Source organism: Globicephala melas, chromosome 12, assembly GCF_963455315.2.
Source record: "Globicephala melas chromosome 12, mGloMel1.2, whole genome shotgun sequence".
NCBI classification, from domain to species: domain Eukaryota; kingdom Metazoa; phylum Chordata; class Mammalia; order Artiodactyla; family Delphinidae; genus Globicephala; species Globicephala melas.
The window spans coordinates 65,311,399-65,383,487 of NC_083325.1; the positions used below are offsets into that span (position 1 = coordinate 65,311,399).

The 72,089-nt window shown below is 40.9% G+C and overlaps 1 protein-coding gene across 1 annotated transcript; it reads left to right on the top strand.

The window, feature by feature from the left end:
• Positions 1-2,378: 2,378 nt before the first annotated feature.
• Positions 2,379-58,608, top strand: SRD5A2 (steroid 5 alpha-reductase 2). Its single transcript, XM_030858011.2, has 5 exons — positions 2,379-2,659; positions 48,723-48,886; positions 53,094-53,195; positions 55,572-55,722; positions 58,482-58,608. The coding sequence occupies exons 1-5, from the start codon at positions 2,379-2,381 to the stop codon at positions 58,546-58,548; spliced, it is 765 nt and encodes a 254-aa protein (XP_030713871.1). The 3' UTR covers positions 58,549-58,608.
• Positions 58,609-72,089: the final 13,481 nt, after the last annotated feature.

Genomic DNA, 72,089 nt, shown 5'->3' on the forward strand with positions numbered 1-72,089 from the left:
CTGAAGATAACTGACTTTTAGGGTAGTTTGTTATGCAGCAAAAGCTAACTGCTACAGTAGTGGAAAAAAGATGATGAGGACCAAAATTGGGCAAAGTTGTAAGAAAAGAGAGGAGAGAATTGGGACAGGAGAAATTTCATTAAAAAAAAAGTATTCCATCAAGTTGGGTTTGAAATGTCACACTGCCTATTATCCTGATACTGTATGTTATCAAGAAATATAGGGACTTCCCTGGCAGTCCAGTGGTTAAGACTTCACCTTCCAATGCAGGGGGTGTGGGTTTGATCCCTGGTCTGGGAGCTAAGATCCCACATGCCTCATGGCCAAAAACCAAAGCATAAAATAAAAGAAGCAATACTGTAACAAATTCAGTAAAAACTTTAGAAGGGTCCACATCAAAAAAATCTTAAAAAAAAAAAAAAGAAATCTAGAATTTCCTGAGTCTGCAAGCCAGCCTCCCAGGGAGGCTATGGCTATTTCGGACAGAGAAGAGGTAACCAAGAACACACAGGGAGGATCTGGGTGTGGGTGGAGGAGAGTGGAGGGGAAGATAAATGGGTTTAGTTTTGGGTAGGGTTGAATTTGAGGTCTCTGAAGGACATCCAAGTAGAGTTGTCCAGCAGGGAGGAAATGCAGATGAGAAGCTCCAGTCTTTGCTGGAGGTCTAGATTTGGGTGTTCTCAACTATCAAGTGGTAAATAAGGAATCTGGAACTGGATCTGGAAAGCCAGTGCAAATGCGGCTCTAGGTATCTGTGAGAGCTGAGCCTGGCCACTCCATGGAGAGTGCTTCAGCCAATATGGGTGGTTCCTACAGGGTGGTCAACTGAAAACTGAAGCCTATTTACAATTTAATTTTTAACCCAACAGGAAAGTGGTGAATACCTCTTCAGCAAGCAGAGGGCATCACCATACACCACCGTGTCCCAGGAATCAGGAAACAATCTCACACTGGGCAGGTGAAACACTATGTACCTTTCATTGGAATAGCTGGTAGGACAGGGCAGGAGTGGATGGAGTAATACTGAGTGGGGCTCCTGAGCGGCAGTTAGTGGGAACAAAGGGCGAAGGATGAAGAAAGCGCCCAAGAAAGGGGAGGGAGAGCAAGGGAAAGATGGGTGGAGCCTGAAGTAGGGACAAGAGAAGAGAATTAACAGGGATGAAGCAATCAAGGGAGGTGGGACAAGAAGATGAGGAGGCAAACAGCAGGTGGGAAGAGGAGGCCAACCTGGGAGGAGAAAACTGGATTAAAGAAAGAAGAGGGAAAAAGGGGTGCAAAATATATGAAGAAGGCAGTTAAGCAAGTCCGGATACTGAATCAGAGAAGGGAAGAGGAAACAGATAATGAACGAGGGGGTGAAGAATGACAGGAGGGCAGCAAACAGAAGGGAGAGAGAAAGAACCGCGTCTTAGGTGTTCTAGAGCCCAGCTGCACTTCAAAGGGCAACATCATATGGGACTCGATTCATCCGCTCCAGGAGATGGGAGAGGGTGTCCCGCGGCTGAAGCCCTAGACATGAGCCTGAATCTGGACCAGCTCGGGAAGAGGAGAGGCTAGGGCAGACAGACAGGATCACTACTCAGGGTCGAAATCCGTGCTTCCACGCCCACGCTCAGTCGGCTGTCTCTTCAAAGCAGAGAGAAAGCAGAGGAAATAAGGGTGGGGAGAGGCTGGTACCTGCCTGGGGGCGAGGTGGTGTGGAGGGGCTACTAATGACGAAAGTGGCCAAGGAGAGCGGCGCCCCAGCGCAGAAGGCCTGGGGGACGCGGGAAGTGGCTGGAGGCTGGGCCCAGAGTCGAAGGAAGGATTCAGGGTTGAGTGGAAGCTGGCGGAGAGTGAAGGAGCACAGGGAACCGGAGGGGTTGGGGAGATTCTGGCTGCGGATGGTCAGAGGGTGGGAACTGCGTGGCCACCACAGAGGGTGTGTGTTAGAGCGGAAGAACTACCCTGGCTAAGTCGTACCTGTAGTTTTCTATTTCCTAGTCCCAGAAGTTGCAGCATCAGAGGTTGATGGGTGAAGAACAAATCTTCGAAGGGTAGTTAGAAGGAGAGAACAGTGGCAGGATGTGGAGAGGGGCGGACGCGCGGGCGACGGCGCGAATATGGGCTAAAGGAAGGGCGCAGGACACTAAGTTGGCTCCACGAAAGCCTTTATCCACTCTCCGCCTGGCTGCTTTCCGAAGTGCCAGCCCTGCGAAAGGGGCATCGCTGCTGAGCCTAGCCAGGGCTGGCCACTCTGAGATGGGAGGTAGGATAGAGGGGCGGGAGCCAAGGCCGAAGGGGCGGACACGGGGTGGCGTCTAGCTCTCCATAAAGGGGCGGCGAGGGCTGCGCTCTCTTCTGCGCTGGCAGCGGCCACCAGCGGGGAACAGGGCGCAATGTCCGTTCGCTGCCAGGAGAGTCCGGTGCTGGCAGGCAGCGCCACTTTGGCTGTCCTGGGGGCACTGGTTCTGTGCCTCGCGGAGCCCGCCGGCTACGGGAAGTACACGGAGAGCCGAATGCCCGTGGCTACCCGCCTGTCCGCCCGCGCCGCCTGGTTCCTGCAGGAGCTGCCCTCCTTCGCGGTGCCCGCGGGGATCCTCGCCGGGCAGCCCTGCTCTCTCTTCGGCCAGCCTGCGACTGTGCTTCTGGGCCTCTTCTGCGCACATTACTTCCACAGGTAGCATAGCGTTTTCCCTTGAGGGTGCGGAGCGCAGCGCACTGTCAGGCTCCCGGCGTCCAGGAGCGCAGCGCGCGGCGCGAGCCGCTGCAAGGAACGCGGAGTGCCGCGCGAGGGGAGCACCTGGCCGGGCCGGGGCTGCGGGCCAGACGCGGGCTAGTGGAGGAGCGATCGCGGGCAGACGCCTCCTTCACTCTCCACGGCCCCGCGCGCGTCTCGGGTCCGCTTCGAATCCTTGGCCTGCTCCGGGGAAAGCGGTGGAGCGGGGCGGGAGGCAAGCTGGAAAGCTCAAGCTGGGCAGAGCTCTTGGCTCAGACAGTTACCTCTCCAACTCCGCGCCGTCCCGCGTCACCTGTGGCGTCTTGCCCACCACCCCTTCTCGTTCTTCCTTCACCTTTCCTTTGCAGGGTGGGGGCGGGCTGGTTCTGAGATCTTGAGGGAGTCTAAGTATTGGCATCTCCCGAAGGAAACTCGGCTCAGAGGGACTGGATCAACGTATCTCCGCAGGGAGATGGGCAGACCCAGACCCTGGACTTAACGGTGAGAAAGAGAACGTGATGGGAACCCACTGACCTGAGCAGAGTCCCACTTCTCAGGAACCACCGAAAAGGGACCGCACTCACCACCAACTCGTTGCAAGTTCCGCTGGCACTAAAGTGTGGATGGGTTGAAGTTAACTTAGAGCTCAAATGTTCTGAATTAAAAGTCCCAAATTCAGGAGAACTTTACCTTCTGCTCTGAGAAGGAAAGACAGGAAAGAAACCAAGGGCTTTCAAGATTCGGAGAATAGATGTTCAAAAGAGACTCCTAGGAGAAGAGAAGAGCTTAAGATTCAGTTGCCTACCATGCCTAGTCATTTACCGTCTGTCGTCCCATGTAGCCCCATAGTAACCTTGTGAGATATGTATTTACTGTGCCCACTTTATAGACAAAGGAACTGAGGCTGTGTAAGGTTAAGTGACTGAATGAAGATGATACAGCTAGTGCCCAGCCAAATTCAAATCTAAGCCTGTGAAACTCCATGGTTTAAGACTTTCCCACCATGTTAAGCAGGCGGATACTCTGCAAGGAGAAAACAGGATCCATGGACAGAGAAAAGTTGCCAAACCAAATCAAGAACTGGAACAGAGGCACAGCCTTATTTTGCGTAGAGAATTTATGGGGTAAAAAAAATCAAGGAAATCTAGATTAGAAATTAGGGTAAAGAATTCCTCTGGAAGCTGAAAGGCATGATCCTCTCTCATAAGGATCATAAGGGAAAAGTGATGCCTCATTTTGGGAAAAGGAAGTGTAGAGAAACAAGTTTTAACCTCTCTTTCCATATAATCCCTTCTTATCTTCTGGATCTTTTTTAGTGGTCAAGATTTAATACTTATGCAATTTTAACTGGATTCTCACTCTTTTAATAATTATTGCCAAGCAACCATTTCATAAATGGGTGTCCTTTCTGGAGCTATTTACTAACCATTTTATTTTATCCAGATTTAGGTGGTTTAATTTGCACAGAAAGAAGGATGTTGGGTGTAGGAGATAAGAGACCAGCTTTTGATTTCACTGTTTTTGGAAAAGACATTTGACAGAAAAATGAGATTTTATCAGGCAATTACTTTTAACTTCTAAAACTACTGTCTATTAGCACCATAAACAATATTTTTATGAGTTCATTTCATCTTACAGTATTGATTAGTGCTTTCTGACACTCCTATTAACATAAGTTTTAGACTTGTTTTTAAAGCCAAAAGGTACTTTGCCTTAGTAAATTATGACAAGTACATTTAAAAAACCAAGGAAGTAATTACTCATAAAATGAATATCAACATACTGTTCACCTTCTTCAGGGGAAAATTTAAAATGTAAAATTTAGAGGATTTGGGGATTGATTCTGCCTGAGGGAAAATTCCCCACAGAAAACACAACTCAGGGTGAGTGAGTTGTCCCTAAGGAATGAAGATGTGATGTTTGTCCACCATTCCCTTTGTGTGAACTCTTTCTTTGTGGCCACTGGACTGTTGAATCTATTATCATTTTGAGTGCTTACAAGGGGTTACGCTCTGTGCTAAACACTATGTGAGTTATCTACTAATCCTCATACCAGCCCATTGAGGAAGCACTATTATCACCCCCATTTTGCAGGTGGGAAACTGGGGTGAGAAAAGCTTAAATAACTTGCCCAAGGTCACAAAGTAACCAGGGAGCCAGGGTTCAGATCCAGGGAATCTGAATCCAGATCTTAGGCTGTTAGCTACCATGATAAACTGTTTTATATTTGTTCTTGCTGCCTTGTTCTTGCCTTTTAAAAACTATATTTAGGCTTAAAATTATTTTTTAATTATAAAAATAATGTTTACTAAAGAAAAAATGAAAAGTACAAAAGTAGAAAAATTCCCATAATTTCAACACTTAAGTACATTAATTGTTAATGTTTTGGAACATTTCCATCAAGGTTCTTTTTTTTTTTTTATCTTTATTGGGGTATAATTGCTTTACAATGGTGTGTTAGTTTCTGCTTTATAACAAAGTGAATCAGTTATACATATACATATGTTCCCATATCTCTTCCCTCTTGCGTCTCCCTCCATCAAGGTTCTAATTTTTCTTGGTCAATTTTTATACATGCTTGCTATATTGAATATATGTAGGTTTTAGTTCTGCTTGATTACTGTCTATAATAAATATTTTTCCACATTATCATAGAATCTTAGTAAATATCATCTTAGTGGCTGCTTGTTATTTCATCTAAAAGCAATAATTTATCCATTAATCTATAGTTTTTTGATAATTTTAATATTTTAAAAACATAATTTATATTAAATTGGACATTTAATTTGTCTTTTTATTTTGGCTAAATAAGGTTATGATGTACATTTTTGCACCTAAATTTTTTTCAGAAGTCATCACTATTCTCTTAGCCAAGATTCCCAGAAGTGGTTCAAAGTTATGAGCATTTTTGCCTTGAGGTTTTAGGAGTCATTAGGCTTGATAGTGAGGGCACATTAAGGAAAAAGCTCCAGGCTGCCTTGGCTTTACCCTGTGCCGTGCGTAGCTATGACACAGAGAATACGATGGAAGAACAGGGGTTCAGGAGAAAGCTGGCTCAGCTGTGGCTTAGACTCTTTTGCAAAATGTCCCTTGGGGGCTATTCAGAAAAGCAATATGTCCCATTGGATAGAAGGTGAAACTCTGCACTTTTCTCCATACAAGGGTGACATGCTAGAATGTGAGTCCCACAAGGGCAAGGATTTTTATCTCATTTGTTCATGGCTGTGTCCTCAGTGTATAGAAAAGTGCCAGTACATATTTGGTACTCACTAAAATTTGTTGAATGCATGAATGAACTCTACTTCTGACATCAGTACAGGCAGTCAGAATTGTGGGAGGGCTAGCAATTACTTAGGAATCATTGCTGAGATTGCATGGCTAGGTCAACTCAGATCATTCTCTTCCCTTCAGAATCTATTGTTGTGGATATTTGGTTGGTTTAGCTACATGAAAATGACTGCTGTGTAAGCATGTTGCCTAATCCCACATCTAGAGTTGTTTGAAGTCAGAGTTATCTCACCTCTTGTTGACCTTGACTACGGCCTGGAATGATCCTTTCCCCCCACTCTCTGATTCATCATTTTCTCAAGATGCCTTGGTGTCTCACGCAATGGTCATCACAACACCTATGCCTGTGGGAGCTTATGTTTTTTCAAGACTTGGGTGTGACCTTGGTATTTAGATGAAAAAGAAAACTGTTTTCAAATAAAGGTGACTATTCTGTAAAAAGTTGCTGGCAGTGTGACCTTCCTTGATGCACATGCAGAAGCAGAGGGCAATGCACACATTAGAGTCTGTTTGAATTTGGAAAGAACTTTCCTGGGGTTTAGATGCTGAAAATAATGACATTTTCTATTCAGCCTAATAAAATGATGGATTAAATGGGAGGTCTTTTTTTTCTTTCTTTGAATTTTATTTATTTTTTTATACAGCAGGTTATTATTAGTTATCCATTTTATACATATCAGTGTATATATGTCAATCGCAATCTCCCAGTTCATCACACCACACCCCGCCCCCCCACCACTTTTCCCCCTTTGTGTCCATACATTTGTTCTCTACATCTGTGTCTCTATTTCTGCCCTGGAAACAGGTTCGTCTGTACCATTTTTCTAGGTTTCACATATATGCGTTAATATATGATATTTGTTTTTCTCTTTTTGACGTACTTCACTCTGTATGACAGTCTCTAGATGCATCCACGTCTCTACAAAATGAGCCTATTTCGTTCCTTTTTATGGCTGAGTAATATTCCATTGTATATATGTACCACATCTTTTTTTTTTTTTTTTTTTTTGCGGTATGCGGGCCTCTCACTGTTGTGGCCTCTCCTGTTGTGGAGCACAGGCTCTGGACACACAGGCTCAGCAGCCATGGCTCACGGGCCTAGCCGCTCTGCAGCATGTGGGATCTTCCCAGACCAGGGCATGAACCCGTGTCCCCTGCATCGGCAGGTGGACTCTCAACCACTGCGCCACCAGGGAAGCCCCCACAACTTCTTTATCCATTTGTCCGTTGATGGGCATTTAGGTTGCTTCCATGACCTGGCTGTTGTACATGGTGCTGCAGTGAATATTGGTGTGCATGTGTCTTTTTGAATTATGGTTTTCTCTTGAGTATATGCCCAGTAGTGGGTTTGCTGGGTGATATGGTACTTCTATTTTTAGTCATTTAAGGAACATCCATACTGTTCTACATACTGGCTGTATCAATTTACATGCCTGCCAACAGTACAAGAGGGTTCCCTTTTCTCCACACCCTCTCCAGCATTTGTTGTATGTAAATTTTCTGATGACGCCCATTCTAACGGGTGTGAGGTGAAAACTCGTAGTTTTGATTTGCATTTCTCTAATAATTAGTGATGTTGAGCAGCTTTTCATGTGCTTCTTGCCCATCTGTATGTCTTCTTTGGAGAAATGTCTATTTAGGTCTTCTGCCCATTTTTTGATTGGGTTGTTTGTTTTCTTAATATTGAGCTGCATGAGCTGTTTATATATTTTGGAGATTAATCCTTTGTCCGATGATTCACTTGCAAATATTTTCTCCCATTCTGAGGGTTGTCTTTTCGTCTTGTTTGTAGTTTCCTTTGCTTTATAAAAGCTTTTAAGTTTCATTAGGTCCCATTTGTTTATTTTTGTTTTTATTTCCATTACTCTAGGAGGCGGATCAAAAAAGACCTTGCTGTAATTTATGTCAAAGAGTGTTCTTCCTATATTTTCCTCTAAGAGTTTTATAGTGTCTGATCTTACATTTAGGTCTCTAATCCATTTTGAGTTTATTTTTGTGTATGATGTTAGAGAGTGTTCTAATTTCATTCTTTTACATGTAGCTGTCCAGTTTTCCCTGCACCACTTATTGAAGAGACTGTCTTTTGTCCATTGTATATCCTTGCCTCCTTTGTCATAGATTAGTTGACCATAGGTGTGTGGGTTTATCTCTGGGCTTTCTATCCTGTTCCATTGATCTATATTTCTGTTTTTTGTGTTGTGTACCATGTTGTCTTGATTACTGTAGCTTTGCAGTATACTCTGAAGTCAGGCTATAGTCTGATTCCTCCAGCTCCATTTTTTTCCCTCAAGACCGCATTGGCTATTTGGGGTCTTTTGTGTCTACGTACAAATTTTAAGATTTTTTTGTTCTAGTTCTGTAAAATATGCCTTTGGTAATTTGATAGGGATTGCATTGAATCTGTAGATTCCTTTGGATAGTATAGTCAGTTTCACAATATTGATTCTTCCAATCCAAGAACATGGTATATTCTCTCCATCTGTTTCTATCATCTTTAATTTATTTCAACAGTGTCTTATAGTTTTCTGTATACAGGTATTCTGTCTCCCTAGGTAGGTTTGTTCCTAGGTATTTTACTCTGTTGCAATGGTAAATGGGAGTGTTTCCTTAGTATCTCTTTCAGATTTTTCATTATTAGTATATAGGAATGCAAGGGATTTCTGCGCATTAATTTTGTATCCTGCAACTTTACCAAATTCATTGATTAGCTCTAGTAGTTTTCTGGTAGCATCGTTAGGATTCTCTATGTATAGTATCATGTCATCTGCAAACAGTAACAGTTTTACTTCTTTTCCAATTTGTATTAATTTATTTCTTTTTCTCCTCTGATTGACGTGGCTAGGACTTCCAAAACTATGTTGAATAATAGTGGCAAGAGTGCACATCCTTGTCTTGTTCCTGATCTTAGAGGAAATGCTTTCAGTTTTTCACCATTGAGAATAATGTTTGTTGTGGGTTTGTCATATATGGCCTTTAATATGCTGAGGTAGGTTCCTTCTGTGCCCACTCTCTGGAGAGTTTTTATCATAAATGGGTGTTGAATTTTGTCAAAAGCTTTTTCTGCATTTATTGAGTTGATCATATGGTTTTTATTCTTCAATTTGTTAATATGGTGTATCACATTGATTGATTTGAGTATATTGAAGAATCCTTGCATCCCTGGGATAAAACCCACTTAATCGTGGTGTATGATCCTTTGAATGTGTTGTTGGATTCTGTTTGCTAGTATTTCGTTGATGATTTTTGCATCTGTATTCATCACTCAGTGATATTGGTTTGTAATTTTCTTTTTTTGTACTATTTTTGTCTGGTTTTGGTATCAGGGTAATGGTGGCTTCATACAATGGGTTTGGGAGTGTTCCTTCCTCTGCAATTTTTTGGAAGTGTTAGAGAAGGATGGGTGTTAGCTCTTCTCTAAATGTTTGATAGAATTCACCTGTGAAGCTATCGGGTCATGGACTTTTGTTTTTTGGAAGGTTTTTAATCACAGTTTGAATTTCATTACTCGTGATTGGTCTGTTCATAATTTGTATTTCTTCCTGGTTCAGTCTTGGAAGGTTATACCTTTCTAAGACTTTGTCCATTTCTTCCAGGTTGTCCATTTTATTTGCATAGAGTTGCTTGTAGTAGTCTCTTAGGATGCTTTGTATTTCTGTGGTGTCTGTTGTAATTCTCCTTTTTCATTTCTAATTTTATTGATTTGTGTCCTCTCCCTCTTTTTCTTGATGAATCTGGCTAATGGTTTATCAATTTGGTTTATCTTCTCAATGAACCAGCTTTTAGTTTTATTGATCTTTGCTATTGTTCTCTTTGTTTCTATTTCATTTATTTCTGCTCTGATCTTTATGATTTCTTTCCTTCTGCTAACTTTGGGTTTTCTTTGTTCTTTCTCTAATTCCTTTAGGTGTAAGGTTAGATTATTTATTTGATATTTTTCTTGTTTCTTGAGGTAGGCTTGTAGAGCTATAAACTTCCCTTTAGAACTACTTTTGCTGCATCCCATAGGTTTTGGATTGTCGTGTATTCATTGTCATTTGTCTCTAGGTATTTTTTGATTTCCTCTTTGATTTCTGTAGTGATCTCTTGGTTATTTAGTAACGTAGTGTTTAGCCTCCATGTGTTTTTGTTTTTACGTTTTTTTCCCCTGTAATTCATTCTAATCTCATAGTGTTGTGGTCAGAAAAGATGCTCGATGTGATTTCAATTTTCTTCAAGTTACTGAGGCTTGATTTGTGAACCAAGATGTAATCAATCCTGGAGAATGTTCCGTGCACACTTGAGAAGAAAGTGTAATCTGCTGTTTTTGGATGGAATGTCCTATAAATATTAAATCTATCTGGTCTGTTGTGTCATTTAAAGCTTCTGTTTCCTTACTTATTTTCATTTTGGATCATCTGTCCATTGGTGTAAGTGAGGTGTTAAAGTCCCCCACTATTATTGTGTTACTGTCGATTTCTTCTTTTACAGCTGTTAGCAGTTGCCTTATGTATTGATGTGCTCATATGTTTATAATTGTTAAACCTTCTTCTTGGATTGATCACTTGATCATTATGTAGTGTACTTCCTTGTCTCTTGTAACGTTCTTTATTTTAAAGTCTATTTTATCTGATATAAGTATTGCTACTCCAGCTTTCTTTTGATTTCCATTTGCATGGAATATCTTTTTCCATCCCCTCACTTTCAGTCTGTATGTGTCCCTAGGTCTGAAGTGGGTCTCTTGTAGACAGCATATATATGGGTCTTGTTTTTGTATCCATTCAGCCAGCCTGTGTCATTTGGTTGGAGCATTTTTCCATTCACGTTTAAGGTAATTATCAATATGTATGTTCCTATGACCATTTTCTTAATTGTTTTGGGTTTGTTTTTGTAGGTCCTTTTCTTCCCTTGTGTTTCCCACTTAGAGAAGTTCCTTTAGCATTTGTTGTGGAGCTGGTTTGGTGGTGCTGATTTCTCTTAGCTTTTGCTTGTCTGTAAAGCTTTTGATTTCTCCATCGAATCTGAATGAGATCCTTGCTGGGTAGAGTATTCTTGGTTATAGGTTCTTCCCTTTCATCACTTTAAGTGTATCATGCTACTCCCTTCTGGCTTGTAGAGTTTCTGCTGAGAAATCAGCTGTTAACCTTATGGGAGTTCCCTTGTATGTTATTTGTCGTTTTTCCCTTGCTGCTTTCAATAATTTTTCTTTGTCTTTAATTTTTGCCAAATTGATTACTATGTGTCTTGGTGTGTTTCTCCTTGGGTTTATCCTGTATGGGACTCACTGCGCTTCCTGGACTTGGGTGGCTATTTCCTTTCCCATGTTAGGGAAGTTTTCGACTATAATCTCTTCAAATATTTTCTCGGGTCCTTTGTTTCTCTCTTCTCCTTCCGGGACCCCTATAATGTGAATGTTTTTGCATTTAATGTTGTCCCAGAGGTCTCTTAGGCTGTCTTCACTTCTTTTCATTCTTTTTTCGTTATTCTGTTCTGCAGCAGTGAATTCTACCATTCTCTCTTCCAGGTCACTTTTCCTTTCTTCTGCCTCAGTTATTCTGCTATTGATTCCTTCTAGTGTAGTTTTCATTTCAGTTATTGTATTGTTCATCTCTGTTTGTTTGTTCTTTAATTCTTCTAGGTCTTTGTTAAACATTTCTTGCATCTTCTCCATCTTTGCCTCTATTGTTTTTCCGAGGTCCTGGATCATCTTCACTATCATTATTCTGAATTCTTTTCTGGAAGGTTGCCTATCTCTACTTCATTTAGTTGTTTTTCTGGGGTTTTAGCTTGTTCCTTCATGTGGTATGTAGCCCTCTGCCTTTTCATCTTGTCTATCTTTCTGTGAATGTTGTTTTTGTTCCACAGGCTGTAGGATTGTAGTTCTTGCTTCTGCTGTCTGTCCTCTAGTGGATGAGGCTATCTAAGAGGCTTGTGCAGGTTTCCTGATGGGAGGGACTGGTGGTAGGTAGAGCTGGGTGTTGCTCTGGTGGGCAGAGCTCAGGAAAACTTTAATCTGCTTGACTGCTGATGGGTGGGGCTGGGTTCCCTCCCTGTTGGTTGTTTGGCCTGAGGCAACCCAACACTGGAGCCTACCTGGGCTCTTTGGGGGGGCTAATGGCAGACTCTGGGAGGGCTCACACGAAGGAGTACTTCCCAGAACTTCTGCTGCCAGTGTCCTTGTCCCCAGGGTGAGCCACAGCCACCCCCCGCCTCTGCAGGAGACCCTGCAACACTTGCAGGTAGGTCTGGTTCAGTCTCCTATGGGGTCACTGCTCCTTCCCCTGGGTTCCGATGCGCACACTACTTTGTGTATGCCCTCCAAGAGTGCAGTCTGTGTTTTCCCCAGTCCTGTCAAAGTCCTGCAATCAAATCCCACTAGCCTTCAAAGTCTGATTCTCTAGGAATTCCTCCTCCTGTTGCTGGACCCCCAGGTTGGAACTGGCCTGACGTGGGGCTCAGAACCTTCACTCCAGTGGGTGGACTTCTGTGGTATAAGTGTTCTCCAGTTTGTGAGTCACCCACCCAGCCGTTATGGGATTTGATTTTGTTGTGATTGCGCCCCTCCTACCATCTCATTGTGGCTTCTCCTTTGTCTTTGGATGTGGGGTATCTTTTTTGGTGAGTTCCAGTGTCTTCGTGTCAATGATTGCTCAGAAGTTAGTTGTGATTCCAGTGCTCTCCCAAGAGGGAGTGCACCTACGTCCTTCTACTCCGCCATCTTAAACGAATCTCTCAATAAGAGGCCTTTTTGCTCGATTGCTCAGTTCATTCTCCAGCACCATGAATTCTTCCCCATCCTTCAAGACTCAGATCGGGCATCACTTCCTCCAAGGCTTCTCTGTGTCCTTTCTCCTTTTGTAAGTCAAGGTGTGGTTTTCATAGCAGCCAGCGTGGCCTTCCATGAGGCACTTCACACACTGGATCATAATTCTCTATTTTAAGGAAACGTCACATCTGTCTAGCCTCCTCATTTTATAGAAGCAGAGCACCACAAAGTTAAGACAATTGGGTCAAAGAGGGCACTGGAACTTGAGTCTCATCATGTGCCGTGTCAATGCTTCTCCAATCTTATAAGACCTGCAGATGTGTCAAATATTCAGAAGTAATAAAACCTCATGAAGGAAATTATTCATTGGCTGAGAATCAGGAGGATGATTAATACGGACATTGGAAACCACCTAGAAAAATCTCTCCTCTTACACACTGAGAAGGAAGTCCCAGGCAGAATAAACTGAATTCTTGTGGTCACTTATTCATGTGTTAAGGATATTCATGAGGCATAATTTGGATCAATTAAAATGGGGGTCAGCAAACATTTTTCTGTAGAAAAGCCAGATAGTAGCTGTTTTAGGCTTTGTAGTAATACAGTCTCTGTCACAACTACTCAGCTCTGCTCTTGTAGCATGAAAACAGCACAGACAATTATGTAGACAAATGAGTGAGGTAATGTTCCAATAAAACTTTATTTACAAAAACAGGTATTGGGCTGTATTTGGCCTGTGGGTCATAGTTTGCTAGCCTCTGCTTAAGAAAACCATGTGTGGCATAGCTTTACATTCAGTGCTCTGGTAGTTCTATTATAAAATTTTGTTAAATCCTATAGTAAAGTACTGGGCATAATCTGGAAAATTTCTGCTACATTTAAATAGGAATTTGGTAGTAAATCTGATTTTCTGTGAATTCCTGGGTTGCAAGTCATTTATTTGATCCTTTGTGGGAAATAGTAGGACTCTTGGAGTTTACATTCTAAATGGGATGACATCATAAGCACATCTGAAACATATACAGCTATGTTTGCCAAAAATGTAAACAAGATTTAGAGATCTTGACCACTTTTACCACACTGAAGAAAGGTCCAACTTATTGCTCATTTTAAATCTAATTTAATGTCACTTAACAAACAAGATAAGGAAACAGTGATCCAAGCTGGTGAAGTGATGTGTATGAAGTTACATGGTGAGGAAGGGGCAGAGTGGGGCTTGAACTTAGGTGTCCTAATTCTTTATCAGAGTTCCACATGCTCAGAACTGTGCTGGGTCCTAGGGGAGCACACAAAAGAAACACAAAGCTGGTGCTTGCCCTCCAGGAGAAAGGCAGGAAAACGCATCATAGTGTGTCTGACACTCTTTCTGGTGTGAAAGTTTGGTGGTGGTAATGTCAGTGTGAGAAGCTCAGGACAGGTGGGAAAATGCAAATTGAGGGACATGTGGGCTATGGTCCACAAGGGGGACCATGGTCATGCCACTGAACATGCTGAGGTCTCTGGTGCCTGTCTGTGTTTGAGTGTGCATGGAAGAGTGGGCAGATGGGTGGGTGGGTTTTGAGGGAACCCAATAAATGGCACCCTTCTTCCCCCACCCAAGTTCATAATCAACTGAGAGACAGATCCAGGAATTAGGCAACTAGAGACAAATTACTACCCTTATTAGTGGTAAAGCTGGTTTGGGGCAACATGGCTTCCCTTTTGGATCCTAACACTGTCCCTCAGAAAAACTCAGTGACAACGATGGCTGAATACTACGGGCCTTACCCAGTGGTGCCTGTTTTGGAAAGATAGCAGAACGGAAGAAGGGCTGAGCTGCACACACCCCTTGAGAGGTCCTGCTTTCAAATTTACCAATTGGGTAATTTATTCCTCCTTTCCTGAGGAGCAATGAGTGAGGGAGAGTGGAAAGGCAAGGAGGTATACTCAGATGAAAGGTCCTCGGCCAGCAGGAGGGAGAATATTAATGTTTTCTGTTACAAGATAGAATATGAAAGTTGTCTACATGTTGATTTTTGCCAGAGCCTGGCAACTTGGTTCTGGAACCTGGGGCACTTCCCTTTCTGCTTTTTGACTCCTTGCCACATATGGCAATGGAGACATTAAAGGCTGGACTCAAGATGTTTAAAAAGTTGCTGGGCTCAACCCAGCAGCCTTTAAGGAGACTCATCATAGGAGCTCTAAATTTTAAAACCCTCTGAACCAGGGCCAACAATGCAATTTGCCTTCCATTTGGTTATGGAAGGGGGGATATGGGAAGGAGAAACCAATATTTATTGAGCTCCAGGTGTTCCAGGAATTATGTTACGTGTTTTATATCAGTTATCTCATGTTATCCTTGAGACAATCGCTGTTATTAATGCAATTTCACAAATAACTGCACTCTGTCTGATTGCAGTAATTGGTGGGAGTGAGGGGGAGTGATGACTAAGCACTTAGCTGGTCCTCTAAAGATGGTCTATGTGGGTGGGAATGAGATGTTCAGTCGGGAAAAGGGGTCTGTTTGGTGACCTATGACTTAAAATTGCCCTGTGCGCCATATGTACTCCGTCTTAGAATACCTTTTTAATACCAAATATCTTTTGTTTCTTTTAACATCTTTATTGGAGTATAATTGCTTTACAATGGTGTGTTAGTTTCTGCTTTATAACAAAGTGAATCAGCTATACATATACGTATATCCCCATATCTCCTCCCTCTTGTGTCTCCCTCCCACCTTCCCTATCCCACGCTTCTAGATGGTCACAAAGCACGGAGCTGATCTCCCTGTGCTATGCGGCTGCTTCCCACAATACCAAATATCTTTTGTATCTATGCCATAATATCTGATCCTACTATCCAAGCCTTAAATCAGGTCTGGGCCATTTTCAAAATTCTTCCATTTACTTGCTTCATGTTGTCAAGGCTGATCCTAAAAGTTACTGTGAAGAAAGTAAGGCAATTTGCTTTTGATATTTTTTCTATTTGACCATGAAAAACCCGCAACTCCCTTTCTGTGTACAGTCTCTGTTTTTCTCTTCTGCTCTATCTGTCCTCTTTCAACAGCAGTACTTGGTCTCACTTCAGTCTCCCAGTGAATGTTCTTTACTTACCCAAAGTTACTATATGATAAACAAATCTAAATACTAGTGTTTTGGGTCCTTTGTTTTCTTATTATTAAGTTTTGAAAGTTCTTTATATATTCTAGATACAAATTCTTTACCAGATACATACTTTGCAAATAATTTCTCCTACTCTGTGTGGCTTGTCTTTTTCATTCTTTTAACCATATCTTTTGAAAAGCAGAGGTTTTTAATTTTGATGAAGTCCAATTTTTCTATTTGTTTTCATGCAATTAAATCTAAGAAATCTTTGCCTAGTCTAAAGTCACATGGGTTTTTTCCTTATGTTTTCTTATAAAAGTTTTATTATTTTAGGTTTTACATTTATGTCTATTATCTATTTTGAGTTAATTCTTATATGGGGTTAGAAATATGAATCAAAGTTCTTTCTTTTGCCTATAGATAGCCAATTGTTCCAGTACCATTTGTTGAAAATACTTTTCTTTCTCTAATGAAATTGCTCCTGCACCTCATGATATGAACAGATACTTTGCTAAAGAAAACATATGAATGGCAAATAAAAACAGGGAAAGATGCTCAACATCATTAGTCATTAGGGAAATGCTAATTAAACCACAGTGGGATACTACTATGCCTCCATTAGAATGGCTAGAATAAAAAGACTGAACATACCAAGTGCTACTGAGGATGTGGAAGACTAGAATTCTGATACATTGTTGATAGGAATGTAAAATGACTACCACTTTGGAAAACATTTTGAAGTCTCTTAAAAAGTTAAACATAAACATACCATGTGACCTACCCATTCCATTGCTAGCTCTTTTCCAAGCAAAATAAAAGCACATGTCTGGGGCTTCCCTGGTGGCGCAGTGGTTGAGAGTCCGGCTGCCGATGCAGGGGACATGGGTTCGTGCCCCGGTCCGGAAAGACCCCACATGCCGCGGAGCGGCTAGGCCCGTGAGCCATGGCCGCTGAGCCTGTGTGTCCGGAGCCTGTGCTCCGCAACGGGAGAGGCCACAACAGTGAGAGGCCCGCGTACCGCAAAAAAAAAAAGCACATGTCGACACAAAGACTTCTATACAGATGTTTTTAGCAGGTTTATTTGTAGCAGCCAAAAACCAGAAACAACCCAAATGTCCATCAAAAAGTGAATCAGTAAACAAATTGTGGTATAACCATATAATAGAATACTACTCAGCAATAAAAATGAGTGAACTATTGATGTGAACTACACTAAGATGAAAGTCAAAATAATTATTCTGTGTAAAGAAGCCAAGCAAAAAAAATAGTGCATGCGTTTTTTTTTTAATAAATTTATTTATTTTTGGCTGCATTGTGTCTTCATTGCTCCGCACAGGCTTTCTCTAGTTGCGGCAAGCAGGGGCTACTCTTTGTTGCAGTGTGTGGGCTTCTCATTGTGGTGGCTTCTCGTTGCAGAGCATGGGCTCTAGGTGTGTGGGCTTCAGTAGTTGTGGCACGCAGCCTCAGTTGTTGTGGCTTATGGGCTCTAGAGCACAGGCTCAGTAGTTGCAGCACATGGGCTTAGTTTCTCTGCGGTATTTGGGATCTTCCCGGACCAGGGCTTGAACCAGTGTCCCCTGCATTGACAGGCGGATTCTTAACCACTGCGCCACCAGGGAAGCCCAGTACATGCTTTATGACTCCATTTGTATAAAATTCTATGGAATTCAAACTAACCTATGGTACATGAAGTACATCAGGGGTTTCCTGGGGACAAAGGGAGAGACAGAAGGATGAGATCACGAAGAGTATGAGCAAAATTTTGGTAGAGATGGATATGTTATTTTGATATCATGATGGTTTTAAAATTTATCAAATTGCATACTTTAAATACATGCAGTTGATTGTTAATTATACCTCAGTAAAGATTAAAAAAAAAACTATAGGTAGGCCTTTGAAAAAATCGTTGTATGTGTGGCCCTGTGTCACTGAGAATTGTTCAAACTTTCTGTGAAGCTAATCTGGCAATGTTTAACAATAGCTGAAAAGCAGTTCACTTTTTTCCCCCAGGAATTTCACTTAGGTAGAATACTCAAGGGCAATAGTCCAAAAGAAAGAAATCAATTTACACAAAGTTATAGTGTTACTATTCACAACTGTAGAACACTGGAAGTTACTTAAATGCTCTACTATTTTTTTTTTTTTTTTTTTTTACATATATATATATATATATATATAACTTATATGAGAATTGCTACTCCAGCTTTCTTTTGGTTTCCATTTGCATGAAATACCTTTTTCCATCCCCTTACTTTCAGTCTGTATGTGTCTCTAGGTCTGAAGTGGGTCTCTTGTAGACAGCAAATATATGGGTCTTGTTTTTGTATCCATTCAGCCAATCTGTGTCTTTTGGTGGGAGCATTTAGTCCATTTACATTTAAGGTAATTATCGATATGTGTGTTCCCATTCCCATTTTCTTAATTGTTTTGGGTTTGTTATTGTAGGTCTTTTCCTTCTTTTGTGTTTCTTGCCTAGAGAAGTTCCTTTAGCAGTTGTTGTAGAGCTGGTTTGGTGGTGCTGAACTCTCTCAGCTTTTGCTTGTCTGTAAAGGTTTTAATTTCTCCATCAAATCTGAATGAGATCCTTGCTGGGTAGAGTAATCTTGGTTGCAGGTTTTTCTCCTTCAACACTTTCAATATGTCCTGCCACTCCCTTCTGGCTTGCAGAGTTTCTGCTGAAAGATCAGCTGTTAACCTTATGGAGATTCCCTTGTGTGTTATTTGTTGTTTTTCCCTTGCTGCTTTTAATATGTTTTCTTTGTATTTAATTTTTGACAGTTTGATTAATATGTGTCTTGGCGTATTTCTCCTTGGATTTATCCTGTATGGGACTCTCTGTGCTTCCTGGACTTGATTAACTATTTCCTTTCCCATATTAGGGAAGTTTTCAACTATAATCTCTTCAAATATTTTCTCAGTCCCTTTCTTTTTCTCTTCTTCTTCTGGAACCCCTATAATTCGAATGTTGGTGCGTTTAATGTTGTCCCAGAGGTCTCTGAGACTGTCCTCAGTTCTTTTCATTCTTTTTTCTTTATTCTGCTCTGCAGTAGTTATTTCCACTATTTTATCTTCCAGGTCACTTATCCGTTCTTCTGCCTCAGTTATTCTGCTATTGATCCCATCTAGAGTACTTTTAATTTCATTTATTGTGTTGTTCATCGTTGCTTGTTTCATCTTTAGTTCTTCTAGGTCCTTGTTAACTGATTCTTGCATTTTGTCCATTCTGTTGTCCATTCTATCTCCAAGATTTCGGATCAACCTTACTATCATTATTCTGAATTCTTTTTCAGGTAGACTGCCTATTTCCTCTTCATTTGTTAGGTCTGGTGGGTTTTTATCTTGCTCCTTCATCTGCTGTGTGTTTTTCTGTCTTTTCATTTTCCTTATCTTACTGTGTTTGTGGTCTCCTTTTTTGCAGGCTGAAGGTTCGTAGTTCCTGTTGTTTTTTGTGTCTGTCCCCAGTGGCTAAGGTTGGTTCAGTGGGTTGTGTCGGCTTCCTGGTGGAGGGTACTAGTGCCTGTGTTCTGGTGGATGAGGCTGGATCTTGTCTTTCTGGTGGGCAGGTCCACGTCTGGTGGTGTGTTTTGGGGTGTCTGTAGACTTATTATGATTTTGGGCAGCCTCTCTGCTAATGGGTGGGGTTGTGTTCCTGTCTTGCTAGTTGTTTGGCATAGGATGTCCAGCACTGTACCTTGCTGGTCATTGAGTGAAGCTGGGTGCTGGCATTGAGATGGAGATCTCGCGGAGATTTTTGCTGTTTGATATTATGTGCAGCTGGGAGGCCTCTTGTGGACCAGTGTCCTGAAGTTGGCTCTCCCACCTCAGAGGCACAGCACTGACTCCTGGCTGCAGCACCAAGAGCCTTTCATCCACAGGGCTCCTTAATTTGGGATGATTCGTTGACTATTCAGGTATTCCACAGATGCAGGGTATATCAAGTTGATTGTGGAGCTTTAATCCGCTGCTTCTGAGGCTGCTGGGAGAGATTTCCCTTTCTCTTCTTTGTTCTCACAGCTCCCAGGGGCTCAGCTTTGGATTTGGCCCCGCCTGTGCGTGTAGGTCGCCGGAGGGCGTCTGTTCTTTGCTCAGACAGGACGGGGTTAAAGGAGCCGCTGATTCGGAGGCTCTGGCTCACTCAGGCCGGGGGGTAGGGAGGGTCACGGAGTGTGGGGCGGGCCTGCAGCGGCAGAGGCCGGGGTGACGTTGCAGCCTGAGGCGCGCCGTGCGTTCTCCCGGGGGAGTTGTTCCTGGATCCCGGGACCCTGGCAGTGGCGGGCTGCACAGGCTCCCCGGAAGGGCGTGTGGCTAGTGACCTGTGTTCGCACACAGGCCTCCTGGTGGCGGCAGCAGCGGCCTTAGCGTCTCATGTCTGTCTCTGGGCTCCGCACCTCCAGCTGCGGCTCGCGCCCGTCCCTGGAGCTCTCTCAAGCAGCGTTCTTAATCCCCTCTCCTCGTGCACCAGGAAACAAAGAGGGACGTAAAAGTCTCTTGCCTCTTCGGCAGGTCCAGACTTTTCCCCGGACTCTCTCCCGGCTAGCCGCGGTGCACTAACGCCCTGCAGGCTGTGTTCACGCCGCCAACCTCAGTCCTCTCCCGGCGCTCCGACAAAAGCCGGAGCCTCAGCTCCCAGTCCCGCCCGCCCCGGCGGGCGAGCAGACAAGCCTCTCGGCTGGTGAGTTCCGGTCGGCCCGATCCTCTGCGCTGGAATCTGTCCGCTTTGCCCTCCGCACCCCTGTTGCTGTGCTCTCCTCCGCGGCTCCCAAGCTCCCCCACTCCGCCTCCCGAAGTCTCCACCCGCGAAGGGGCTTCCTAGTGTGTGGACACTTTTCCTCCTTCACAGCTCTCTCCCGCTGGTGCAGGACCCGTCCCTATCCTTTTGTCTCTGTTTAGTTTTTTCTTTTGCCCTAACCAGGTACGTGGGGGGTTCCTTGCCTTTTGGGAGGTCTGAGGTCTTCTGCCAGCGTTCAGTAGGTGCTCCGTAGGAGTTGTTCCACGCGTAGATGTATTTCTGGTGTATCTGTGGGGAGGAAGGTGATCTCCGCGTCTTACTCTTCCGCCATCTTCCCGGAAGTCTCCCCAAATGCTCTACTATTAAGGGCTGATTGTAATCAGTATGATTGAATATTACATATAATTCAAAAATATTACCTTCTTGGATCTATATCTGTGATGGAAATAATATAAAGTTATTTAGTGAAAAAATAGCACACAATGAGTATGCTCTAAATAAGTCCACATCAACCCATATGAATTAATATAGATAATGATTAGAATATAAAGTGATGTGAATAGCTGATACTTTTGGTTTATAGATTTTTTAAAATAAAGTTTTAAATTTATTTTTGTCTGTGTTGGGTCTTCATTGCTGCGAGCGAGCTTTTTCTTATTGCAGCAAGCGGGGACTACTCTTCGCTGTGGTACACTTGCTTCTCATTGCAGTGGCTTCTCTTGTTGCAGAGCACGGGCTCTAGGCATGCGGGCTTCAGTTGTTGCGGCTCATGGGCTCAATAGTGTGGCTCATGGGCTCTAGAGCGCAGGCTCAGTAGTTGTGGTGCACGGGCTTAGTTGCTCTGCAGCATGTAGGATCTTCCCGGACCAGGGCTCGAACCCATGTCCCCTGCATTGGCAGGCGGATTCTTAACCACTGTGCCACCAGGGAAATCCCTGGTTTCTAGATTTTTATGTAATATTTTCAAAGTGTTTAATGGCATAACTCCCACTATACCTAATAGAAGAAATAATACTGACATTACAAGATTTTAAGAATTACCTCGCAAACTGAGCATGCAATTAAATGCCAATAGAGATCAAGACATTTCTACAAATAAGCACTGCCTTGAGGGAAAAGTCACCATTAATGTATAAGATCTCTCCCACTAAGCCACTGTGATATCACTAACTTCTGAAATTGTCATCTTTCATATTGATCCTTTGAGTTAGGATGTTGAAGATCCCTTAAAAGGCAGATGTTACCTGGTAAAGTGTCAATACACAGATATCCTTTTAATATGTATAGAATACATGGGGATGTCACCTATCTGATTCTTGATAATGGTAATGTATGTCTTCTCACTTTTTCCCCTACTCTGTCTAGCTAGAGTTTTATCAACTTTATTGATATTTTCAAGGAACCAGATTTTGGTTTCGTTGAGTTTCTCTATTGATTTTTATGTTTCCTGTTTGTTTTCTGATTTGATCTTTATTATTTCCTTCCTTCTTCTTACTTTGGGTTTAATTTGCTCTCCTTTTTCTAGCTTTTTAAGGCAGAAGCTGAGGTTATGCATTAAGACCTCCTTTTTCTGATTTGGCATATATTGCTATGAAAATCACAAAATACTGCTTTTGGCACCTCACAAATTCTAATATGTTGTTTTTGTTCTAATTCATTTCAAAATACTGATATTTCTCTTTTGATTTCTTCTCTGATCCATGGGTTATTTGGAACGGTACTATTTAGTTTCCAAATGTTAGGGATTTTCCAGATATATTCTGTTATCAATTTCTAATATAATTTCATCATGGACAGAGAACATACTTTATATGACTTAAAGCCTTTTACTTGTTGAATTAAAACTTGTTTTATGGCCCAGAATTTGGTCTGTCTTGGTAAATGTGCTCTTTAAACTTGAAAAGAATAGGTATTCTGCTGTAAGGAGGAGTCTTCTAAAAATGTCCATAGGTTAATTTGATTGAAAGTGCTTTTCAGATCTTCTATATCCTGTTGATTTTCTGTCTACTTTTTCTCTAAGTACTGAGAGAGGAGTATTGATTTATGTCTGATTAAAATAGGACTTCCCTATTTCTCCTCAAAGTTCTATCAGGTGTTTTTCATGTATTTTGAAGCTCTGTTATTAGATGCATGAGCATTTAGGATTGCTATGTCCTTGATGAATTGATCCTTTTTATCATTATTCCTTTATTATCACTACTTCATTATCATTACCCTTATTCCTGATAATATTCTTTGCTCTGAAATCTACTTTTATCTAATATTAATGTAGTCACTATGGTTTTCTTTTTCTGAGGGTTGGCATGGCATATTTTTTCAACATTTTACTTTGAATCTGTCTCTGTGTTTAAATTCACTGTATGTTTCTTGAAGGCAATATATGGTCAAGTCTTGCTTTTTGCTCAATACTGACAATCTCTGCTTTTTAATTGGGACTTTTAGAATGTTTATAGCTAATGGGATTATTTATGTAGTTTGGTTTAAATCTATCACATTGCTATTTGTGTCTTTTTGTCTCTCTGTTACTTGCGTTCATGTTCCCTTTATCTTCCATCTTTTGAATTGAGTGTTATTTTATTCCATTTTATAGCTTTTGTTGGATTATTAGCTATAACTCTTTCTTTTGTTAGTTTGATTAAAGCTTTAAAGCACATATCTTAAATTTATCACTATTTATTTTCAAATGATGTCATACCACTTCATGTGTACTGTAGGAATGTGAAATAATATACTTCCCTTTCTTCCCTCTTGACCTTTATGCTATTGTTGTTATTTGTTTTACTTATACACATGCCATAAGAAGCTTCAACCTATTGCTGTTATTTTTGTTTAAACAATTATCTTTTATAGAGATTCAAATAATAAAAAACATGTATTTGCCCATGTATTTGCCATTTCTGATGCTCTTTACTTTTGGAGGTTGATCTATACTTCTATCTGATATTATTCTTTCTTTTGTCTGAAGAAATTAATTTTGTTAGAACAGTTTTTTCGTATTTTGAATATCTGAAAATGTCTTTATGTCTCCTTTGTTTCTGAAGGTATATAATTCTAGACATAGCATTCAGATTGACAGTTATTTTCTTTCAGTACTTTAAAGGTGTTGCTCCACTGTTATCTAGCTTGCATTGTTTCCAAAAAGAAACCTGTCGTTTTCCTTATCTTTGTTCCTCTGTACATATGTCTTTGATCTCTGGCTGCTTTTATTTTTTTTGCTGTATGCGGGCCTCTCACCGTTGTGGCCTCTCCCATTGTGGAGCACAGGCTCCAGACCCGTAGGCTCAGCGGCCATGGCTCACGGGCCCAGCTGCTCCACGGCATGTGGGATCTTCCTGGACCGGGGCACGAACCCGTGTCCCCTGCATCGGCAGGCAGACTCTCAACCACTGCGCCACCAGGGAAGCCCTGCCTGGTAATCTTTGATTGGATGGTCAGACATTGTACCTTGCTGGCTGTTGGATATTTTTGTATTCCTATAAATATTCTTGAGCTTTGTTCCGGGGTGCAGTTAAATTACTTGGAAGTAATTTGGCCCTTTCAGGTCTTAGTGTGGTTTATTAGGTGGTTCTAGAAGAGTGCTAGTGGAAGGGCTAATTAATCCCCTCCTCTGAGCTAAGGCCCTTCTGAGTACTCTACCCAATATCCCATGTATTGTGAGTTTTTCAGTCTGGCTGGTGGGAATGGGTTCTATTCCTGGCCCATTCCAAATGACATCAGGATCCCTCTAAAGCTAGGCTGCAGTATAAAGCCAAACAACTAGAATTAGAAAACCACAGCATCATTTTTGCAAATAATGAAAAATAAAGGAGACAAAATTACAGCTTAGAGAAATTATGTATTTGTGTCCAACAGTGAATGTGTCTTGTCCTTATCTTACCTTAGTAGCCTTGCTGAACTTTGTACTTCAAGCTGAAGACCACTCCATGTCACAATTTATAATTTATTAACTTGGTCATGACCAGTTAGCATGAGTGGCTGAGGAGATATGTCTACACCATGCCAAAACCCACACCAAAGCAATCAACTTAAAGAAAAAGAAAAGGTAAACTAGTTATTCAAATTAATTGATTAGTTACTCAGGCCGAGAGATTGATCTGGTTCTATTTGTACACTAAGATTTTGATCTTCTAGGGTATAAATAAATAAGGAAGCAAGCAAACAAATAAATAGGGTCAGTGGTCTGTAGCCTGTCTCTTGTAGGAGGTTGTAGCCTCGATGATTACTCTTTCCATCATTCAGAAGATCCTCAAAGTTTCTTAAAACCTTAGTAATTCATTGGATGTTCAGACTGAATTCTGCTTTGATGCAGAGGTGGGAAGAAAGAGGAAAATTGAGTGAGCAGTCCCAGGGTCTCCCAATACTACCAGGACACAAAGATTAAGAAATAATACAGGAAGGTTAAAAATGGTGTACTGTATTTTAGATCTTCATGAGCTAATCATCTCAATAATTTTAATATATCTACTGGATCATGACCACCAGGTGGTTCACACCGGATGACGTCTGCAAGGGGTTGACAGTGGGGCCTGTCTGTCCTCACTTCCAGGGCATCAGAGCAAGATAAGAAGAAGTCTTAGGAGCTTTGGGGAAAACTTTGTATTGAATTTTTCCCATGGTATCACCCTTAGTAGAAAATGATCAACCACTCTATTGCAGGAAAAAGAAATGTAGTTTTATTGAATTGAGTCCCTTAAAAAAAACTAGATTTGGCAGTCTAATTTCTCTGTGTGTACATAGTCTTTGGAGAAACCAAACCATCTGGTCACTTCCAATTTGAAAAAGTTAAATTTGCCATTGAAGTTTATGCTGTTAGTGGTTTTTAACCCTGTCTGCGCATTAGAGTCATCTGGGGGGACTCGTAAGTGCTACTGATGCTCAGGATCCTATGCCTAAGATTCTGATTAATTTGTCCTCAGTGTGCCTCTTCCCCTTTAGTGTTCCTAAAGCCCCTTAGGTGATTTGAATATGGAACCAGAGGTGAGAACCTCTGGTGTAAACAAATGCTCATGAAACTGATGTTTTTCACACAGTGACTGCAAAGCAAAGTGCTCAAGAGCATAAACTCTGGAAACAGCTCCACCTGGACTTGGATCCCAGCTGTGACATTTCATAGCTGTGTCAACTTGGGCTAATTTAATCTCACTGTGCCTCAGTTTCCTTATCTGTATAATGGGGATAATAACAATATTACCTATCTCCTAGGGTTACTATAAAGATTAAATGAGTAAATGTGTGCAAAGTACTTAGAACATTACCTGGAGCATAGTAAGCAACGTATAAATATTAGCTGTGTGTGGTCCTTTGCTGGCAGTTCCCTTACCGGATGTCTGAACTGAAATTAATTTCAATGACCTAATATTACTCTAACAAGGTGTATTAGTTCCCTGTAGCTGCTATAATAAATTACCACAAATGGGGTGGCTTAAAACTACAGAAATTTTTTCTCTCATCATGCTGGAGACCAGAAGTCTGAAATTTTTTCTCTTGTCATTCTGGAGGCCAGAAGGTGCCAGCAGGGGTCCCTGTGGAAGCTCTAAAGGGAGATCTGTTCCTTGCCTCATCCAGCTTCTGGTAGCTGTCTGCATTCCTTGGCTTGTGGTTACATCTCTATGCTCTGTCTTCACATTGCCTTTTTCTCTGTGTATCTTTCTTTTCTTCTGCTCCTTTCTTGTATAAGGATACATGTGATTGCATTTAGGGTCTATCCAGATTATCCAGGATAACACCATCTTCTCAAGATCCTTCATTTAAACTCATCTTTTGCCATGTAAGAATATTCGCTCTTTTGTTATAATGAAGTAGTATTCACAAATTCTGGGGATTAGGGCATAAACATATTTTGGGGGCCACCATTCAAACCACAACACAAGGTCCATAGTAAAACATAAACTTGGATGGGATGCACCACTGACTCATTCTGTATTTAGTCACCTTTGCATTTGGCCTGCACTTCCCGCTTTCTAATATGTCCAAAACCATTACTTACAATGACAGGTATCATCTGAGTATATAGACAAATGACTGTTCGTTGTCACTGTTTGTTATTTCTTGGGAAGGACTTGGGGAAGTGGGCCAAGGGCTCAGAGGACGGGTTGGCCTAATGCCCTTTGGCATACATAGAGGCTCCAACAAGGAAAGACCTCTTGGTGAGTTCTGCTCCAAGAAAATAATTTTGGGGAAACTCTGTTTTATGATTAAATGCAACTCAAAACCTTCACCAAGTCTGATTTCAAACTTGGAAAAGTTTGATGCTTATTTCAAAAGAGAACAGTGTGGTGATGCATTAATCAGGACTCTTTCAGTTCCAAGTGACAGAAAATTCAAGTAGGTTTAAGTAAAACCTGAATTTATTAACTCTCATGACTGGAAAATTCTAACTTAAGGTCCAGATTGATGTAGTGGTTCCAAAGATACCATCAAGACCTGGTTTCTCTCTCCAACTCTTGGCTCTACTTCTTTTACTGGCTCTGTTTTCAGAAAGGCTGTCCTTTGGTGGTGGCAAGACAACTGTAACATCTAAGAGTATATGTACTCTCAGATCCAAGGCATGTGGGAAAAAACAGTTCTAGAAAAAAACATAAGGGGTTTGTTGGGTCATGTGCCCAGCTCTGAAACAACCAGTGTAATAGGGCTGTCACTGTTCTGATTGACTGAGGATGAACCCTCTCATGGGCTAAGATGGAAAGGGAGTGGAGAACCAGGGTAGTTACCATAAAAAGGAAGAATGAATGCTGGGTGGCAAATACAACAAATGACTACCAGAGATGCAACAAGATCCTTAGACTAAAATGACTGAAAACCAAACATGGATTCTTTTGAAGGGCATGTGAGATTTTTTTTTTTCCAATTGTATGTTTTGATGTGAATTTTCCTTTCCAACTGGAAATGAGTGAGTTGTTTTGAAACAGGAGACCCTCATTTAAATCTCTTCTCTGCTGCCCCTTTGTAGCTGTGTGGCCCTAGGAAAATTACCATACCTCTGTGAGTTTCATATTCTTCACTGGCCCAGTAGTAGTAACACACACACACACACGCACACGCACACGTACACGTACACGCACACGCACACACACACTCAGGATAGATGCCTTCTTATCAGGACAGCAGGGTGCATAAACAGAATAAGCCTACCTGAACACAATCTGATTGGTACCAAAAAACCATCTGCCCCTACAACTCTTTTCTGTGGCCCTGAAACATGTCTGAAATTCCTACCATTCAAGTGTTTTCTTTGGTTTAAAGCAATGTGTCTCCAGGGAGCCAGGTAAAAAATGCAAAAAAACCCCAAGGAGAGGTAACAGGAAATCTTGCATCACTGACTACTCTTTATCTGCCGTCTTGGAGGGGATGAACCAGAGAAAGTCACCTTGTGAGATGATTTTTATTGCCACATGCAAGGCAACAATTAAGACCTGGAGAAAAATGTTTTCTTTTCCTTCCTCATCTATTTTAGGATTCTTCTCTCACTGTTTCTCCTTTCACTCAGGCAGGGCCTTCATGTTGCCTAGCGATACCCAAAGCCACAGGGAACTTCCACAAGGAAAAACTCTGTGTAGTGTTCTCCTTTCCCCAAGTGTCTCTAGTTGTGAAATGACTCTCTTCTCCATAATCACAATTCTCATTTTCACACTGGAACTGATGTTAGGTAGGGTGAGTGCCATCTGATTACTATTTGATTAAAGTATTTATGCAAAGCATGAATGAGGGACAGGCTCAACTTTCTTTCAGGGGATAAACAATATTTATCTTCAATCTTCTATTTTGGCATAAGAGGTTTTTTTTAAAATTAATTTATTTAATTTATTTATTTTTGGCTGCATGGGTCTTCGTTGTTGTGCGCGGACTTTTTCTAGTTGCAGTGAGCGGGGGCTACTCTTTGTTGTGGCGAGCGAGCTTCTCATTGTGCTGGCTTCTCGTTGCAGAGCATGGGCTCCAGGTGCGCGGGCTTCAGTAGTTGTGGCTCACAGGCTCTAGAGTGCAGGCTCAGTAGTTGTGGTGCGTGGGCTTAGTTGCTCCGCGGCATGTGGGATCTTCCCGGACCAGGGCTCGAACCCATGTCCCCTGCATTGGGAGGCAGATTCTTAACCACTGCGCCACCAGCGAAGCCCTGGTGTAAGTTTTTGAGAAGGATACTTAGGTCTCTTTCCTAGTCACCAAAGATCAGTTACAAATGTGCTTATAGCAGGTGCTAACTCCACTTCTGAGAGATTATTGCCCATAGGTTTTAGGTGTTGCTTAGAAGATAATAGGAAGTAGAGCATCCTGAGGGATTAGGACAAAAGAATGGTAGGTTTCAATAAAGGAACTGGAAAGAAAAGATTTGAAGACTGGGAAATTTCCAGGAAAAATAAACATTTTGGGGAACGGTCATTCATGTCTGTGTCAGGCATGTCTGGGATCCTGAGAACCTAGGGCAAAGAGGGAAGCAGTGGGAGAGAGCCCCACAGGGGATATGATCTGAGCAGACCCAAAGACTAGGGCACAAAGACCATTTTCACCATTGGGCTTAGGCTGACCCTCGGCTTTATACAGAGAAACTCTAATGATATATTTCCTTGGTTGGGGAAAGAAACACTTAGTCATTAAGTTTTAATATGTGCCAGTTACATTAATAATGTCATTTAATTCTTTCAACAACCTTCTGAGGTTGGTTATTATTCTCCTCCTTTTACCAATGGAAAACTGAGGTTCAGAGGAGTTAAGTTGCCAAGGTCATTGTGATAGTTAAAAAATATATATATATAATATATATATATTTTTTTTGCGTTACTCGGGCCTCTCACTGTTGTGGCCTCTCTTGTTGCGGAGCACAGGCTCCGGACGCACAGGCTCAGTGGCCATGGCTCACAGGCCCAGCCGCTCTGCGGCATGTGGGATCTTCCCAGACCGGGCCCGAACCCGCGTCCCCTGCATCGGCAGGCGGACTCTCAACCACTGCACCACCAGGAAAGCCCCCAAAATATATATTTTTTGATATGATTTCCTTGAAAAGATGACACCTAAGAGAGAGTTAAGAGAGCTCTTTATGCATTCTAAACTTCTAGTTCTTTGTAAGATATGTGGTTTCCAGATATTTTTCCCAATGTGTAGCTTGTCTTTTCATTCTCTTAACAGGGTCTTACAAAAAGCAAAAGTTTAAAAAATTTTGGTTAAGTCCAATTTATGCATTTTTCCTTTTATGGATGGTTCTTTGGGATTTTCTGTAGAGACAATCATGTCATTTTCAAACAGGAACAGTTTTATTTCTTATCTGTATGCTTTTAATTTTTTTCTTGCCTTGTTGCACTGACTAGAATTTCCAGCACTTTGTTAAGTGAGAGTGGTGAGAAAAGACATCTTGTCTTGCTCATGATCTTAGAGGGAAAACATTCAGTCATTGACCATTAAGTATAATGTTAGCAGTAGATGTGCTTTATCAAGTTCAGAAAGTTTTCCTTTATTCCTGTTTTCTCAGAGCTTTTATCATTAAAGGGGTTGAATTTCATCATATTTTTTTTACAATGATTGATATGATCATAATATTTCTTTTTTTATTCTGTTAAAATGTTGGGTTGCATTGATTGATTTTTCAATATTGAACCAGTCTTGCAGCCCTGGAATAAACCTCACTTGGTCATGCTGTATAATTCTTTTTATATATTGCTGAATTCTATTTGTTAACAGTTTGTTAAAAATTTTTGGCATTAGTGGCTTGTAGTTTTTTTTCTTTGTACTGTGTTTGTCTGGTTTTTGTGTCAGAGTAATATTAGCTTTATAAAGTGAAGAGATTGTGCAGAATTAGTGTTAATTCTTCTTTAAATGTTAGGTAGAATTCTCCAGTGAAACCATCTGGACCTGGAGATCTCATTTTTGAGGAGTTTTAAAATTATGAATTAAATTTCCTTAATAGTTATAAGGCTAGTCAAATGATCTGTTTCATTAGGATGAGTTATGATTGCTTGTGTTTTTCAAGGAATTAGTCCATTTCATCTAAACTGTCAAATTTATCCATGTATAGTTGTTCATAGTATTTCATTAATATTCTTTTGTTATTTGCAGGTTCTCTAATGTTATCCCCTGTTTCTTTCCTGATTATGTTTTCTGTTTTTTTCTTTATTAGTCTCATTAAAGGTAAATTTTATTAATCTTTTCAAAGAATTAGTTTTATTATTGTTTTACTATTTTGAATTTTATTGATTTTTTGCTCTTATCTTTTTTATTGCCTCCTTGGATTTATTATTCTCTCTTTTTTTTTTCCCTAGGTTCTTAAGGTAGAGGTTTTGAGACCCTTCCTATTTTCTATTGTATGTATTTAGTGCTACAAAATTTTCTACGAGCACTGATTTAGCTGTGTCCCACGAATTTTGATATATTGTATTTTTCATTTTCATTGAGTTCAATATAGTTTTAGATTTTCCCTTGAGGCTTCCTCTTTGAAACATAAATTATTTGGAAGTATGATGTTAAGTTTCCAAGTTTTGGAGATTTTCTTATCTTTCTGTTTGATTGATATGGTGTGAGGTGGCCAGATTCTGGAAATATTTTGAAGGTAGAGCTGACAGGATTTGCTAACAGATTCTATGTGGATTATGAGAGAGAGAGAGAGAGAAAAGGAGAAGAAGAAGAAGAAGAGAGAAGAGGGAGAAGTCAGTGAGGGTTCAAGTCCTCAGTCTGAGCAAGCAGAAGAATGAACTGAGATGGGGCAGACTCAGGGAAGTGCAGGTTTGGGGAAGAGTAGGGAATCAGGGGTTTGGGTTTGGATGTATTAAGTCTGAGATGTCCTTTAAGTTAGATGTCTAGTAGGAAGTTGGCTACATGAGTCTGAGTTCAAACAGCAGACATCCTGCCTGGAGGCATAAATTTGGGAGTTGTCATTCTACAGATGATATTAAAAGGTATGAGACTAGATGTGATCACATCTACAATGGCTGTAAATAAAGAAAGAAAGAGTCCTGAGCCCTGGGGTACTCCCATATTTAGAGGTCAAGGAGATGAAGAGAAACCAGCAATCGAAAATGAAGAGAAATCAGTGAGGAAGGAGAAGAATCAAGAGAAAGTGGTGTGCTGGAAGCTGCGTGAAGACAGTGTTTCCAGAAGGATGGAGTGATTAACTTGTCAAATAAGAGGGCTGAAAATTGGCTCTTGGATTTGGAAATGTGGAGGTCTGTGGTGGTCTCGCCAAGATCAGTTTCTATTGGGGGGGAGGGAGGAAATAAGGAGGAAAAGACACAGATGGAAAGTATAGACAACTCTTTGGAGGAGTTCTGCTGTAAAGGAAAGCAGAAAAATGAGGTAGTGGATGAAGGGGGAGATGGGGTTGAGGAAGGAGTTATTACTATACATAACAAGTAAATGTATACATGGAAGCCTTGTATTTATATATAGAACTTGAATTTATTTTGATTGACAGTGAAGTCTAAAATTTAATATAGTGAGAAGTCTTCAATAGGCTTGATAATCTCAGCAATAGCATTTATATTTGAAGAAGACTTAGTTAAATATGAGATAGTCTATGCAAGATGTGTAATTTTAAAGGTTTTTCCTTTAGTTTAATTTGGATTTGCAATTTCAGTTAACCCTTTCCAATCAGCATCCCCCCAAATGAATATTTACTTAGCTGTGATAGAAAACTTTATATTTACATAGTGCTTATCAGGCTCTGTATCAGAACAAACACAGAAGAATGAAAATGTACATTAGACGTGTAGGAGGGAATTAAAGGGAATTTGTTCCAAACCCCAGGGAAACTGAGTCTCAGGCCATATTGGGATCTGAAGGTGAAACTCACCTGCAACGCCCCAGAGCACTAATGGTTATTAGCCTCTTGGGTGGACTCTCCTCCCCTTCCTCTCCATTGTTTTTATCTTTCTACAAGGAAACACTTATTTTAAACAGCTCCCAGTTTTCCAATATCAAAGTTTTTCCGATCAGAAGAATCTTATTTGTTCTCCAGGACTCCTGGCTTTCCAGAGTCTTTTGCCTGTTCAGCTAGGCTGCATTTCCCAGTCGCTGTTGCAGTTGGGTGGCGCCAAAGTGGGAGTTATATGTGCTACTTCTAGTCAGCAGCCTGGCCCTTAAGAAAACCTTTACACAATCCTCCACGCTGTCTTTGTCTGTTGGCCAGAGGAGGAAGGTGCATGGAAAGAGCCTGGATCCTCAATGATTATAGAGCAGAGCATCACCCCTGAACAGCATTGTGCTGTTCTTGACACAAGCAAGAAATGAGCTTTTATTACATGGAAACTCTCTGGAGTTGTTTATTATAGTAGCGAGCCTGTCTTGATGAACATACTCTTTGGATGAGAAGTGATTGAGTACTGACTTTGCATTCAGACTTAGACAGTCTGGGGACTTTCCTCGTCATCCAGTGGCTAAGGCTCTGTGCTCCAAATGCAGGGGGCCAGGGTTTGATCCCTGGTCAGGGAACTAGATCCCACATGCTGCAACTAAAGTTCTATTAAAAAAATAAATTAATTAAAAAAAAGAATTACCAAAAAAAAAAAACAACCTATAACATCCAGAAGGTAGAGGTTGGATGGATACATGATTTAATTTGGAAAATGGCTACATGCACTATGTCCTGTGTTTTCAAAAGGCAAGGACTTTGCCTTTGGGCTTGTTTTGAGGGCATCGTTGGCACTGACAGGGCCACACTGGGAGGCCAACAGCTATCTTTTAATAGGCTTTCTTTAGCCTTCTAAAACCCTTTCCCTCTAAGAACTTAAGCCACCTTCACACCCTCAAAACTTCATAACCTATATAAATAGGAGGAGAAACAAATTGTTCAGCAATTATCCTGTGTCAGGCAATTTTTCTTACACCATCTTATTTAATTTTTATAAGAATCCAGTGAGGTAGTAATGATTAACCTCCATTTACAGATGTTTATAATCAACTATGGTCATTATTCTTTTCAATACCCAGTTGGTCACAAATTTGGCCAGTGGAATTCCTTTCCAGTTGGCATCTATGTAATTTTGACAACTCCTGTCTCCTGTTTAATCTTCAATTGTTTCCTTATTTTCCAACACACAAAAAATTTCTGACTCAACCTTTTACTTTTCCTGACTTTGATCTAGAATGAGCTACTTCTCTGTGGTGCCCTGCTTCCTTTAGGTAATGGTATTTACAAATGAAGACCCAGTTGCTTAGTGTGTTTTTGTTGCTGGTGTGCCATTTCTCCTAGATCTTCGAGCGGGCCAGTTTTAAAAGTCATGGATCCATACTGATATTTTCAATTCAAATTTAACATTACAACTTTTCATTTAATTTTATATTTGTGTCTTCTACACTGAAAATCTTAGTTCTTAGTTACATAGCATATTTCCTTGATTTCTCTATCTGACAATATTCATAAAATAATTTATAAGCTACAATACCATTATTATTGGTAAAAATAGAATAAATTAAAATTTATTATATATTTGCCATTCTTTCCGTGCTTAGAATGAATATAGCCCACTAAGGCTATATGGTCAGAGCACTATGTTCAAATGTCACTTGAAATTATTCTTTTTGTGTGTGTGTTACTGGTTTTATATACAATTGGGTTCATATCGATATTTTGGTTTGTCTTCAGTTTTACAATTTGCTTTCTTCACTTTTTGATATTTGATGTCTTTTTTTGTATTTAAAGGCATTTACATGGTCAAAAGTTCAAAACTATATGAAGAAGGTAAATTCAGCAATGTTTCACTTCATGTCAATCCCTTCCACTCTTTATCCCCTCCCATCCTTCTGCCCTTTATAGGTAAGTATCTTTTAAAATTACTTTCCCATTTATCCTTTTAAGGTTATTTTGGGGGGGGGAAGTAAGCAAATATGGTCACTTTGGTAAACATTCTGTCAATTCCTCAAAATGTTAACCATAAGACCCCAAAATTCCACTCCTAGGTATCTATCTGAGAAAAATGAAAACATACATACACATAAAACTTAGATGTGAATATTCATAGCAGCATTATTCATAGTAGTTAAAAAGTGGAAACAGGGAGGGACCTTCAAGATAGTGGAGGAGTAAGACGTGGAGATCACCTTCCTCCCCACAAATACATCAAAAATACATTTACATGTGGAACAACTCCTACAGAACACCTACTGAACAATGGCAGAAGACCTCAGACTTCCCAAAAGGCAAGAAATGTCCCATGTACCTGGGTAGGGCAAAAGAAAAAAGAAAAAACAGAGACAAAAGAATAGGGAAGGGACCTGCACCTTGGGGAGGGAGCTGTGAAGGAGGAAAAGTTTCCACACACTAGGAAGCCCCTTCACTGGCAGAGATGAGGGGTGGGTGGGTGGGGGAAGCTTTGGGGCCACAGAGGAGAGTGCAACAACAGGGGTGCAGAGGGCAAAGTGGAGAGATTCCTGCACAGAGGATCAGTGCCAACCAGCACTCACCAGCCCGAGAGGCTTGTCTGCTCACCCTTCAGGGTGGGTGTGGGCTGGGAGCTGAGGCTTGGGCTTTGGAGATCAGACTCCAGGGAGAGGACTGGGGTTGGCTGTGTGAAGGCAGCCTGAGGGGGCTAGTGCACCACAGCTAGCCAGGAGGGAGTCTGGGGAAAAGTCTGGACCTGCCAAAGAGGCAAGAGACCATGGTTTTGGGGTACACGAGGAGAGAGGATTCCTCCTCCATGTGCCCACAGAAGGCAGAGCACTGCCTAAGTGAGCTCCAGAGATGGGCGTGAGCCGTGGCTATCAGCTTGGACCCCAGAGATGGGCATGAAACACTAACGCTGCTGCTACCAAGAATCCTGTGTGCAAGCACAGGTCACTATCCACACCCCCTTGGAGCCTGTGCAGCCCGCCACTGCCGGGGTCCCATGATCTAGAGACAACTACCCCAGGAGGACACACGGCAAGCCTCAGGCAGTTGCAACGTCATGCCAGCCTCTGATGCTGCAGGCTTGCCCCACATTCCAATTGAGATTACCATACCCTTCCCTCTCCATGGCCTGAGTGAGCAAGAGCACCACAATCAGCTGCTGCTTTAACCCCCTCCTGTCTGGGCGGAACAGATGCCTGAGGGCAACCTACACGCAGAGGTGGGACCAAAACCAAAACTGAACACCAGGAGCTGTGCGAACAAGGAAGAGAAAGGGAAATTTCCCAGTGCAGCCTCAGGAACAGGGATTAAATCCCCACAGTCAACTTGATGAACCCTGCATCTGTGGAATACCTGAATAGATAAAGAATTGTCCCAAAATTGAGGTGGTGGACTTTGGGAGCAACTGTAGACTTAGGGTTTGCTGTCTGCTACTGATTTGTTTCTGATTTTTATGCTTATCTTAGTTTACTTTTTAGCGCTTTTTATCATTGGTGGATTTGTTTATTCATTTGGTTGCCCTTTTTTTAATTTAATTTTTTTATTTTAATAATTTTTAAATTTTAATTTTTTTAATTTTATTTTTTTCCTTTTTTTTTTTCACCCTTTCCTCTGAGCCATGTGGCTGACAGAGTCTTGGTGCTCTGGCCTGGTGTCAGGCCTGAGCCTCCGAGGTGGGAGAGCTGAGTTGAGGACATCAGATGACCAGAGACCTCCCAGCCCCATGTAATATCAATTGGCAACTGCTCTCCCAGAGATCTCCACCTAAACGCTAAGACCCAGCTTCGCCCAACAGCCAGCAAGCTCCAGTGCTGGACGCCACATGCCAAACAACTAACAAGACAGAAACACAACCTCACCAATTAGCAAAGAGGCTTCCTAAAATCATACTAAGTTCACAGACATCCCAAAACACACCACCGGATGTGGCCCTGCCCAACAGAAAGACAGATCCAGCCCCACCCACCAGACCACAGGCACCAATCCCTTCCACCAGGAAGCCTACACAAGCCACTGAACCAACCTTACCCACTGTGGGTAGGCACAAAAAACAACAGGAACTATGAACCTGCAGCCTGCGAAAAGGACACCCCAAACACAGTAAGTTAAGGAAAATGAGAAGACAGAGAAATATGCGGCAGATGAAGGAGCAAAATAAACACCCACCAGACCAAACAAATTAAGAGGAAATAGGCAGTCTACCTGAAAAACAATTCAGAGTAATGATAGTAAAGATGATCCAAAATCTCGGAAACAGAATGGAGAAAATACAAGAAACATTTAACAAGGACCTAGAAGGATTAAAGAGCAAACGAACAATAATGAACAACACAATAAATGAAATTAAAAATTCTCTGAAAGGAATCAATAACAGAATAACTGAGGCAGAAGAATGGATAATTGACCTTGAAGATATAAGAGTGGATAAACTACCATAGAGAAGAATAAAGAAAAAAGAATCAAAAGAATTGAGGATGGTCTCAGAGAATTCTGGGACAACATTAAATGCAGCAACATTCAAATTATAGGGGTTCCAGAAGAAGAGGAAAAGAAAGAGTCCGAGAAAATATTTGAAGAGATTATACTTGAAAACTTCCCTAACATGGGAATGGAAATAGTCAATCAAGTCCAGGAAGTGCAGAGACTCCCATACAGGATAAATTCAAGGAGAAACATGCCAAGACACATATTAATCAAACTATCAAAAATTAAATACAAAGAAAAAATATTAAAGGCAAGAGAAAAGCAACAAATAACATACAAAAGAATCCCCATAAGGTTAACAGCTGATCTTTCAGTAGAAACTCTGCAAGCCAGAAGGGAATGGCAGGACATATTTAAAGTGATGAAGGAGAAAAACCTACAACCAAGATTACCCAGCATGGATCTCATTCAGATTCAATGCAGAAATTAAAAACTTTACAGACAAGCAAACGTTAAGAGAAATCAGCACCACCAAACATGTTTTACAACAAATGCTAAAGGAACTTCTCTAGGTAGGAAACACAAGAGAAGGAAAAGACATACAGAAACAAACCCAAAACAATTAAGAAAATGATAATAAGAACATATATATCGATAGTTACCTTAAATGTAAATGGATTAAATGCTCCTGCCAAGAGACATAGACTGGCTGAATGGACACAAAAACAATACCGTATGTATGCTGTCTCTGTTTAAAAGAGACCCACTTCACACCTAGGGACACATACAGACTGAAAGTGAAGGGATTGAAAAAAGATATTCCATGCAAATGGAAATCAAAAGAAAGCTGGAGTAGTAATTCTCATATCAGATAAAATAGACTTTAAAATAAAGGATGTTACAGGAGACAAGGAAGGACACTACATAATGATAAAGGGATCAATCCAAGAAGAAGATATAACAATTGTAAATATTTATGCACCCAACATAGAGCATGTCAATACATAAGGCAAATGCTAACAGCCATAAAAGGGAAATCGACAGTAACACAATAATAGTAGGGGGCTTTAATACCCCACTTTTACCAATGAAAAGATCGTCCACAATGAAAATACGTAAGGAAACACAAGCTTTAAATGACACATTAGACAAGATGGACTTAATTGATATTTATAGGACATTCCATCCAAAAACAACAGAATACACTTTCTTCTCAAATGCTCATGGAACATTCTCCAGGATAGGTCATGTCTTGGGTCACAAATCAAGCCTTGATAAATTTAAGAAAATTGAAATCGTATCAGATATCTTTGCCGACCACAACCCTTTGACACTAGATATCAATTACAGGAAAAAAACTGTAAAAAAAGAACCACACACACACATGAAAGGCTAAAAAATATGCTACTAAATAACTAAGAAATAACTGAAAAAATCAAAGAGGAAATCAAAATATACCTAGAAACAAATGACAATGAAAGCACGGTGACCCAAAACCAATGGGATGTAGCAAAAGGACTTCTAAGTGGGAACTTTATAGCAATACAATCCTACCTCAAGGAACAAGAAACATCTCAAATAAACAACCCAACCTTAGACCTAAAGCAATTAGAGAAGAAGAACAAAAAACCCCGAAAATAAGCAGAAAGAAAGAAATCATAAACATCAGATCAGAAATAAATGAAAAAGAAATGAAGGAAACAATAACAAAGATCAATAAAACTAAAAGCTGTTTATTTGAGAAGATAAACAAAATTGATAAACCATTGGCCAGACTCATCAAGAAAAAAACGGAGAAAACTCAAATCAATAGAATTAGAAATGAAAAAGGAGAAGTAGCAACTGACACAGCAGAAATAAAAGGATCATGAGAGATTACTATAAGCAACGCTATGCCAATAAAATGGACAACCTGGAAGAAATGGACAAATTCTTAGAAAAGCACAACCTTCCCAGACTGATCCAGGAAGAAATACAAAGTATAAACAGACCAATCAGAAGCACTAAAATTAAAACTGTAATTAAAAATCTTGCAAAAAACAAAAGCCCAGGACGAGATGACTTCATGGGCGAATTCTATCAAACATTTAGAGAAGAGCTAACACCTATTCTTCTCAAACTCTTCCAAAATTAGCAGAGGGAGGAACACTCCCAAACTCATTCTACGAGGCCACCATCACCCTGATACCAAAACGAGACAAAGATGTCCCAAAAAAGAAAAGTACAGGCTAATATCACTGATGAACATAGATGCAACAATCTTCAACAAAATATTAGGAAACAAAATCCAACAGCACATTAAAAGGATCATACAGCATGATCAAGTGGGGTTTATCCCAGGAATGCAAGGATTCTTCAGTATACACAAATCATCAATGTGATACACCATATTGGCATATTGAAGGATAAAAACCATATAATAGATGCAGAAACAGTTTTCCACAAAATTCAACACCCATTTATGATAAAAACTCTCTAGAAAGTAGGCATAGGGGGAACGTACCTCAACATCATAAAGGCCATATATGACAAACCCACAGCCAACGTCGTTCTCAGTGGTGAGAAATTGAAACCATTTCCTCTAAGAACAGGAACAAGACAAGGTTGTGCACTCTCACTACTATTATTCAGCATAATTTTGGAAGTTTTAGCCACAGCAATCAGAGAAGAAAAAGAAATAAAAGGAATCCAAAAAGAAGTAAAACTGTCCCTGTTTGCAGATGACATGATACTATACATAGAGAATCCTAAAGATGCTACCAGAAAACTACTAGAGCTAATCAATGAATTTGGTAAAGTAGCAGGTTACAAAATTAATGCACAGAAATCTCTGGCATTCCTATACACTAATGATGAAAAATCTGAAAGAGAAATTAAGGAAAGATTCCCATTTATCATTGCAACAAAAAGAATAAAATACCTAGCAATAAACCCACCTAAGGAGACAAAAGACCTGTATGCAGAAAACTATAAGACACTGATGAAAGAAATTAAAGGTGATACAAACTGATGGAGATATATACCATGTCCTTGGATTGGAAGAATCAATATTGTGAAAATGACTCTACTACCCAAAGCAACCTACAGATTCAATGCAATCCCTATCGAACTACCACTGGCATTTTTCACAGAACTAGAACAAAAATTTCACAATTTGTATGGAAACACAAAAGACCCCGAATAGCCAAACCAATCTTAAGAAAGAAAAACGGAGCTGGAGGAATCAGGCTCCCTGACTTCAGAATATACTACAAAGCTACAGTAATCAAGACAGTTTGGTACTGGCACAAAAACAGACATATAGATCAATGGAACAGGATAGAAATCCCAGAGATAAACCCATGCACATATGGTCAACTTATCTTTGATAAAGGAGGCAAGAATATACAATGGAGAAAAGACAGCCTCTTCAATAAGTGGTGCTGGGAAAAGTGGACAGCTACATGTAAAAGAATGAAATTAGAACTCTTCCTAACACCATAGACAAAAATAAACTCAAATTGGATTAAAGACCTTAATGTAAGGCCAGACACTATAAAACTCTTAGAGGTAAACATAGGTATAACACTATGAAATAAATGACAGCAAGATCCTTTTTGACCCACCTCCTAGAGAAATGGAAATAAAAACAAAAATAAACAAATGGGACCTAATGATACTTAAAAGCTTTTGCACAGCAAAGAAAACCATAAACAAGATGAAAAGACAACCCTCAGAATGGGAGAAAATATTTCCAAACGGAGCAACTGACAGAGGATTAATCTCCAAAATATACAAGCAGCTCATGCAGCTCAATATCAAAAAAACAAACAACCCAATCCGAAAACGGGCAGAAGACTTAAAAAGTCATTTCTCCAAAGAAGATATACAGATTGTCAGGAAACACATGAAAGGATGCTCAACATCAGTAATCATTAGAGAAATGCAAATCAAAACTACAATGAGGGGCTTCCCTGGTGGCGCAGTGGTTGAGAGTCCACCTGCTGATGCAGGGGACATGGGTTCGTGCCCCAGTCTGGGAAGATCTCACATGCCGCAGAGCTACTGGGCCCGTGAGCCATGGCTGCTGAGCCTGCGTGTCCGGAGTCTGTGCTCCGTGACGGGAGAGGCCACAACAGTGAGAGGCCCGCGTACTGCAAAAAAACCCAAAAACCAAAAAACAAAACTACAATGAGGTATCACCTCACACCAGTTCGAATGGCCATCATCAAAAATTTCCACTACTGGGCATATACCCTGAGAAAACCATAATTCAGAAAGAGACACATACCACAATGTTCACTGCAGCACTATTTACAGTAGCCAGGACATGGAATCAATCTAAGTGTCCATTGACAGGTGAATGGATAAAGAAGATGGGACATATATATACAATGGAATATTACTAAACCATAAAAAGAAACGAAATTGAGTTATTTGTAGTGAGGTGGATGGACCTAGAGTCTGTCATACAGAGTGAAGTAAGTCAGAAAGAGAAAACAAATACCGTATGCTAACACATATATATATGGAATCTAAAAGAAAAAGAAAAAGGTTCTGATGAACTTAGGGGCAGGACAGGAATAAAGATGCAGATGTAGAGAATGCACTTGAGGACACAGGGAGGGGGAAGGGTAACCTGGGACAAAGTGAGAGAGTAGCATAGACATATGTACACTACCAAATGTAAAATAGATAGCTAGTGGGAAGCAGCTGCACAGCACGGGGAGATCAGCTCTGTGCTTTGTGACCACCTAGAGGGGTGGGATAGGGAGGGTAGGAGGGAGATGCAAGAGGGAGGGGATATGGGGATATATGTATACATATAGCTGATTCACTTTGTTATACAGCAGAAAGTAACACAACATTGTAAAGCAATTACACTCCAATAAAGATGTTAAAAAAAAGTGGAAACAACCCAAATTTCTATCAGCTGACAAATGGGTAAACAAAATGTCATATATCCATACAATTAACTATTATTTGGCTATAAAAATGAAATTAAGTAGTGATACAACATGGATGACCCTTGAAAACATTATGCTAAATGAAAGAAGTCAGTCACAAGAGACCACATATTATATAATTCCATTTATATGAAATATTCAGAACAGGCTAATCCTTTCAGACAGATATTAGCAATAGATTGCTGGTTTCCAGGGGCTAGGGAGTGGGGGAAATTGGGATTGACTGCCACTAGGTATGGAGCCTCTTTTTGTGGTAATGAAGATGTTCTGGAATTAGATAGTGGTGATGGCTGCACAGCTTTGTGAATATACTAAAAAACCTGAATTGTGCACTTTAAAAGGTGAATTTTAGGTATGTTAATTTTATCTCAATAAAGCTTTTATAAAAATAAGCAAATCTGTACATAGATTCTTATTTCCCTTTCTTGATTATGAAAAGGGGCCAAATTTTAGATACTATTTTACAGCTTTCTTTTTTCACTAACAAATATGTCTTAGGGCTTGGATGAATCTCGAGGGAGATATGCTGAGTGAAGAAAGCTGATTTCAAAGGTTACATATGTATGAGTCCATTTACGTAATATTCTTGAAATGATAAAACTATGGAAAGGGATAACAGATTAGTGGTTACCAGGGGTCAGAAGAGGGTAGGCATACATCTGTGGCTATGAAAAGACAGCATGTAGAATCCTTGTGGTGATGGAGTAATACGCAAATATACTGAAGTTTAAAAGTGTCATAAAATACTATCTTAGTTTTTTACAGATGCATTCAAAAACTTGACTAACATGCATGATTTTCTATGAAAATATAAATTTTCTAGAATTTATTAGGATGCCCCAGAAGGCATAGATAATCTAAACAAACCGATTACCATGAGAGAAATAGAAATATGATCAATAATATTAACAACTCCTCCTCCCAATAATACAGTCCAAGGTAGATTTCACAAAGGGCTTCTACCAAATATTTAAATACGGGTAATTCTGGTGCTATTTATGTCATTCCAGAGCATGGTCAAAGAACAAATGCTTCCAGATTCTTTCTAAAGAGCAGAATGTAACATTATTTGCAGATGCTGATAGACCTGGAAAATACACTGAAAAAGTATTATAAATAATAAGGGAGTTCAGGATGTGGCTGGGAACAAAATTAATGTTAAAGGCCTTCTTGTATATGTAAAACAGTTACAGATGTAAATGGAAAATCCTATTTACAGTAACACAATTTTAAAAAGAAAAAAACCTTTTTAAAACCCTTTTAAAAAACCCTTGGGTTTAAACATTAAAAATGTGCAAAATATATATGAAAAAACTTTAAAACCTACTGAGGGACGCACAAAAAAAGACCCAAATATGTGGAAAGGAACATCCTGTACCTGAACAGAAGAGTAATGTCAACAACAACCTAATAAGGATAATGTTTACAAAAATAACATATTTAATCAGCTTTTATTATTTGTCCTGTTCTAAGCACTTTGAGTATATTAATTCACTTAATCCTTACAATGCTATGAAATGAGCAGAGGAAGAAACAGACGTACTGAAGTTAAGTGACAGGGTCATCCATCTGGTAAGTGGAAGAGGCCCTACAATTTAACCTCTGGGCTCCACTGCCAGAATTTTCTCTTACTTAACCTAAAAAATGGAGATGTAACTCACATATCATAAAATGCACCATGTTAAATGTACAATTCACTGGTTTTTAGTATATCCAAAAAATTGTGCAATCATTACCACTATCTAATTCCGGAATATTTTCATCACCCCAAAAAGAAGTCCTGTACCTGGTAACAGTCACTCCCCATTCCTTAATTCCCCATCCCCTGCCAACCTTCAATCTACTTTCTGTCTCTAAGGACTTGCCTATTCTGCATATTTCATATAAATGGAATCATAAAATATGTAGCTTCTTTCACCTAACATACTGTTTTCAAGGTTCATCCATGTGGTTTATAGTTTAATAATATGCCATCAGTATGGATTTATAACATTTTTGTTTATTCATCAGTTGATGGACATTGTTTCTATTTTTTTGGCTACTATGAATAATGCTGCTATGAACATTTGTGTACAAGTTTTGTATTAACATACATTTTCATTTATCTAGGGTAGATACCTAGGAGTGGAATTTCTGGGTCATATGGTAACTCTGTTTAACTTTATGAGGAACTGTCAGGCTGGTTTTTTTGAAGTGGCTACACCATTTTACATTCCCACCAACAATGTATAGTAGTTCTAATTTCTCCTCACCAACACTTGTTCTTTTCTTCTTTGTTTAAATTATAGCCCTCCTAGTTGCCTTAAAGTGGTATATCATTATGGTTTTGGTTGACATTTTCCTAATCTCTAAAGATGTTGAGCATCCTTTCATTTGCTTATTGAACATTTGTTTATCTTTTTTGGAGTAATGTCTATTCAAATCCGTTGCCCTTTTAATTGAGTTGTTTGTCTTTGTCGTTGTGTTGTAGTTCTTTGTACACCTGGATATAAACCCATAATCAGATACTGCTTTGAAAACATTTTCTCCCATTCTGTAGATTGTCAATTTACTTTCTTAATAATGTTCTGTACAAAAGTTCTTAATTTTGATGAAGTCCAATATATCTATTTTTTTCTCCTTAGCGTTTTTTTAATTTAATTTTATTTATTATTTAATTTACACAGCATGTTCCTATTAGTTATCTATTTTATCCATATTAGTATATATATGTCAATCCCAAACTTCCAATTCATCCCACACAAACCCCCACACATACCCACTTTCCCCATTGGTGTCCATACATTTGTTCTCTACATCTGTGTCTTTATTTCTGCCTTGCAAACAAGTTCAACTGTTCCACTTTTCTGGATTCCACATATATGAGTTAGCATACGGTATTTATTTTTCTCTTTCTGACTTACTTCACTCTGTATGACAGTCTCAGGTCCATCCACATCTCTACAAATGACCCAATTTCATTCCTTTTTATGGCTGAGTAATATTCCATTGTATATATTTACCACGTCTTCTTTATGTATTTGTCGGTCGATGAGCATTTAGCTTGTTTCCATGACCTGGCTATTGTAAAGAGTGCTGCAATGAACATTGGGGTGCATATGTCTTTTTGAATTATGGTTTTCTCTGGGTATATGCTGAGTAGTGGGGTTGCTGCGTCGTATGTTAGTTCTATATTTAGTTTTCTAGGAAACCTCTATACTGTTCTCCATAGTGGCTGTATCAATTTACATTCCCACTAACAGTGCAAGAGGGTTCCCTTTTCTCCACACCCTCTCTAGCATTTGTTGTTTGTAGATTTTCTGATGATCCCCATTCTAACTGGTGTGAAGTGATACCTCATAGTCATTTTGATTTGAATTACTCTAATAATTAGTGACGTTGAGAAGCTTTTCATATGCCTCTTGGCCATCTGTATGTCTTCTTTGGAGAAATGTCTATTCAGGTCTTCTGACCATTTTTGGATTGGGTTGTTTGTTTTTGTAATACTGAGCTGCATGACCTGTTTATATTCTTCCTTAGCTTTTGTTTTTTAACATCTTTATTGTAGTATAATTGCTTTACAATGGTGTGTTAGTTTCTGCTTTATAACAAAGTGAAGCAGTTGTACATATACATATGTCCCCGTATCTCTTCCCTCCTGTGTCTCCACCCGCACTCCCTATACCACTCCTCTAGGTAGTCACAAAGCACCGAGCTGATCTCCCTGTGCCATGTGGCTGCTTCCCACTAGCTATCAGTGTATATATGTCCATGCCACTCTCTCACTTTGTCCCAGCTTACCCTTCCTGCTCCCCGTATCCTCAAGTCCATTCTCTAGTACATCTATGTCTTTATTCCCATCTTGCCACTAGGTTCTCCATGACCATTTTTTTTTCTTAGATTCCATATATGTGTATTAGCATATGGTATTTATTTTTCTCTTTCTGACTTACTTCACTCTGTATGGCAAACTCTAGGTCCATCCACCTTACTACAAATAACTCAATTTTGTTTCTTTTTATGGCTGAGTAGTATTCCATTGTATATATGTGCCACATCTTCTTTATCCATTCATCTCCTGATGGGCACTTAGGTTGCTTCCATGTCCTGGCTATTGTAAATAGAGCTGCAATGAACATTTTGGTACATGATTCTTTTTGAATTATGGTTTTCTCGGGGTATATGCCCAGTAGTGGGATTGCTGGGTCATATGGCAGTTCTATTTTTTGCTCTTTAAGGAACCTCCATAGTGGCGGTATCAATTTACAGTGCAACAGTGCACCACCCACCAACAGTGCAAGAGGGTTCCCTTTTCTCCACACCTTCTGCAGCATTTATTGTTTGTAGATTTTTTGATGATGGCCATTCTAACTGGTGTGAGATGATATCTCATTGTAGTTTGGATTTCTGTTTATCTAATGATTAATGATGTTGAGCATTCTTTTTTTTTTCTTTTTCTTTTTTTTTAACATCTTTATTGGGGTATAATTGCTTTACACTGGTGTGTTAGTTTCTGCTTTATAACGAAGTGAATCAGTTATACATATACATATGTTCCCATATCTCTTCCCTCTTGCATCTCCCTCCCTCCCACCCTCCCCATCCCACCCCTCCACGTGGTCAAAAAGCACCGGGCTGATCTCCCTGTGCTATGAGTCTGCTTCCCACTAGCTATCTACCTTACGTTTGGTAGTGTATATATGTCCATGCCTCTCTCTCGCTTTGTCACAGCTCACCCATCCCCCTGCCCATATCCTCAAGTCCGTTCTCTGGTAGGTCTGTGTCTTTATTCCTGTCTTATCCCTAGGTTCTTTATGACATGTTTTTTCCTTAAATTCCATATATATGTGTTAGCATATGGTATTTGTCTTTCTCTTTCTGACTTACTTCACTCTGTATGACAGACTCTAGGTCTATCCACCTCATTACAAATAGCTCAATTTCAATTCTTTTTATGGCTGAGTAATATTCCATTGTATATATGTGCCACATCTTCTTTATCCGTTCATCCGATGATGGACACTTAGGTTGTTTCCATCTCCGGGGTATTGTAAATAGAGCTGCAATAAACATTTTGGTACATGACTCTTTTTGAATTATGGTTTTCTCAGAGTATATGCCCAGTAGTGGGATTGCTGGGTCATATGGTAGTTCAATTTGTAGTTTTTTAAGGAACCTCCATACTGTTCTCCATAGTGGCTGAAGCAATTCACATTCCCACCAGCAGTGCAAGAGTGTTCCCTTTTCTCCACACCCTCTCCAGCATTTATTGTTTCTAGATTTTTTGATGATGGCCATTCTGACTGGTGTGAGATGATATATCATTGTAGTTTTGATTTGCATTTCGCTAATGATTAATGATGTTGTGCATTCTTTCATGTGTTTGTTGGCAGTCTGTATATCTTCTTTGGAGAAATGTCTATTTAGGTCTTCTTCCCATTTTTGGATTGGGTTGTTCGTTTTTTTGTTATTGAGCTGCATGAGCTGCTTGTAAATTTTGGAAATTAATCCATTGTCATTTGCAAATATTTTTCCCATTCTGAGGGTTGCCTTTTGGTTTCCTTTGCTGTGCAAAAGCTTTGAAGTTTCATTAGGTCCCATTTGTTTATTTTTGTTTTTATTTCCATTTCTCTAGGAGGTGGGTCAAAAAGGATCTTGCTGTGATTTATGTCATAGAGTGTTCTGCCTATGTTTTCCTCTAAGAATTTGATAGTGTCTGGCCTTACATTTAGGTCTTTAATCCACTTTGAGTTTATTTTTGTGTATGGTGTTAGGGAGTGTGCTAATTGCATTCTTTTACATGTAGCTGTCAAGTTTTCTCAGTACCACTTACTGAAGAGGCTGTCTTTTCTCCACTGTATATTCTTGCCTCCTTTATCAAAAATAAGGTGACCATTTGTGTGTGGGTTGGGAAAATTATCTTTGAGTAAGTAAAACACTATGGAAGGAACTCAAATATTCATCAAAGTAAAATAGATAAGCACATGTGGTATATTCATACATGACAATAATATACAACAATGAAAATAAATGAACTATAGCCATCCACAACAACATGCTTGAGTCTTAGAAACATGATGAGTTTCCTTTCATATGGAATTAAATATGAGCAAAATAAACTATGTTTTTAGGGATGCATACAAATGAGGTAAAATTGTAAAGAAGCAAAAGGAAATGATTATTACAGGAATCAGGATGGTGGTGACCTCTGGGGTAATGGTGGCACTGTGAACAGGAGGGACCCATAGGAGGCTTCCGGGTGATGGCAATATTCCGTTTCTTGACTTGGGTTAGTGACATTATGAGTGTTTATTTGATAGTAATTCATTAAACTATTCACATAGGTTTATGAACTTTCCTGTATGATGGTTATATTGCACCGTAAAAGAAGAAAAATCAAAAACAGGACATAGTTTGCTGTCTAGTATTTAGCATTATATCTTGGGCAAATTTTAATTTTGACATTATTTATATTTTTTAACGTCTTCCTAGATTCCTCTAGATTCATAGCTCCTTGCATTTAAAGGAATCTCTCACTTTTCTCAAGTGGTTCTGCAGCCCACCTTCTAGGGAATGCTACAATATCAGTAATTAAATCGTATTAGAGAGACATATGGAAAGCCACATATGTCTGAACGACTCCTATCACAATTCCATTCCACTGCTACATGGGTTAAGCCTGGCTTTATCTTTCTTCCCGTATAATCTGGATTTCACTTCTAGATCCATGTAAAGCTGATCTCCAGTCCTGTGTTTATAGGATTGAATTTATTAACTAAATTTATAAGGATGAAATTTACCTTTCAAGGCTGTTGTGGCTTGAAATGCATGGTGGCTACTGTGCATTTTAATGAAACAAGACAAATAGCCTAAGTGATTGCTCTAGAACCAGATAATAATGTCCTTTCATTGCATACATTTAAGGGAAATGGTTTTTAAAAATGGGTTTGATGTGATTGCCTGTTGCTTCATCTCAGTGATTGATTTTTTTTTTTTTAACAATGGATCCTGACCTTTCTCCCCCATATACCCTAGGACATTTGTTTACTCACTGCTCACTAGAGGAAGGCCGTTTCCAGTTGTATTCCTTTTCAGAGGCTTTGTCTTCTGCATGGGAAATGGACTCCTCCAAGGCTACTATCTGGTTTACTGTGCTGAATACCCTGCTGAGTGGTACACAGACATACGGTTTAGCTTGGGTAAGTGAATCTGACTACTTCTCACCCATACCCCAGTTAACACCCCTTCCCACAGGCTAAATCACCATTACCTCTCCCTATCCTACTGCAATAACCTTCCAAGGATTCCATTCCCCCCACCCCAACCCCACGACCGCCTCCACCCTGGTCTTTTCTCTGTATAGCAGCCTGAGAGATCTTTGAAAAACATCGTGTCATTACCCATCTCAGAACCCTCCAATGCATTTCTGTTACTCTCAGGATAAAATACAAATTTCTTACCACTGCTTACGAAACCCAAATGTTCTTGGCCTGCCCCATTTCCTGACTTCATTTCCTATCTCCATCCATCTCACTGTGCTGTAGCTTCAGTGGCTTTCCTGCTGGACCTGGAATACTCAAGTTTGTCCTGCTCCAGAGCTGTCGTACAGACTGCACCCTCTGTGTAGAATGCTCAGTCCCTGTATACTCGGGGAGCTTGCTCCCTCCCTTTATTTAGGTCTCTATTAATTCACACCTCCTCAGAGAGACTTTTCCTGACCACCTATCCAAAATAGTAGAAAACACTGACCATTGAATGTTTTTCATTATCTGCAAGAGGAGCTAAAGTTCTTTACTAAAGTAAAGGTTCAACTGTTTGTACATTCTTTTGGCTCAAAGGAAAAAGGCAGAGATTATCCTTAATCCCTCTCCTTACATCACATATCACGTTCCCTCCATCAGCTTAGTACAGCTGCCTCTAGTTCTAAAACATGTGCCGACTGAGCTCAGCTCTCCATGACTGCACTAACTTCATCCTGGTCTGAGCCAGGATGACCTCTTGCCTGGACTGCCACGGTGACCTTCAAGCTAAACATCCTACTTGCAGTCCTGACCCTCAGTAGCTCCTTCTCCACACAGCGGTCAGAGGGAACATTTGAACACACGAATGGCCAGAGGATTAGTTGTACGAATGCTGGTACCTGTACCCAGTGGAGTATTCTGGAGCCACAAAAACAAAGCAGACCAAAAGCAAGGACTGTCTCTGTGCTCGTCTGGAGACATCCCTAGAGCATGAGGTTAAATAAACATAAAGTGTGCACAGTGTGTATAGTGTGCTGCTGTTTGTGTAAAAAATTGGAGGAGGAACTATTGGACTGCTAAAAGAGAAACTGTTTTTAAAAAGGGTATCTGTAGGGTTTGGGTTAAAGAGAATGGGATGGTGGGCAGAAATTTTCTTTTAATACAGTTTTGTCCTTTAAATCATGAAACTTCATAACTTAATTAAAAATCCAAATGAAAGTTGCTCAACACTGAGAACAGATAAATAAATGTACCTAACTGTATAGTTATTAAACTGGTCCCATAACCACACAAGAAAATGATTTATGCCAGTTTACAGGAAATACAAAGAATAAAATAAGTTAGATGCCACCGTGAGGAAGTAAGCCAGTCTTATCTAGAAAGGGGGGCTTTCTGAGGGACCACTGTCTGGTCTTTTTAAGAAGTCAGTGTCCTAAAAAAAAAAAAAAAAAGACAGGGGTCTGGGCTAGATGAAAATGGCCTTAAAGGATGTAATGACCAGATGTCGGGTGTGGTCCTATATTGGACTTTGGTTTACACGAACCAGCTAGAAGTGGTATTCTGGGGACATTGGAGGAAATTGGAGTATGCCTAAGATGAAGATCCGGAAGGACATGCACCAAAGTGTTTAATGGTGATAGTTCTTGGGTGGTAGGAACAAAGTGTCTTTGTTTTCTTATTTCTGCTAATTAGCATTTCATCTTCCACAAAACATATATACTTCTTTTGTAATGATAATAAACTGACATCAGTTCCTATTCTCCCCTGCTTAAAACCTGCCATCGGCTTCCTGTTGCAGTTAAAAATCCACACCTCACCATATCCTGTAGAGCTTGATGGGATTTTGAAAGTTCCATCCTCTTCTCGTCTCCTCATTACCACCACCACCCCGCCCCCCCACCATCTATCTTAAAGCATTAACTGTAGCACCTTCCTTCTGTTTCTTAGACATGCTAAACCTATACTAGCCTCAGGACCTTTGCATCTGTTAGTCCCTCTACCAGAATGCTCTTCCTCAGATCTTTGTATTCTCATTATTCAAATCATAGGACAGATGCCAGATCTTCAGAAAAGCTTTCCCTATTGACCTCATCTAAAGTAGAGATACTTCCTCCCCACCCCAATTCATTCTTATTTATCTCCTTATCCTACTTTGATTTTCTGCTTTGTAGTGATATTATGTGATTTAAAATTTTTCATTATTTTAATTCATTTCTGTGTTTCTCCACTGAAATGTAAGCTCTATGAGAACAGACACCTTGACTGTTTTTCTCACTACTATATCCCTGGTGTTTAGGACAGTGCTTGGTACATAGTAAGAACTCAACACATGTTATCTGAATAAATGAATCAAAGAATCAACACATGAATGAGTCTCATACCATCCTTTTAAGATAGGTACTGTTGGAATCTACATTTTACAGATAAGAAAAGTGAGGCTGAGAGAGGTTAAGTGACTTGTCCAAGGACACACAGACATCGAATCTAAGGTGCCTGCTTTTCCACTGCTGTGCATGCTATCTCCCCTCCCTCTCCCACCCCCTTGTCCTCCCTCCACTGGTGTCCCTTCCCAGGTTTCCTTTCTTCCAGGCTAATAATCTTTTGACAAGACAACATTAACAATCATTATTTCATATCATAGCAAATGAGGTGAGAGTAGATGTGACTGTTTTTAATTCAACTGTTCTTGCCTGATGTATTTTGTTTTTTTTAAATTTATTTTATTATATTTTTATTTTTGGCTGCGTTGGGTCTTCGTTGCTGCGTGTGTGCTTTCTCTAGTTGTGGCAAACGGGGGCTACTCTTAGTTGCAGTGCACGGGCTTCTCATTGTGCTGGCTTATCTTGTTGCAGAGCATGGGCTCTAGGTGCGCAGGCTTCAGTAGTTGCAGCATGTGGGCTCAGTAGTTGCGGCACATGGGCTCTGGGGCACACAGGCTTCAGTAGTTGTGGTGAGCGGGCTCAGTAGTTGTGGCTCACGAGCTTAGTTGCTCTGCGGCATGTTGGATCTTCCTGGACCAGGGATCGAACCCATGTCCCCTGCACTAGCAGGCAGATTCTTAACCACTGCACCACCAGGGAAGTCCTCTGCCTGATGTATTTTGATCAGCACAAATACACTTGGCTGAGAGCTGGGGTTGGGCGTCTGTGTGGAACAGTGAGTGATTCTGGGCCCATTGGGACGTAATACATAGCATCCCTGACCCCAGCTCTCCTCATCTCAGACCAGGGCCCTTTCTGTACCTGTGAATGGGGAAAGGGAGTGTGTGTGTGAACTGGCCGTGGTGGAAAACAGTTTGCTAGGTGCCAAGCTCTCCAATTACTTCCATGAGCGTGGGTATATCTGTCAGTAGTGCTCTCAGCAATAAGTCACAGAAACCCAACTCTTAGTGAAATAATTAAGAATTTATATTTCCTACATAACAAGATTGTCCAAAGGTAGGTGGCTTCTGCATTCCTTCAGCTGCTTGCTGGTGTCATTAAGATCCCAGGCACTTTCTGCTCCACTGTTGTGAGAATATTTACTTCTAGTCCTCATCACAGTCACGTCATGGTTGCAAGACATTTCCTGTAGCTCAAGGCATCGCATCTGGCAACAAAGGAAGAGGGAGGCCATAGAGACACTGGTCCCATTTAGCCCCCTTTATCAGAAAAGCAAAAGATTTCCAAGGAAACCTCCAGAAGACTTCCCTTTACATCCTCTTGGCAGAACTAGGTCACAAGACTGTCTCTCAGCCTCTGTAGCGGGGGTGGCAAAGGAGAGGGGATTAGAGTTGGCTGTTGAGTTTGCCGACCATGTTTTGATTATCTGTGAATGGGCTGAAAGCTTGCTATTTATTCATTCATTTATTTGTTTATTTACTTATTTAAGTATTGCATGATGGTAGGGCCTCCCTCTCTCCTTTCCCGCTTGCCTCTATCACATGACACTGTGCATTTTCAGCCCTTCGGTTTATGAAACAGCACAGACCCTTCATTCAAGTTTAGGACCAGGGTTAGTTGCCCCCTCCCCCCCTTTTTTGCCTTAGTTTCATTCTTAAAATTCGAAGTCAAATGCCCTTCCCTTCATTTTTAGAAAAACAACAGCAACAACAAAAACTTTAGATTGTGAGAAAAACACCAAAAACAGGATATATTCTTAACTTCTCCCTCTCTTCTTTGCCAAGGTGTCTTCTTATTTATCTTGGGAATGGGAATCAACATTCATAGTGACTATATATTGCGCCAGCTCAGGAAGCCTGGAGAAATCATCTATAGGATTCCACAAGGTAATGTCTCCCCTGCCCTCCAGATTCCCACTCCTCCTTGAGAGCCTGTCTCAGGAATTACACTATGAGTAACAAAGGGACAGGGGGCAGAGAGGGCCCAGATGACACAATATATCCCAATATGTCCCTGACTTCTCCTCCACATCCCATCCTATCCCACAGCACATTTGCAGTCCTCATCTGAACCTGGAAGTTCAAGAGAAGAGCCCCCAGGAAGGTTCATGATCACAATACCCTGCAGGTGGGGGGAGGGAGGGGTTTGGGGTAGGGTGAAAGTAGGCTGCCTCTTAGTTGCAGTAGGTAAGATTATTATGTGCTGTACTGGGGTTCTCCAGAGAAACAGAACCAATAGAATATAGATTTAGACATTGATAAATAAAGAGATTTATTATGAGGAAGTGGCTCACATGACTATGGAGGCTGAGAAATCCCATGATCTTCCATGTACAAGGTGGAGCCCACAGAGAGTAGGCAGTGCAATTTCCAGTCTGAGTCCCAAGGCCTGAGAACTGGGAGAGCTTCCGTGTAAGTTCCAGTCCTAATGCAGGAGAAGACCAATGTCCCAGCTCAAAAACAGAGCGTGAATTCTCCCTTGCCCTGTTTTTTGTTCTATTCAGGCCTCCAGTGGATTGGATGCCCATCAACCCTGGGGAGGACAATCTGCTTTACTCAGTCTGTTGATTCAAATGTTAATCTTATCCAGAAACACCCTCACGGGCACACCCAGAAATAATGGTCAACCAAGTATCTGGGCACCCCATGGCCAGTCAACTTGACACAAAAAATTAACAATCATATGTACGGAGTGTCGATCCTAGGTTAGCAAATGAAGCCTAATCATGCATGACCAACAAATTGGTCCTCTTCAATAAGTCTCACTAGACTTACCTAGTGAGTAGTCAGGGGGTAGTATTTGTTTATTTCCTGCCACTCGTGTGTTCTAAAAGGTGTAGGGAACCATATTTACTTAATCAAAAATTAGGATGGGAAGTCTAACAAGTACAAGTGCATTTTCAGGGATAAAGGTACAGAATATTTGAAGTCCTAACTGTTCCCAAGTAACCAAGCTGTGAGGTTGACAAGTATAAGCAGGTGGGAGTGAATTCGTCCAAGTCATCCTTCAACATCTTTAGGTGGGTATTTGTGTAGGTCAATGGCTCTCACCCTTTTTGATGTAAATACAGCTCTTTATTTACATTTAAAAATTACTGAATTACGACGTGATGTTGGCACAGACTAATATCCACTGATTGAAAAAATAATGACAAAGCTACTTTGAATTCGGTAACACTTAAATGAATTTGAATGTTGCTAACATCCTTTCAGTACCTACATCAAACAAAAATAATACTGTAGGTTGAGATACACCATTTGCTATATTCACAGACTATTTATAGACCCTTTGCAGTAGGCCAGTGTTAACTCCTGGGGAGTTACAGGTCAGGAACTGCTGATGCAATATCATCCTTCAGGAAGATAGCTTTAAGGGGCTTTGATTTTTTAAGTCTTCATTCAGTAACTAGACAAATAGAGAAGAGCAGAGAAAGCTCTTAAAAGTGAAATTGCCAAGGTTAGTCTCCAACTGTTATGTTAGATAATGACTTAAAAACAAAATATTCTTTGTATAAGTATGGAAAGAAAAAATTGTTTGGGGTGGAACTTTCCCAGTTTAGTGTGGGGCAGAAATATTGAGTGTAGATATATTTCCTAACATTATAAATGTGTTGATTTCTAGATACAGTTTTGAGGTCAGAAATAGAGGTTGGATAGAAAAGGAAATCTTTAAAATCAATAGAAACAGACTTCACCAGCCTCCAGTAGGGCAAAACCCTTGCAGCTCCCACTCTGTACTTTAAACTCGAACGAGTGTACTGCTTTGCAGAAGTGGGAGGGCAAATGCCAAAGGAGAATCTGACTAATTCTCACATCAGTTCAGGTTGTTATTGTTTTCACGTGGTGTGTTCTTTTAACTTGTATATGGTGGACGTGCTGTGTGGGTGTCCAGGGAAGGAGTGAGAAAGTGAGTGGTAGCTGGAAATGTTGCTTAATAGAACGAAACCATCCCCAACCTCCTGCACCTCATCCTTGTCCTGTCCAGAGCCAGTAGCCCAGCAGTTGTTGGAGATTTAGATGGAGCCCATCCAGCAGTTGGGGCCACTCCTCAGAACATTCCCAGATGTTCTGAGGGCTACAGGATGCTGATGCTGTTTTCCCTTCTCCCCAAGAGGATTCCACCAAACTCCCATTACTCTGAAGGCAGTCTCCAGCCCCACATTCACCCTAGGTTCCCTTATGTATTTTGGAACAAAGCACAGGGGTTTTAATGCAGCACTGATCTAGGACTGATGATTGACTTGTTGATTCTTCTGCACGCAGGTGGCTTGTTCACGTACGTTTCTGGAGCCAATTTCCTTGGCGAGATCATTGAATGGATCGGCTATGCCCTGGCCACTTGGTCCCTCCCAGCACTTGCATTTGCATTTTTCTCACTTTGTTTCCTTGGGCTGCGAGCTTTTCACCACCATAGGTAAACTTTTCAATCAGGGTGGCAGCATCCATGTAGCTTTCTTCTCCAAACAGGGTTTTATTAACACACGGAGTCAGATATAGACACGGAAGAGATTTTTTTTTTTTACAAGGTAAGGTTGATACAATTATCCAGACGGATGAATTCTGACCTTTTGGATTTTCACTGAAGTTGGAATTTAGCTGGATGACAGTAACAGTAACAATTTTTTTTCTTCCTATGAGCAAAACCAAACCCAGGTAGATAGGAGCACCAAAGTGACTTGGGAAGCCACAAGCCCCCTTGTTGAAGAAGGCTTCCCAGAGAGAAGCACTCGGTGTCCACATGAGTTAGTTGACCCCGGCTCTGTGCCCTCCTATCAGGCTTATCTGGCAATGGCTGCTGTTTGGCAGTGGGCTACAGGTAAGAGGAGGTACAAGACGTAGATTCCATTTCCGTGCTTCAATTCACTTCCGCCACATCTCTCCAAGTGTGTTCCATAGGTGGGAGCCCAGGTTGCACTTTCCAAAGCTTCACAGGTAATTCTGAGGTACAGCCAGGGTGGATAACCGCTGGGGAAAAGTACTAGCCCTGTACCTAGTGTGCCTACTATTTTTAATTCTAGGTTTGGTGCTAACTGTTCAGATAATCACAGAGCCCTGGAAACTCTAGGATTATTTTCTTGGAATCTGTGTAATACCAGGGCTTATTTTGGTACTCTCCTCCGTCCTCTACCTCCACCCTCCATAAATCATTACCAACGTTATTGCTGGCTTCCTGGGAAGATAAGGTCAACAATTATGTACTTGTGTGGTGCAGTTTCAGGACTGTGCCATCTGTTGGGGAATGCTGGGAATTGCAGGGGTTTAGACCCATTCCCCTGTAGGTCTAGCCTAAAGCTTTACTAACGCCTCCCTCCCTCCCTCCCAATCCCTGAGCCTGGGATGGGGTGGGGACAAAAGAGTTAAGGAAAAGTATCACTGGAAGGGAAAGGGTTACATACTAAGTTGCTATCAGGCTGTAAAGGCAAATGTCAGATCCCTTTGCTGAAATGGGGCTGGAGGAAAGAGAAAGCCTGTGGTTACTGGTGACAGAGGGGATGGATGCCCAAAGAGAGAACGGGCTTGGAACCAGGACCCTGAAGGAACCCCTTATACTCCTGCATAGGTGTTTTAGTCCCGCTAATGATTAATTTCAAAGTTTTGAAGGTTTAAATAAGAATGTGTTCTTTTCCTTGGAGTGGAATTTATGCAGAGACCTGTGAGAAATGAATGAAACAGCAACTCCTCATGATCTATTCTTACCCCCTCCTTTGCTTGGTGGGGAAGGGCGCCGGAGGGTCCCCAGCCTGGAAGGGGGTCAGTGTAATAGTTCTCCCCCATTCAGGTAGGCCTGTTGCCCACCAGAGTCAGAGGGGTGGGGGAGAGGACAGGGCATCAGCCAGCAGTTGGAGGGGCCCTGAGAAGGGTGGCCTGCGCTGGGCTTGGTCGGGGAGGGATAGCAATCCCACCAGAGGGTTCTAGCTAGTACAACAGCAGAATCCAAACTGAGGCCCTGTCCTATTATGTCAGCCTGCTTCAGAGGGAAGGGCGGAGGGCATCTTTTCACAGGGCTTACTGGGGTTTGTGAGAGGCAGCTCAGCAGACCCCAAATCACAGCACGGAAAACCAGCCACCTCCTGTGACATATTAATACTATTTGTCCCTCAGTTCAAACTATGGTACTTGAACAGAGTGTATCATCTTAATTGTAACTTGAGAGCTGCCAGCTTCAACTAGGTAAGAGAACAGTCTGGTCACTTAAAGGGAAAGCCTTTTTACAAGATGTTAGTCTCCCTGGGCTGCCGAAATAGATGACCACAAACCGAGTGGCTTAAAGAACCGAAATTTATTCTCTCACAGTTCTGAAGGCAGAAGTCTGAAATCAAGGTGTGGGCAGGGCCACGCTCTCTCTGGAGGCTCAAGGGAAGAATCCTTCCTTGTCTTTTCCTAGCTTCTGGCAGTGGCCGGCAGTCTTTGGTGTTCATGGCTTATAGCGGCCTCACTCTAATCCCTGCCTCTGTCTTCACGTGGCCTTCTCCCATGTGTGTGTGTCTCTGTGTCTCTTCTTCCCCTTCTCATGAGGACACCAGTCATATTGGATTAAGGGCCCACCCTGCTCCAGTATGACCTCATCTTAATAAATTATATTTGCAGTGACCCTATTTCCAAAATAAGGTCACATTCTCAGGAACAGGGGTTTAGAACTTCAGCATATATTTGGGGGGAACACAATTCAACCTATAATACAAGGTAACATTTTTTTGGCGTTTCCCAGGCCTCACAAAGGGATATTTTTCCTGGGAACATGACCAGTTCTCTAGGGTTAACGTTGCCTATGCTCTTTGGGGTCTCTGGTTCCCTGTATTTCTCAGTTGAATCAACTGAGTACTTCTTTCTGGCTATGATATATTTTTTATTGGGTAAAATATACATAACATAAAATCTACCATTTTAACAATTTTAAGTGTATAATCCAGTGGCATCAGGTACACTCATCATATTGTGCAGCCACCACTGCTGTCCTCTGGCTATTACTTTTTATTTCTCAACATGAGAAGCTTCAACATCTACAAGAGATAGGATGCAGGAGGGAGGAAGAAGATAGATAGATGGCCATCTGGAAGAGTCAGACCCTGAACAACTGCAGGCTGGTTTGTAACAGGGATTCCAAACAGATCAAACCTCAGTCGTTGACCACTGCTTGGTTGTATTTATAATTATTCCTCTCTTGTCTTTTAGATTCTACCTCAAGATGTTTGAGGACTACCCCAAGTCTCGGAAAGCCCTCATTCCAGTCATCTTTTAAAGAAACCAAATAAAAAGGGAACAAAGCTCCCACAATCCTTTTGAAAACCATCAAGCTGCTGAACCTATAACTTTTTTTTTTTTTTTTTTTTTTTTTTTTTGCGGTACGCGGGCGTCTCACCGCTGTGGCCTCTCCCGTTGCAGAGCACAGGCTCCGGATGCGCAGGCTCAGCGGCCATGGCTCACGGGCCCAGCCGCTCCGCGGCATGTGGGATCCTCCCAGACCGGGGCATGAACCCGCGTCCCCTGCATCGGCAGGCGGACTCTCAACCACTGCACCACCAGGGAAGCCCTGAACCTATAACTTTTTAAAGTCCCATCGTGTATATGTAATAGGAGGCCTCTGGTGTTCTGGCAGCTGGCCTGAGGATTCTGCATGGGCCCCCTTAGTGTTTCCTCCCATCCTCCCTGTCCAGATCTCTTACTGAAGCTTCAGCAAGGCCCTTTTTTTTACTCAAAGACATCTACTTAGCTATTGCTCCTAGAAAGTGCAAAGTTTCCTATGTTTTTTTTTCTTTGAAAGACCCAAGTACAGGTGGCTTTATACCTGCTCTGTATCCATCTAAGACAGCTCGGTAGTTGAGAAAGTTTTGAGTTGAGGGCAGTGCTTATAGAATTTATTAAAGGTGCACATTTGACACGTATACAAATCCGCAGCGATTTAAATTCTGAAGCTGCATGGACCCAGAGCAATTTTTCTTCCAAATGAAAACCCACTCACGTGGGTTTTCCTTAGTTAACTGTGAAAAATGTGAAATGATTACGTAGACTTTTAATAAGGGAGCTCTGTCTTCATATTGCTGAAAATGCAACAACGCATTGACCCCATTTCAAATTTGTGCATTGTCTTAGTGCCTCTGTCTTCCTGAAGAGTCCACAATCCCTGTTAGAGATATCATAGGCTAATCCAGAAAACTGGTGTGGGTTTTATTGAAGGTCAGATTTTAATGACCACAGAGAAGAAGAGATGACTCTGGTTGACTACAAAGAGCAGAAAAGTGTTTTACAATAGACCGCAAATTCTTATATTCTTAGAAACTGGTGGGAATATCCAAATAATGAGTGTCAGATAAGGAAATCGCCGAATAAGAGCACATGTTGTTTGCCTGGACAAGACATGTACAATGATGGTAAAGCATCTCAGAAGCACCCAACAACTCTTCTCTTCTGGAGTTTCTGCATCACAGTCCTCAGGATCTGATCAAGAAGGCGTTCCCTAGAGGTGCCTTGAACATCAGTTCTCAAAAGTCCTGGGAGCAGAGGCTGAAAATTGCAACCGGAGGGACGCCTTTAGGCAGAAAACCTGCTTTGTTTGGCTCTGACAGTGTTTCTCACATAGTCTGGTTTTCTTTTCTTTTCTTTTCCTTTTTTGTGGTACGCGGGCCTTTCACTGCTGTGGCCACTCCCGTTGCGGAGCACAGGCTCCGGACGCGCAGGCTCAGCGGCCATGGCTCACGGGCCCAGCCGCTCCGCGGCATGTGGGATCTTCCCAGACCGGGGCACGAACCCATGTCCCCTGCATCGGCAGGCGGACTCCCAACCACTGCGCTGCCAGGGAAGCCCCAGTCCGGTTTTCTTTTTTTGTTTACATTCAAAGTTTCCAAAATTTAAAAATTAGGAGGTTTCTGCATTCTCTAGTGTCCTTTAAAAAGTTGGAGGATCTGGACCCATGGAGCCAGCTAAGAGCTGGGACTGATCAGCTGGTAGACATCAGAATTTGCAGCCTTGTGGAGGGGTCACCCTTGCATGGGTGCTGAGACTTTGGGCTCTTTAGGGAAGGGGCTGAACATTCATAATTAGAATGTATGATGATATTTGTCTATGTAGGTCTAGGTTTGTACTCAGCATTGGTAATATTTAGCAAACCCCTTTGAGAATGAGCACCAGTTTTATCAGATGTAATGCTAAGTGCAGAAATTCACTAGGATAAAACACACAGGACACTCAAAAGATCTGAAGATGATGTACATTACTGAAAAATATAATCACATATATACATGTTTTGCTGTTTAAATGCCTCTCAAATCATGGGTGTTAAGTAATTTTTTTGAATTAAAAGATCCCCAGACTCACGAAGATTTTCATAAAGTGTTGAGCTGTGTTTGTTCCCCCTTTATTTCTTTTTTCCTCCAAGTGTTGCTTCCTTTTTTTCTCTTCTCTCTTCATTTTGCCAACTTGAAATTCAGGGCTCTGAGCTGAAAATAAAAGAGAAATATGACTTATAGAGCTTGTCACACAGCTAAGAACTCCAAGCAGGTGCAATAAAGGCGCAGGAGAATGTGCTAAGGCTGGATGCCCCTCCTCGTGTTCAGGCATACACGGGGCATTGGGAGAAACACAGTGAAATAAATCTTAAAGTGTAGCTTGGCCTCTGTGAAATAAAAGACTCCCTGTTCTCTCCGTGACATTGAAAAGTGCCTTTATTAAATCCTTTATCTTATTACTATGTAAAACATCCTTGAAATATAATGAGTGCTCAACAAATGGTAGCTACTATTTGCCCAGTGTGTGCAATCTCAGGACGAAACTGCTATTCAGCAATTGCATTTTTTTGCCACTAGAGGGTGCTCTCTAGAATTTTATTTAGGCCAATCCTGATTTACTTAGGAAACGCATGTCTGGAAATTTAAGAAATTCTACTGTCATTTCAAGTTAACATAATCGTGGACCTCCTTAATTTAAAAATAGGGTAGAATAACTTTTATGTAATTTTAAATATTTTCTTGATAACTGAGTTATTCTCTGCTGTAGGGCTATTCAACTCGATTTCTCTGTTTAGGTCCAGAATATGTATGCAGAAGGAATACAGTAAAGGTCCGGAGCCTTGCTCATCCCTAAACCTATTTCCCCTTTCTCCTAAAACTGGAGTGCAGCAAAAATATGGTTAATTTAGGCTTCTGTGGAGTGGTTTTTGAAATTAGGGGCTAAAATATGACAGTGGCTTTTCCTGGTGGGAATGTTTTCCTACCGGCCTGTAGGAGGTGCTGTAATGTTTTGTTTTCAGAATTAAAGAGCCAAAGCACATTTAAGACATCAGCTAAGATTGGGATTGACATATACACACTACTACATATAAAATAGATAACTAATAAGGACCTACTGAATAGCACAGGGAACTCTACTCAATACTCTGTAATGGCCTATTTGGGAAAAGAATCTAAAAAAGAGTGAATATATGTACGTGTATAACTGACTCACTTTGCTGTACGCCTGAAACTAACACAACATTGTAAATCAACTATACTCCAATAAAAATTTTTTAAAAATAAAGTAATAAAATTATAAAAAGTAAAATAAAAGATAAAAACAGGCAAAAAAAAGTAAAATAAAACAATCAAAACAAAACAAAATAGTTAAAAAAAAAAGACATCAGCTAGGTCCACCCCTTTGTATCACAGATGCAGACACTAAGACCCAGTGTTAAATGCCTTCCAAGGTGTTGCATAGCTGGTCTTAACTTGTCCCTTTAAGGATCAAAAGTCTTTTTTTCTTTGTAAAGCACAGCAGACTTTTACAAGAGAGACCCAGCAGAGCCTACCCAGATAGGTATGAATTTAAGGCCTGAACATGCTCATGCACTCAGCAATCATTTTTGAGTATTTATGATGTGAAAAATGGTAAGGGGTGGGAGGATATTGTTGAATTAGACATGACTCTTGCCATTTAGGGGCTGCCATTTGGATTTCTGAAGAACTCCTGCAGGAGAAAAATAGCCAGAGCTTAAGTGCTGTGTCACAATTCAGATACACACTGATTTTCCTGGGCATTGGGTGGAAACTGTTTTTTTCACTCTGTGGGGGAGGATCTGGCTGAGGCCCTTATCTTGAACCTATTTGATAAAATGAAGGTGTAGTAGAGATGACATTTGTGTTCAGCATGGAAAATATATTAAGTCACAACTTCCCCTCATCCCAAACACTTATCTTCATACAGAGCAACATTGGTTCTGTCATGTTCAGAAGGAGAAAAGACTGCTAATGAGAAATTTGCAATTAAATAGTGACTTAGGTGGTTTAAACTCTTTCAAAAGCCAATAAATAAACGTATGATTTTACTGTCCTGTAGTTTTGCAATATCCATCTTTTTTTTTAAACAACTTTATTGGAGTACAATTGCTTTACAATGGTGTCTTAGTTTCTGCTTTACAACAAAATGAGTCAGTTATATGTATACATATGTTCCCATATCTCTTCCCTCTTGCATCTCCCTCCCTCCCACCCTCCCTATCCCACCCCTCCAGGCGATCACAAAGCACGGAGCTGATCTCCCTGTGCTATGCGGCTGCTTCCCACTAGCTAGCTATTTTACGTTTGGTAGTGTATATATGTCCATGCCTCTCTCTCGCTTTGTCACAGCTTACCCTTCCCCCTCCCCATTTCCTCAAGTGCATTCTCTAGTAGGTCTGTGTCTTTATTCCTGTCTTACCCCTAGGTTCTTCATGACATTTTTTTCCCTTAAATTCCATATATATGTGTTAGCATACGGTATTTGTCTTTCTCTTTCTGACTTACTTCACTCTGTATGACAGACTCTAGGTCTATCCACCTCATTACAAATAGCTCAATTTTGTTTCTTTTTATGGCTGAGTAATATTCCATTGTATATATGTGCCACATCTTCTTTATCCATTCATCCAATGTTGTACACTTAGGTTGTTTCCATCTCTGGGCTAGTGTAAATAGAGCTGCAATGAACATTTTGGTACATGACTCTTTTTGAATTATGGTTTTCTCAGGGTATATGCTCAGTAGTGGGATTGCTGGGTCGTATGGTAGTTCTATTTGTAGTTTTTTAAGGAACCTCCATACTGTTCTCCACAGTAGCTCTATCAATTTACATTCCCACCAACAGTGCAAGAGGGTTCCCTTTTCTCCACACCCTCTCCAGCATTTATTGTTTCTAGATTTTTTGATGATGGCCATTCTGACTGCTGTGAGATGATATCTCATTGTAGTTTTGATTTGCATTTCTCTAATGATTAGTGATGTTGAGCATTCTTTCATGTGTTTGTCGGCAGTCTGTATATATTCTTCGGAGAAATGTCTATTTAGGTCTTCTGCCCATTTTTGGATTGGGTTGTTTGTTTTTTTTTTGTTATTAAGCTGCATGAGCTGCTTATAAATTTTGGAAATTAATCCTTTGTCAGTTGCTTCATTTGCAAATATTTTCTCCCATTCTGAGGGTTGTCTTTTGGTCTTGTTTATGGTTTCCTTTGCTGTGCAAAAGCTTTGAAGTTTCATTAGGTCCCATTTGTTTATTTTTGTTTTTATTTCCATTTCTCTAGGAGGTGGGTCAAAAAGGATCTTGCTGTGATTTATGTCATAGAGTGTTCTGCCTATGTTTTCCTCTAAGAGTTTGATAGTTTCTGGCCTTACATTTAGCTCTTTAATCCATTTTGAGCTTTTTTTTGTGTATGGTGTTAGGGAGTGATCTAATTTCATACTTTTACATGTACCTGTCCAGTTTCCCCAGCACCACTTATTGAAGAGGCTGTCCTTTCTCCACTGTACATTCCTGCCTCCTTTATCAAAGATAAGGTGACCATATGTGCGTGGGTTTATCTCTGGGCTTTCTATCCTGTTCCATTGATCTATCTTTCTGTTTTTGTGCCAGTACCATACTGTCTTGATTACTGTAGCTTTGTAGTACAGTCTGAAGTCAGGGAGCCTAATTCCTCCAACTCCGTTTTTCGTTCTCAAGATTGCTTTGGCTATTCGGGGTCTTTTGTGTTTCCATACAAATTGTGAAATTTTTTGTTCTAGTTCTGTGAAAAATGCCAGTGGTAGTTTGATAGGGATTGCATTGAATCTGTAGATTGCTTTGGGCAGTAGAGTCATTTTCACAATGTTGATTCTTCCAATCCAAGAACATAGTATATCTCTCCATCTATTTGTATCATCTTTAATTTCTTTCATCAGTGTCTTATAATTTTCTGCATACAGGTCTTTTGTCTCCTTATGTAGGTTTATTACTAGATATTTTATTCTTTTTGTTGCAGTGGTAAATGGGAATGTTTTCTTGATTACACTTTCATATTTTTGATCATTAGTGTATAGGAATGCAAGAGATCTCTGTGCATTAATTTTGTATCCTGCTACTTTACCAAATTCATTGATTAGCTCTAGTAGATTTCTGGTAACATCTTTAGGATTCTCTATGTATAGTATCATGTCATCTGCAAACGACAGATGACAGTGACAGATGACAGTGACAGCTTTACTACTTCTTTTCCAACTCGGATTCCTTTTATTTCCTTTTCTGCTCTGATTGCTGTGGCTAAAACTTCCAAAACTATGTTGAATAATAGTGGTGAGAGTGGGCAACCTTGTCTTGTTCCTGATCTTAGTGGAAATGCTTTCAGTTTTTCACCATTGAGGACGATGTTGGCTGTGGGTTTGTCCTATATGGCCTTTATTATGTTGAGGAAAGTTCCCTCTATGCCTACTTTCTGCAGGGTTTTTATCATAAATGGGTGTTGAATTTGGTCGAAAGCTTTATCTGCATCTATTGTGACGATCATATGGTTTTTCTCCTTCAATTTGTTAATATGGTGTATCACGTTGATTGATTTGCGAATATTGAAGAATCCTTGCATTCCTGGAATAAACCCCACTTGATCATGGTGTATGATCCGTTTAATGTGCTGTTAGATTCTGTTTGCTAGTATTTTGTTGAGGATTTTTGCATCTATGTTCATCAGTGATATTGGCCTGTAGTTTTCTTTCTTTGTGACATCCTTGTCTGGTTTTGGTATCAGGGTGATGGTGGGCTCGTAGAGTGAGTTTGGGAGTGTTCCTCCCTCTGCTATATTTTGGAAGAGTTTGAGAAGGATAGGTGTTAGCTCTTCTCTAAATGTTTGATAGAATTCGCCTGTGAAGCCATCTGGTCCTGGGCTTTTGTTTGTTGGAAGATTTTTAATCACAGTTTCAATTTCAGTGCTTGTGATTGGTCTGTTCATATTTTCTATTTCTTCCTGATTCAGTCTTGGCAGATTGTGCATTTCTAAGAATTTGTCCATTTCTTCCAGGTTGTCCATTTTAGTGGCATAGAGTTGCTTGTAGTAGTCTGATGATCTTTTGTATTTCTGCAGTGTCAGTTGTTACTTCTCCTTTTTCATTTCTAATTCTATTGATTTGAGTCTTCTCCCTTTTTTTTCTTAATGAGTCTGGCTAATGGTTTATCAATTTTGTTTATCTTCTCAAAGAACCAGCTTTTAGTTTTATTGATCGTTGCTATTGTTTCCTTCATTTCTTTTTCATTTATTTCTGATCTGATTTTTATGATTTCTTTCCTTCTGCTAACTTTGGAGTTTTTTTGTTTCTCTAATTGCTTTAGGTGCAAGGTTAGGTTGTTTATTCGAGATATTTCCTGTTTCTTAAGGTAGGATTGTATTGCTATAAACTTCCCTCTTAGAACTGCTTTTGCTTCATCTCATAGATTTTGGGTCGTCGTGTCTCCATTGCCATTTGTTTCTAGGTACTTTTAAAATTTCCTCTTTGATTTCTTCAGTGATCACTTCGTTATTAAGTAGTGTATTGTTTAGCCTCCATGTGTTTGTATTTTTTCCAGATCTTTTCCTGTAATTGATATATAGTCTCATAGTGTTGTGGTCGGAAAAGATACTTGATAAAATTTCAATTTTCTTAAATTTACCAAGGCTTGATTTGTGACCCAAGATATTATCTATCCTGGAGAATGTTCCATGAGCACTTGAGAAAAATGTGTATTCTGTTGTTTTTGGATGGAGTGTCCTATAAATATCAATTAAGTCCATCTTGTTTAATGTATCATTTAAAGCTTGTGTTTCCTTATTTATTTTCATTTTGGATGATCTGTCCATTGGTGAAAGTGGGGTGTTAAAGTCCCCTACTATGAATGTGCTACTGTTGATTTCCCCTTTTATGGCTGTTAGTATTTGCCTTATGTATTGAGGTGCTCCTATGTTGGGTGCATAAATATTTACAATTGTTATATCTTCTTCTTGGATCGATCCCTTGATCATTATGTAGTGTCCTTCTTTGTCTCTTCTAATAGTCTTTATTTTAAAGTATTTTGTCTGATATGAGAATTGCTACTCCAGCTTTCTTTTGGTTTCCATTTGCATGAAATATCTTTTTCCATCCCCTTACTTTCAGTCTGTGTGTGTGTCTAGGTCTGAAGTGGGTCTGTTGTAGACAGCAAATATATGGGGCTTGTTTTTGTATCCATTCAGCCAATCCGTGTCTTTTGGTGGGAGCATTTAGTCCATTTACATTTAAGGTAATTATCGATATGTATGTTCCTATTCCCATTTTCTTAATTGTTTTGGGTTTGTTATTGTAGGTCTTTTCCTTCTCTTGTGTTTCTTGCCTAGAGAAGTTCCTTTAGCAGTTGTTGTAGAGCTGGTTTGGTGGTGCTGAACTCTCAGCTTTTGCTTGTCTGTAAAGGTTTTAATGTCTCCATCAAATCTGCATGAGATCCTTGCTGGGTAGAGTAATCTTGCTTGCAGGTTTTTCTCCTTCATCACTTTAAATATGTCCTGCCAGTCCCTTCTGGCTTGCAGAGTTTCTGCTGCAAGATCAGCTGTTAACCTTATGGGGATTCCCTTGTGTGTTATTTGTTGTTTTTCCCTTGCTGCTTTTAATATGTTTTCTTTGTATTTAATTTTTGACAGTTTGATTAATATGTGTCTTGGCGTGTTTCTCCTTGGATTTATCCTGTATGGGCCTCTCTGTGCTTCCTGGACTTGTTTAACTATTTCCTTTCCCATATTAGGGAAGTTTTCAACTATAATCTCTTCAAATATTTTCTCAGTCCCTTTCTTTTTCTCTTCTTCTTCTGGAACCCCTATAATTCGAATGTTGGTGCGTTTAATATTGTCCCAGAGGTCTCTGAGACTGTCCTCAGTTCTTTTCCTTCTTTTTTCTTTATTCTGCTCTGCAGTAGTTATTTCCACTATTTTATCTTCCAGTTCACTTATCCGTTCTTCTGCCTCAGTTATTCTGCTATTGATCCCATCTGAGTATTTTTCATTGCATTTATTGTATTGTTCATCATTGTTTGTTTCATCTTTAGTTCTTCTAGGTCCTTGTTAAATGTTTCTTGCATTTTGTCTATTCTATTTCCAAGATTTTGGATCATCTTTACTATCATTATTCTGAACTCTTTTTCAAGTAGACTGTTTGTTTCCTCTTCATTTGTTAGGTCTGGTGGGTTTTTATCTTGCTCCTTCATCTGCTGTGTGTTTTTCTGTCTTCTCATTTTGCTTATCTTACTGTGTTTGGGGTCTCGTTTTTGCAGGCTGCAGGTTCGTAGTTTCTGGTGTCTGTCCCCAGTGGCTAAGGTTGGTTTAGTGGGTTGTGTAGGCTTCCTGGTGGAGGGGACTAGTGCCTGTGTTCTGGTGGATGAAGCTGGATCTTGTCTTTCTGGTGGGAAGGTCCACGTCTGGTGGTGTGTTTTGGGGTGTCTGTGGACTTATGATTTTAGGCAGCCTCTCTGCTAATGGGTGGGGTTGTGTTCCTGTCTTGCTAGTTGTTTGGCATAGGATGTTCAGCACTGTAGCTTGCTGGTCGTTGAGTGAAGCTGGGTGCTGGTGTTGAGATGGAGATCTCTGGAAGATTATCGCCGTTTGATATTATGTGGAGCTGGGAGGTCTCTTGTGGACCAGTCTCCTGAAGTTGGCTCTCCCACCTCAGAGGTATAGCACTGACTCCTGGCTGCAGCATCAAGAGCCTTTCATCCACACGGCTCAGAATAAAAGGGAGAAAATGTAGAAAGGAAGAATTAGTAGAAGTAGAAAGAAAGAAAGAAAGGAGGGAAGGAGGGAGGAAGGAAGGAAGGATGGAGGAAAGGAAGGTTAAAAGAAAGAAAGAAGATAGAGTAAAATAAAATAAAGTAAGGTTAAAATATAATAAAGTTATTAAAATAAAAAAATAATTATTAAGAGAAAAGAAAAAAAAACAAAAACGGACGGATAGTGCCCTAGGACAAAGGAAGCAAAGCTCTATAGACAAAATCTCACACAGAAGCATACACATACACACTCACAAAAAAAGGAAAAGGGGAAAAAAATCATAAATCTTGCTCTCAAAGTCCACCTCCTTAATTTGGGATGATTCTTTGTCTATTCATGTATTCCACAGATGCAGGGTATATCGAGTTGATTGTGGAGCTTTAATCCGCTGCTTCTGAGGCTGCTGGGAGAGATTTCCCTTTCTCCTCTTTGTTCTCACAGCTCCCAGGGTCTCAGCTTTGGATTTGGCCCGCCTCTGCGTGTAGGTAGCTGGAGGGCGTCTGTTTTTTGCTCGGACAGGACGGGGTTAAAGGAGCCGCTGATTCGGGGGCTCTGGCTCACTCAGGCCGGGGGAGGGAGGGGCACGGAGTGCGGGGCGAGCCTGCTGCGTCAGAGGCCGGCGTGACGTTGCACGAGCCTGAGGCGTGCCGTGCGTTCTCCGGGGGAAGTTGTCCCTGGATCACGGGACGCTGGCTGTGGTGGGCTGCACAGGCTCCCCGGAAGGGGGGTGTGGATAGTGACCTGTGCTCGCACACAGGCTTCTTGGTGGCGGCGGCGGCAGCAGCAGCCTTAGCGTCTCATGCCCGTCTCTGGGGTCCGCGCTTTTAGCCGCGGCTCGCGCCCGTCTCTGGAGCTCCTTTAAGCGGTGCTCCTAATCCCCTCTCCTTGCGCGCCAGGAAACAAAGAGGCAAGAAAAAGTCTCTTGCCTCTTCAGCAGCTCCAGACTTTTACCCGGACTCCCTCCCGGCTAGCCGTGGCGCACTAAACCCCTGCAGGCTGTGCTCACGCCGCCAACCCCAGTCCTCTCCCTGCCTCTGACCGAAGCCCGAGCCTCAGCTCGCAGCCCTGCCCGCCGCAGCGGGGCAGCAGACAAGCCTCTTGGACTGGTGAGTGCCGGTTGGCCCTGATGCTCTGTGCGGGAATCTCCCCGCTTTGCCCTCCGCACCCCTGTTGCTGTGCTCTCCTCCGCGGCTGCGAAGCTCCCCCCTCCGCCTCCCAGTCTCCGCCTGCAAAGGGGCTTCCTAGTATTTGGAAACCTTTCCTCCTTCATAGCTCCCACCCACTGGTGCAGGTCCCGTCCGTATCCTTCTGTCTACCTTTATTCTTTTTTCTTTTGCCCTACCCAGATACGTGGGGGGTTTCTTGCCTTTTGGGAGGTCTGAGGTCTTCTGCCAGCGTTCAGTAGGTGTTCTGTAGGAGTTGTTCCACGTGTAGATGTATTTCTGGTGTATCTGTGGGGAGGAAGGTGATCTCCGCGTCTTACTCTTCCGCCATCTTCCCGGAAGCCCTCGCAATAGCCATCTTGACTTCTTGTGGTAACCTCATGGCAGTCTCACGAAGAGAAAGCTCTTGGCATGTGAAAGAATGGACTTGTGAAGAGTCGTTTCCATTCTTGCCTTCCTTTTTGATTCTCTAACAGGCTGTGGGCTGAGGTCCGGGCATGGCAAATAAGCCGAGTAGCAATAAATGTAAGGCGAATCCTTCTAGAGAAGGCTGCTGATTGTTTTAAAGCATCTATACTGTCTCATGATAAAAGAAAGAGGCATGGTGCCACCTGGTAATGTGGGTGCTTGGATGATTTAATAGCCATTGAATGGATTTAATTTCTAAATAAGAGATTTGCTTTTTCTCTCTGTAAGTCCACTGAGCCTTGATCTTAAAAGGTTCTGTGTTACCTGTGTCTTATTTCTTCCCACTAACCATAGCTTGGGATTTGGATGAGTGAAATCTGTTTTTGGGGAAGGTTAAAGTATGTACTAAGCTGTGTTAGTTCCTTTTGTTCTAACCTTTGTGGGTGCAGGGCTTGGCTTTGCTCACTGTAGTCAGAGTCTAAGTGAAGGATATCCGGTATCCTCTCCCACGTGGCAGCCTGGCTGGGAGGAGGAGGGGAACAGAGAGAGAAAGTGGAGGAAGGTGGGGACTTATGTGGGAGGAATAGGCTGCGGTGGCAGAAGGTCTTCAGTGAAGTGAGGCAGGGGGCCTTGGGAGAGGGTGGCCTCTCGTGACAGAGTAGTTTCTTCTCTTTCCCTTGTGTCCAGGTCTGCATAAGCCAGATCCTTTCCTTATCCTCGCAGGGAAAAAAAAATTCCTCTGAGAGAAAAAATAAGCTCTTCTTCGAGCTCCTTTTTTATAAGGGAAGAAGCTGAGTTTCTTTAAACACAAGCCATATGGCTGTGCCTCACGATAAATAATTTTATTGTATTTCTGTCCGCTCACCTCATAAAGATGGTTTTAAGTCTGTGCAGAAGTGACACTTGTGAAAAAGAGGTGAAGGAGTTGCTCTGAGAAGCGTATGGCAGCATCCAAGTTCCGTGAGGCCAGTGGGGAGGGAGAGCAGCCGGAGGAGTCAGCATCCATCAGGGTTTTCCCTTGTAATGGTCTTTGTTTTCCGTTACTCCAGAGGCCTTAGAGAAGAGGATCCTTTTGGGGTGCATTTTTCAGCACTGACTAGAAAGCAAATACCATAAAAATCCATTAAATTTTGTTAATTCATTAATGCATTGATTCATTTTCAATAATGTAAGATTCTTAAACTATCCAGAGAGAGGTATAAATATAAATGTAAACTGTGTTAAGTTAAAGATATATATATTGTACAAACTCTAGAGCAACAATTTAAAAAAGATATAAATAGTAAACTAATAGTGGAAAAGAAAAACAATCACAAAAAACTACTCAATCCCAAAATAGTGCAGTAAAAGCAGAAGAAATTAAAAAACAAAACAAAACAAAACCCAGAAGGGGAGAATAGAAAATAGTGAGATGGTATTTGTGAGGAGTCTGGGAAGGGTTCACAGGGGCAGTCACATAAACTGGGCCCTCATTATGTCCATTATAAAACTAGAGATGAATTTTAAATATGGACAAAACTCTCAATATATTTTATTGAAAATTTGAGATAGAAAAATTTAAGGGATGAAAATGAGCCTTGTAGCCTTCTATACAGTAGTCATTTGGACTCTGGGGGCTCTATCTAATCCTTACCTGGTCTTCTCAATGCAACTGAAGTCTACTCTTCCCTGACATATGAGGCATTACTCTTCCCAAATTTATAGGTGCTAGGAATGCTCTAACCCTCTCCATCCCCCACTTGGCAACTAGCAGAATTATTAGCAGAGCCTCATGTAGCTGAAACACCACCACACTTTATCAACAGTTCTAATGCACTCTCCACCCTAAAAGGCATAGAAACATGTTAGGTAAAAGCAGATTTTTTCTGCCCTGTACTAGTTTGATAGATTCATCATTTTCCTTTAGCCTATAAGAACTGTAAGAAAAACCCAGATGCCTGGTGATTGCTGAAGACACGTCATAGCAAATTTTTCATTCATGAAGCTAAGTTATATTGAGATAATTGGATATCCACATGCAGGAGAATGGATTTGAGTCCCTATCTTACACAATGAACAAAAATTAACTCACAGTGAGTCATAAAGCTAAATGTAAGAGCTTAAATTATAAAACCCAATGGAGCAAACATAGGAGTAAATCTTTATGATGTTGGATTAGGCAATGATTTCTTAGACATGATGCCAAAAGCACAAGCAATA

Excerpts from the sequence above, each read along its gene's own strand:
- SRD5A2 (XM_030858011.2), top strand. The coding sequence starts at position 2,379 with ATGTCCGTTCGCTGCCAGGAGAGTCCGGTGCTGGCAGGCAGCGCCACT. Across the intron at positions 53,196-55,571 it reads CATCTATAGGATTCCACAAG|GTGGCTTGTTCACGTACGTT; the intron begins GTAATGTCTCCC and ends TTCTGCACGCAG. Across the intron at positions 55,723-58,481 it reads CGAGCTTTTCACCACCATAG|ATTCTACCTCAAGATGTTTG; the intron begins GTAAACTTTTCA and ends CTTGTCTTTTAG.